Source organism: Magnolia sinica, chromosome 7 (assembly GCF_029962835.1).
Source record: "Magnolia sinica isolate HGM2019 chromosome 7, MsV1, whole genome shotgun sequence".
In the NCBI taxonomy this organism is placed as follows: domain Eukaryota; kingdom Viridiplantae; phylum Streptophyta; class Magnoliopsida; order Magnoliales; family Magnoliaceae; genus Magnolia; species Magnolia sinica.
Window position 1 is genome coordinate 68,833,321 of NC_080579.1, and position 72,089 is coordinate 68,905,409.

Below are 72,089 nucleotides of genomic sequence, written 5' to 3' on the forward strand. Positions count from 1 at the left end.
ACCCCCCCTCTAGGACATATAGCTTGGCCATTTCAAGTGGTATCAAAGCTTAATAGCTCGCTCTTATTGCTTTTATTTGGATTTAATTCCTGAGCTAACGATCTCAGCTATTTAAAAGATGTCAAATTTTGATAGCCTATCAGTTACTCGGCCTCCACCCTTTGATGGCTGCAACTATGCCTATTGGAAAGCCAGGATGAGGATCTTCCTCAAATCCATAAATGAAAGTGTGTGGCTATCCACAGTGAATGAATGGACCCCTCCTACCACTGAAGTGACCTGGATTGATGGTTCAAAATCTAAGAAAATTACACCATATTTCTCTTAGACCACACTTCAGAAAACTGAGAGTAATGCAAATGCTAAAGCACTAAATGCAATTACTTGTGCACTATCACCGGACGAATTCAAAAGAATTATATCCTGTGATTATGCAAAACATGCTTGGGATATATTGGAAATGACACATGAGGGTACTTCAATTGTCAAGAAATTTAAAATACAAATCCTCACAACTAAATTTGAGGAAATACGTATGGAAGAAAATGAAATGTTCATGGACTTCTATACTAGATTAAATGACATTGTAAACTCTATGTGGGGTCTAGGCGATAAAATTCCTAAAAGCAAGATATGTGCTAAAATACTACGCTCACTTCCTGAACGGTTCAATTCTAAAGTAAGCGCAATCCAGGAACTTCGTGATACAAACAATATGAAGGTTGAGGAATTAGTTGGCTCGTTACAAACTTATGAGTTAACCTTTAAAGCTCCAAAAGGTAAATCTATTGCTTTAAACACTTCTGAAAATGATTTAAACTATGATTTTGAAAACTCTGAGGATGATATGGCTCTTTTGGCAAAGAGATTTTATAAAATCTTTAAAAGTAAAAAGAGAGTTGATTTTCAAAAAACATTTGATAAAAAGAAACCTAAATCTAAAACTAGAAAATCTTTAAAAGACAGTCAATGTTACAACTGCCATGAGTATGGGCATTTAGCTAACAAATGTCCTAATAAGGGCAAGTCAAAAAAGAAAAGTATGATGGCTACTTGGGATGAGTCCTTTGATTCTGAAGTCTCTTCTGAATCAGAAGATTCTAAAACTGAGTCAGGGTGTGATGTTAAGGCCCTTATGACTCTAGCCAAATTCACTTTTTCAAATAATGATGACTCGACTAATGAAGAAAATCTTAATAGTGAATATGAAAATGAAGATGATCTTCAAGATGCTTACAATGCCCTATACAAGGAAAGTTGTAAAATTGCTGTGAAATTAAAACTTCAAAAAGAGAAATTTTCTAAACTCAAAGAAATTTATGAATCTCTTGTTTTAGAAAAGTCCTATATTTCAGACTGTTTTGAAAAGACAAAATGCGATTTAGAGTTTAAAACCTCCCAGTTTGAAAATCTTAAATCTGAAAACGAACAACTAAAACATGAAGTCTCTTCTCTCTTGAGTTTAAAGGAAACCTGGAAATATGCCCAAGGTGATCCTAAATTAGAAAAACTCTTATCTGGATCGAGAAAATGTGGCGATCGATCCGGTCTAGGCTATGACAAGAGTGTTCCTCCTAAACCGAAGAATACTTCTCCCACGTTTGTAAAGGGAGAGAGCTTAAACTCAAAAGCGAAAGATCAAATGTTTTCTAAAAACTCTAAGTCTTTTCAAAAACCTAAAAGACATATCAACTATAAAAAGCAAAACTAAAGTCCTTTGGCAGAAAAGATAGTTGATCTACTTAAGGAGCTTCTAAAGTCTAACTCACTAGGTCATACTTATAACTCTTACAATCGAAAGAAGACCTGCTATCCTCCTAAACCCAAAATGGTTATGAAATGGGTTCCAAAGGTCACTTGCTTGGTTGCCCACACCGCTTTCAAAGCAACAAGTCATTCTAAGTGGTACCTAGATAGTGGATGCTTTAGGCATATGACAGGCGACAAGGCTTTATTCACCGATCTCAAAGACATGACTAACGGTTCAGTCACTTTTGGAGATGGTAGTAACTGCAAGATTATGGGCCAAGGTACTGTTCAACTCTATAACATTCCTTTGTTTAAAAATGTTTTATATGTTGAAGGTCTAAAACATAACTTGCTTAGCATATCTCAAATATACGACAATAACCATAGTGTACGATTTTCTAATCAAAGCTGTGAGATTCTAAACAACAAGGGTTCAGTAATACTAACTGGATGTAGAACGTCTGAAAACTGCTATATTGTTAACGAATCCAGCTCATCTAATCAATCATGTTACATGGTCCATACAAACGAGACTGACTTATGGCACAAACGTCTTGGACATGTACACTACCGAAATTTATATAGATTGAGCAAATGGGAACTTATAAGAGGTTTACCCAAACTACAAAAATTAGATAAAATATGTGGTGAATGCCAGATTGGCAAACAAACAAGGAACTCACACAAAAAGGTGAATTCTAATACCACATTGAGACCACTCGAGCTTCTCCATATGGACCTAATAGGACCTATCAGGACGAAAAGTCGAGATGGCAAAAGATATATCTTGATAATTGTAAATGACTTTAGCAGATATACATGGGTAGTCTTCTTAAGGGACAAATCAGAAATCTTTGAAGAAGTAAAAAAGGTTCTTAAAAGGATTCAAATTGAAAAAGGTTCTCAAGTCAGATTCGTAGTGATCACGAATCTGAATTTGAGAATAGCAGTTTTGAGAAGTTCTGTAGCGACCAGGGAATATTACATGAATTTTCAGCTCCTAAAACTCCACAACAAAATGGAATAGTTGAAAGGAAAAATAGAGTACTTCAAGAAATGGCTAATGTCATGTTGAATAGTATGAAGCTCTCTAAGAACCTTTAGGTTGAAGTAGTCAATACAACTTGCTATATTATTAACCGGGTTTACACTAGTAAAGGTAATAATAAAACGTCTTACGAAATGTGGTTTGATAAAAATCCTACAGTCAAATACTTTCGAGTTTTTGGCAGCAACTGCTATATTTTACGAGATCGTGAAAATCTGGGAAAGTTTGATATGAAGAGTGATGAAGGGATCTTTCTAGGATATTCTTTAAACGGTCGAGCTTATAGGGTTCTGAACAAAAGGACCGGTGTGATTCAAGAATCCATCAATGTGGTCATTGATGATCACTTAAGCACACCTGTCTCAAGTTCAGATAATGATGAAGTTCTTATAATTGATAAACTTAATACTTCATCTAATCAGACTGATTCTGAACAAAGGATTGTTAAAGATCATCCAACCACACAGATTCTTGGAAACCTTCTCACTGGTGTTCGTACCCGTAGACAACTTGAAGATATATGTAATTATATACGTTTTACATCCCAGATAGAACCATCTAACGTAAAAGAAGCTCTTGCTGACGGAAACTGGATCGTTGCGATGCAAGAAGAACTTAACCAATTTGTGAGAAATGATGTTTGGTATCTCGTACCTAGACCTAAAGATAAACACATCATTGGAACCAAATGGATTTTCAAAAATAAGTCTGACGAACTTAGCAATATAATTAGAAACAAGGCTAGGCTAGTAGTACAAGGTTACACTCAAATTGAAGGTATTGACTATGATGAAACCTTTGCACTAGTAGCACGTCTTGAATTAATCAAACTCTTTATATCCATTACGTGTTTTAGAAAGTTTAAGATTTACCAAATGGATGTGAAAAGTGCATTTTTAAATGGCGATCTGCATGAGAAAGTTTATGTTGAATAACCAATGGGTTTTGAAGACCCCAAAATGCTGATCATGTGTATTGTCTTAACAAGACACTTTACGGTTTAAAACAAGCTCCTAGGGCATGGTACGAGAAACTAACAAAGTTTCTATTAAACCATAATTTTCAAATGGGATGTGTTGATAAAACTTTGTTTATTAAAAAATATAAGGATCACATCTTATTAGTACAAATCTATGTTGATGATATCATTTATGGATCTACCTATACTGACATGACTATTGAGTTTGCAGATTTGATGAAATCTCAGTTTGAAATGAGCTTGGTTGGGGAATTGAATTATTTCCTTGGGTTGCAAGTAAAACAAAAACCTGATGGAATGTTCATTTCTCAATCTAAATATGCTATGAACTTGATTAAGAGATTTGGATTTGAGAATTGTAAGAACTTTGATACTCCTATGAGTACAACCTTAAAACTCTCAAAAGATTCTGCAGGTAAAAATGTGGATCCAAAATTATATCGGAGTATGATTGGTAGTCTATTATATTTAACTACTAGTAGACTAGATATCGCTCTAAGTGTTGGTATTTGCACTAGATATCAGTTTGAACCTAAAGAATCGCACTTGACTGCTGTCAAGCGGATTATACGATATGTCGCAAGTACTGTGAATCTCGGTCTCTGGTATCCACATGAGACTAGTGTTCAATTAGCTGGGTACTCGGATGCTGACTTATCTCAAAGATGCTTTCAAGTTCTACCTCAAGATCTCAAGAATCTTTCAAGTTTGAGCTCCATCAAGACTTCAAGCTTCACTACTTTCAAAGGTCACTTGTCTCCTATGTCCAATGTCCTTACTTCACTCCTGAGGTATGACTGACCTTAGGTTGACCTTTAGAGTTGGTCGTTCTGGATACATAATTCATATGTTTTATATAAATGAGTTTGGTATGTTCTAAGACTAGTCCTGAACTTTGTTCAACTAGTCCTAGCACTGCTTCGACCTGTCTAAGAAATTCATGGATCAGTCGTAAGTTTGTCACAAAAATTAAAAATTTTATGTTAGGCTTCGGCTAGTCCTGGGGACTGTTCGACCAGTCGTAAGTACAGTATCGACTGCATCTTCAACCTGTCATAGAACTACGACTCAATGTATAGCCCTGAAATTCGACTTGCTTCGACTAGTTGTGTGAAACCTACGACCAGTCGTAGGAGACCCACGACCAGTCGTAGACCACCTACGACCAGTCGTAAAACTGTCAAATTTTATCCCACTCGAATTTTTCAAATATCTGTTGGTTCTACGATCAGTCGTAGAGGTTCTTAGACCAGTCAAAGGTGTGATTTGCTCACCTATAAATAGAGCACGAATCTTAGAATAAAACAAACAATTCAAGTTAATTTAATTCGGTCTTCTGAGAGATAAGTCGGTGCTCCATTTAAGTTAAGTGTGCATATTTAATATTCTCTTTCTTTAGATTTATTAATTGATTTTGTTTCTTGCATTCTAATCTAATCTGAAAAGAGGAATTGTTGTTTTCCTTTTTCTAGAATCAAAATCAATTAGAGCCAACCCTTTTGTTTTAATTTAAAATCTATTAGAACCTAGAACCATTATAAAGTGAGTATTGGACATTGAACTTTGACATTCAAATCTCTACTCCGACTTGGTTTTTCTAGGCTGCTACAACGAATGAGAAAATCAGGTATTTTACAATTTGTGTAATTTACATTGTTTTGGTTTTATTTGAGGTTAAGCCAGAAAAAATCTCAAAGTTGTTGGTTATCTGAGGAAAGCCAGAAAACTTAGAAGTGAGGGTTTTTGAATTGTGTAAGCCCTTTGAAAAAGACACAATTGTGAAGGTTTTGGGTGAACCTGTGAAAACCTATTTGATAGTGAACGCTAATATCCCCTGTGTGAGGATATTAGGAGTGGAGTAGCATTCTGTGTGGCTGTTGTTTAACAGTTGGTGAACACATAGGCGAACCACTATAATTCTTTGTGTTGTGGATGTGTGATTTATATTTTCTATCTTTTATCATTTAGAATTGTGGAATGTATGTGTGAATGTGAATGTTGTAAATTTTACATTTCAAGCATAGTGGGGAATGTTGTAATAATTTAGATTTACATTTCAGCATTATATTTTTACTATCTCTTTATTATGTTGTGCTTCCGTTTCTCTATTTGTTCTAGAAATAAGGTTGTCCTACCATAAACTTTGGTTTTTGGTGTAAGGTTGTCCTTAGAACAATTTGTATTTTTATTTCTCTATTTTAGGTTGCTTTCCATTCCTATTCTGTGATTGGTGTATAGTGTTATTTATTCTTTATTTCATATTCCGCTGTATTTATCTTAAAATTTAGCATAGTCCTATTCACCCTCCTCTAGGACATATAGCTTGACCATTTCATATACCACGATGCCCAGCTCATGAGTCTTGGCGGATCAAGGTACCAAGGTTAAACGGCCTTTTCACTAGTAAGTTAGTACCTTAGATTCAAGCAGTAGTGTCCATACATGCTGAACATATATTAGGTCAATCAGGTTACTTGATAAGCTCGACTGGTACGAGCACACGTTGAATTAATCGACATGGAGCGAGTCAGTACTCCACGTGGCCTAACCACTGTCGATAATCACCGTACGACTTGGATTCATCGAACGTATCCGTCGTGGCTAAAGCCGTTCGGCCACCAATCGTAAACCGTTACCGATTGCCTGGACTACATCGTAGCCCCAATTACACTCCAAACAATAGCATTCACATGTGATACTCAAAGACAGCATGTGACAGCCAATCTAAATATAAATATCATTTGAGCATTTCAACAAACAAATAGTACACGTGTTTTCGTACATAGTCATTTCATCCATAAATCACATAATGGTAAGATATGTTACATAAAGGAAACTGTATCCATAGATAAGGGAATTGAGAATCCTATCTCAACACCCTCATTAAGTACATTTTAACAAGCATTTTCTCATTCAGGTATTTTATCAAACACTTAGACTACACATATCACATACATGTAATATATTAGTTAAGACACATATTATAACAAATTCTTCCGCATAGGAGTTGCCACACATACAACAATCATGTATTATCAATAAGTAAACATTGCAAGCACAAATCATAATTCCGTATTCATTCAAACATTTCAACAAACACATAGAATGCATTATATTCAACATAGTTTATATATGTGTAATACATGGAAACCATCGCATCTAAGTACATGTGATATCAATTAAGTCAGTCATAAATCATTAACTGACATTGAAAGCCTTGAAAATCATAACCCAAATGTTTATAGTCCTCACCTTTCGCCGGTAAACTCGTATTGAACTCAGTTCGAACACTAAGTCTTCGTCTATGACACAACGGCAACCTATAGCATGAAATAGGTCAGCTAATTCGCCATTTACTTTATTTGGATACCTAAAATAGATTAGGGTTAGGATTTCTTACCCAAGAACGGAATCAAAATCGCCGGTATAGCGATGCAGGCAGGATGGTTCAGCACGTGGAGTGGTAGGATCGAATCCCGGCGATAAACCATAACTCTCTCTCACTTTTCCTCACTTTCTCCTTCTCTTTTCTCACTTCTCTCTCTTAGGGTTTGAAATTTCGTATGGAATGAGAGAGGGGTAGGTTAAGGCCCTTATATAGGCCCAAAACTGATGTCAATGGCCCCAGGATCATGGTATACTTAGGTTATAGCCAAAGAGTGGCTGTTTCGGATCAACGAAGCTCATCTGGAGGCCCATTTTTTATATACGGTCTAGAGAAAGTTCCCTAATAATGGATCTATGTCAGGTTAATTTTTCGGTCCGATCAGATTTACGGATCGACCGTGGTGGACCTGTTTCAGTTCAACGGTCATCGTTACTCGATCAGGGCCACAAGTACAGTGACATGTGTTGAAAATTTTTCCTGATCCGAGGGTGTAGTTGGATCAGAATCTGACGATCTGAAACTTTAAATTTGGCCTGCAAGCGAACGACCCAATTCACTTAAGTTTAAGTCTATTTTTTAAAGATATTCACCTTTCTCACACACTTCTCTCCGGGCTCAAGTTGTGTGTTTCTGGATATTATTTGGACTTGATTCCTGAGATGGTTGTCAAGCCCAGTAAGGCAGTCATAATCGTATAGTTTCGCGGTAATCAGACTTTCGATGCCCGGTCCAGGTCCGATACGGAGTTTCAAGATGCTCCCAAGAGCAACTGGATTTAGATATTGATCCTAGGTTTTTAGATAATGTAGAGTTAGTGATTCTACTGGTTTTGGGTCTTACAGATCATATAGAAAGCGGTTTAAGCTAATCTACCATTTAATTCAGTTTAGTACTTAATTATTTTTTTCGCCTAATTTTCAAAGAATTCGGTCCTTAGTGATTTCTGCCTGAGGTGGTACTCAGGTCTTTGTATGGATTTTTCTGAGACGTTACACGATGGTACTAAAATTCTTCATGAACTGATGATAGAATGTCGTCAGTCCGTGAAAACTCTGTGCCTTGTAATTGTTTGTGGGAACCGGCCATGCCCTGATTGCGTTCACCTTTTCCTCATCCACCTGAATGCCCGTGGATGTCATGACAAAGCCTAAAAACAATAGCCTATCGGTCATGACGCTGCGCTTTTTAAAATTGAGATACTATTTATTTTCAGTGAGCACTTGAAGGACCTTCTTGAGGTGTTCCATATGGCTTGTTTCGTCCTAACTGTATATCAAAATAACATCAAAATAAACCACCACAAATCGTCCAATGAATGGTTTTTGAACTTGGTTCATCGATCTCATGAATGTGCTAGGCGCGTTCGAAAGACCGAAGGGCATGACCATCCATTCATACAATCCTTTCTTGGTCTTAAAAGTCGTCTTCCACTCATCACCTCGCCGTATTTGAATCTGATGGTAGCCACTCCTTAGGTCCAGTTTAGAAAATAACTTTACGCCCTCAAGTATGTCCAACATATTGTCCAGTCATGGTATGAGAAACCTATATTTTATGGTGATTTTGTTAATGGCCCGACTGTTGACACATACGTTAACTCCCATCTTTCTTAGGAGTTAATAAAGCTGGTACAACACATGGGCTCATGCTTTCTCGAATAAGACCCTTACGGATTAGTTCCTCTACTTTCCCCTGCAAAATTTCGCACTCCTTCAGACTCATCCGATAGTGAGGATGATTAGGTAAGCTGGACACAGGGATAAGGTTGATATGGTGGTGGATATCTCACATGGGAGGCAATCCATCAGGCTAAATTTCTTTAAATTCATGCAACAATGGCTTTAGTCTTTCGGGGATGGTGATAAGCTCAAGTTCCTCCCCTTTACAAGCATAGGCATGTCTTGTTTCTTTGGATTCCTCCATGAAGTCTTGTATAGTTAAGAGAGAACGACCCTCCACTGTAGAAGTTTTGAGTGACTCGTTTGGATCCATATGAGCTAATATGGTTTTCTAGCCGTCCTTGATGAAAATATACACATTATCTCACCCTTTATGAGTGATGTCACGATTGAATTACTAAGGTCGACAGAGTAGGATGTGACATACCTCCATATCAACTACATCCTATACTATTTCGTCCTTATAATGTTTGTTAATTGAAAAATATTTGATGCGTTGTTCAGTTATCCTTGTTTCACTGACCTTCTTGATCCAATCGATCGTATATGGGAGGGATGACACTCTGTCTTTAATTACAACTTTTCCATCATGTTCTTGGAGACGATGTTCGCACTACTCCCCCTGTTAATGATTGCATCACAAACTTTTTGATTCACCGTACACTTAATTCAGAAGATGTTATGCCATTGTGGGTGTACTTCTTTTCTTGGTGCATACAATAGTCGCCTCACGACGAGCAACTCTCCATGATCTTGCTGAACCCAACCTGTTTCATCTGCCTTGTCCTTTGTGGCATGCTCTAGCTCCTCAACATATGAGTCTTCATCGATGTTTTCAACATTACTATCATTAATGGCGAGGTTTGCTACTTGTTACTGGAGACAAGTATGTTGATAGGTGACCCGGTTGGCCACAATGATAGCAATTGTCGGGTCTTGGCCGAGCATAGGGGTTCGGGGTCTTGATTGGACCAACAACAGTTGTTACGCCCCTTTGGGGCTTGGCCTGCCCACTTCCCTAATCTCGGTTCGCAGGTGCAGGAGGTTGAGTGTGTGCTCCCACAGGTTCTTTTCCTCTGAGCTGTGGAGCTCCCTAGGATGGTCTTACCGTGGCGACCTTAACGGTAGGATACGTCCGCATGTTGGGGTGTTCAAGCCGTGCTTCCGCTCGAGTAGCTAATTTAATTGCATCATTCATCGTGCAAACAGGCTGCATCTGGAACCAATCTTGGATAGTCGTACGTAATCCATTATTGAATCGGACGACTTATTGCGATTCAGTCTTGACCAAATCGTTACGCGCCGCCAAGTAGTAGAATTCTTCTACGTAATCCCTCACCAACCGACTACCCCACCAACAATTTTGGGATTGTTGGAATAGTACCTGATCCTAGTCGCTAGGGAGAAATTGCAAGCAAAGCAGCTGCTTCATCCGCTGCCATGTGTGGATTGATGCTTTCGTTTGTCTTGTCCGTGTGAGTTGTAGTTGCTCCCACCAAGTTGAAGCTCCGCCCTTCAACTTGTAGGCTATAAGTTTGACCTTCTTCGTTTCAGGGATCTCTATATAGTCGAAAAATCACTCAACTTCAGAAAGTTAATCGAGGAAATTCTCAACTTGGTGAAGTTCGTCAGTGAAGCTAGGGATATCGACCTTCATCCTAAACTCTTGATTTGACCGATCTACTCGATCACCACCTTGTCTGGGATGTTGGAGGATCAGGTCATCAACCTCCTCGTCATTGAATTCCCCTTCCTCAAGGATGATCCTTTGTTTCACCGCTGGCACCATCCTACGATCAGGGAAATTACGAGATCCAACAACTATTGGGGGCGGTTCACTGCCATGAACATGGACTTGCCTTAGGGCCTCCGTTATGCGATCTGCCATTCAATAGGTGGAAGCCTGCAACCCTTTCATGGCTTGCCAATTCTCTCGCTGCGTTGCTTCGAAAGCTGTTAAAAGATGATTCCATAGAGCACCGTCCATGGGATTATTGCTTGACTCGTTGTTATAAGCCATAGATTTGAGGAAAAGCCTCGCTTTGATACCAAATTGATGCAGGGAAGGACGTGTTGAGGTCGAGCACTGTCTTCCTCAAGGGACCACTATTCTGAATCCACGGAACTTCTTTGGACTCCTCACAGATATACCTCAAATCCAAGAGGAAAAGAAGAAAAATAGAAAATAATTTTTAGAAATTTTTAAATAATTTTATTAATGATGAAAAACGAGATTACAACTCTTTAAATAAGGCTACGAACCCTAGGGAGAAGTTTTAGAATCATACTATAACTAAAACTCCTAGAAATCGTGACTTACTATTATAGACGGTCGTGATTCCACTAGACCTCATGGTTTTCGGCCAAAAATAGTAAGTGTCCTATTTGGTTCAACCATGCTATACTCCTAATTATTATAAGCACTTTTCATGTTGGACGCGACTCTTAAAGCCCAGCAGATGAAGAGTTATAACCAAACTAAAACTTACTATAAATAGTAAAAATGAAATTAAAACAGGATTTCGACCGTTGATCGTATGGTATTTTGCAAATTCGGTGTGGGCAACTCGGCATAGGGAGGTTGGGTGGCTAAAGTAGCTCATCCTACCCTAAAATCATATATAGTACGTATGATAATTCATTTCGGTTTGCGAGATACGTTCGTTTTAAGTTCTGGCAGTCTGAATTACTTCTGTCGTCGATCAGGCCTTTTTTGATCTATCTTGTCCATGAAAGTGTCCACGACTCACTCTACATCAGGAAGGCATACTTTTGGTCTGAGGCCTAAAATTTGACTTGCATCTTATGGTTTTCATGCAGCCGAACAATTCTGAATCAATGTTTTAAGTATCGATGAGATCAGACGATATATCCCATGATATATCTTGTATTCCACTCTAGCAATGCGAAATGTACCAGTGGAATATATCTCATGTTTGATTTAGTGAGTAGTTTTTGTTTTGTTTTGTTTTGTTTTTTTTTTTTTTTCTGTAAATCTTTTTAAATCAATGTCAAATTGTTACAAATTTATGATTTTTCATGTTAAACTTCGATTTCAAGATTTAGAGAAAAATGGCCTTGTTATGAAAAATTGAAAAACAAAATACAATTTTTTTAATTTATTGCAAATCCATTGCAATCTTCATGTCCAAAAATAAAATCAAATATATATATAGGGAAAAGGTACTATGCGCTCGACCTCACGAGTCTATCCCATGAGGTCGAGCTGTGTGGGCCCCACCGTGATGCGTTTTGAACATCTACCCCATCAGTCAGATGCACCATTCCATTGTGGGCCTAGGTCTCAAAAATCAAGTCAATCCGTGACTTGTGTGGGCCACACCACATACAGAAGTAAGGAGGGCCCGTGCACCATTAAAACATTCATAATCAATTTTTGGGACACCGAGATGTGGTTTGCAAATCTAGCCCATCCATTATGTGTGTTCCACTTAGATGAGGGTTCAGACCAAGTTTCAGCAGCATTCAAAACTCAAGTGGGCCCCACCAAGTGCTTTTATATGTTTTAACGGTGTCTTCACATGATTTTAGATGGTATGGCCCACCTGAGTTCCTTATACGGCTGATTTTTGGGATATCCCATAATTTAGAGGGGACCCATCAAATGCACGGTGTTGATGGTCGACACGCATCACGGTGGGGCCCACACAGCTCGACCTCACGGGAGCTTATCGTGAGGTCGAGCGCATGGTACTTTTTCCCATATATATATATAACATGATTTAGTGGGTTTTTTTTAAAAAAACTTTTGAATGTACTGCTTGTGTTTCTTTGTGTCATCTTACATTTATAAATTATGAGTATACAAAAAATTAAATATTTTGTACCTTGTTTGTTTTGTAATATTTTGATTTATAAATGTATGTTGATATATTTTTTAATGATCATTGAAGTTTTGATCGACTTTTCTGTATTTTCATAATATATCACGCAATGCAACTCATATATGTCATGCAATAACTATTACATATAGGTGTCCAAAGGGTGGAATAAGCAACGTGATACTGATATTTCTGCCACTAAAGTAAATAACAACCCTTGACTAGGGGTGTACACGAACCGAGCTAGCTCGGTTGACTTGCTTGGCTCGACTCGACTCGGATCGAAGCTGAGTTCGAGCTTTTAGCTCGAAAATGCATTTGAGCCGAGCTCGAGCTTGACCCAGCTCGACTTGACTCGGCTCGAACTCGGTTCGACTCGATGCGAGTATATATATACCCTTTTAGAACACTAACCTAATTCCCATCCCATTCCTCAGCCGCTCGCGCTTGTTCTCCCTTTCAAAAAAAAAAAAAAAACTTCTCTCCCTCTGAAAAAACCTTAACCCGCATGCCATTCCTTCTTCCCTCTCTCAAAAAATCCTAACCCTTAGCTCGTTCGGCATCCCTGCCGCACGATGGCCCTTTCATTCCCAACCGCTGCTTCCCTTAAATAATAATAAAAAACCCTCCCTCTCTCAAAAAACCGTAACCCATAGCTCTGATGTCCCTTCATTTCTAGAGTCATTGAGAGACATATCCTTATTTTAGCTACAGCAGATGGGAACATTCTCACAAGCACTAGAAAAATAGAGATGGTGAAACAGAAGCTTCTCCTACATATGAGGTTGGATGTTCTTTTCTTGTAGATTTCCATCATGTAAAATAGTGAGATTTTGAAGTTGCAGTTCAGGTATTTGCGGAAATGGCTCAATGATGAACTTGACTCGGTCTTGGCTTGAACTCGCCCGAGCTGGCCTGAGCTGTTGACTGAACCGAGGTGAGCTGGCCAGTCAGGCTTGAGGACCGAGCTGAGCCAAGTTCGAGCTGAGGTCAGCCAGCGTTCGAGCCGAGTCGAGCTGAGGCCAGCTCGAATCGGTTGGACTAGATGTACACCCCTACCCTTGTCTGATATTCTGGGGCACTCGATCTGCAGGCGACCTATCAGATTGACGGTGGGCCACCGAAACTCTGGCCCCACTTCCAGAATCAAAACCCGAGCGTACCTATCATGTCTTCGGGTCTCAGCACCCCAATCCTATCCCGCTTCCATCCCTGTTAAACCCATATAAAATCCGTGGAGGCGCTGTAGCATTTCTACCCCTACGAAGAACATGGCCGCTTCAAGGCTTTTACTCCTCCGCTCCCCTTTCTTCTGTATTTACAGAAATGCCACTGCACCTTCCTCTCTCTCCAACCTTCATACGCTCTCTCTTCGCACCCTTCTCTCCGCGCCTCGCCCACGCGCCAAACCCTCCCTACTGCAGCGGCTGCAGTTTCACTCCGACAGCAGCACCGCCGCTACAGCATCGAGGGCCTTTGCCGATAATCCAGCAGAGCCCTCCGAAGCCGTCAATCACCCGTGGCCCGAGTGGGTGAATTTCCTCGAACAGTTAAAGAGCAAAGGCTATTTTGATGCCGATGACGGCACTTCTCTGCCTACTGAAACCGAGGAAGGCAGTTCCACCGCTTTTCCCAAGGACTCTAATCGGTTGAAGACCGCCTGCTTGAGCTTCGCCCGCGAGCGGTTCGACATTCTCAGGTATGGCCTCTTCGTTCTTTCTCTTGCTTTCTCTTAGGGCCTGTTTGGATGCCTGTAAGTTTTTTAATTTGTAAGTTACATGTAACTTACTTATAAGGTAATAACTTACATATTCACACTAACTAGAGCTTGAAGTAGGGAATCCTTGAAAAATCAGATTGACACATAAAAAAGATTGGATAAAAGTATTCCATTTTATTGAGCTCATGTAAATGAATAGTTTGACCGATTCTTAGGTTAAACTAATCAACAGGTGGGCCATAAAAGTTTCCATGTTTTTGAAATGCTTGCAATGTGGAAAAAACTAAAGGTAGCATATCCAAGTAAATATTTCCATTTTCTTTCTAAAACAGGTTGGTTTTTTCTGTTTTTCTCTACTTCCCATGCACATATGAGAAACAAACACTAGTTGGATGCATGCACAGATCAAAGGCAGTCAAATTTACAGTATATAATCTCTGTCCAAGCATTGTATATCAAGCACACCAATGGCTGAATCTGAAATTACAGGAGCAGCACAAAAGCAATGGCTTGAGATAACCAAGCCAACAGAGGATCTCCTTCAAAAGCAATGGCTTGGGAATAGGTTGAGGCTGAGGATAAAGGCTGTTTCGTATCTGATTTGCACTGGTTATAGGTCTCACAATGTACTGGAATTAAACAGATCTGGGATCTGGGACCTATTTGGGGACAGGCTGCACTGAACAACAAGCCCCACTTGTACAAAATGAACACTGGAATGGCCCATGCCTGTAACATGTGACACGCTGCTGACAGCCCATGCACCGAAAATCACCAGATAAGAGAAGATCCTAGCCATAGAAATTTTGGCCTTTTATTGGTTGGGTGGAATCTTTCTGCATGTTCCCTTTGAACCCTTGACTTGTTATCTGCCTGTTGAAAGGTTTACAAATTTTTCATTTGGGACATTTTTGGTGCATGAGCCAGCCACGGTCAGGTCCATGATATCAATGGTTTGGATCGCTGAACAATGGCCCTGCTTGTACAAACTAGAAACAACAAATGCAGTACTGTGTGGTAGCTTCGCCAAGCATTGCTAGGTCCATCTTAACTGTTCAACATGTGACGTGTCTTGCTAGGACGATCTTGACCGTTGAAAAAATTTCATGCCTACTAGTGACTTTATTGGCGGACTTTCAATCATTACTATTTTCCTGTGGTGTGGTCCACCTGAGATTTGTATATGCCTCATTTCCAGAATCAAGCCTAAAATGATCTGAAAAAATGGATGGACGGCATGGATAAAACACATACAAGATGTTGGGCCTCATAAACCACCAACCATTACTCACACCTCCTCGCCAAACCACCTTTGTCAACCCTGATGCCAAAAAAAAAAAAAAAAAAAAAAAAAAAAGGAAAAAAGAAAAAGAAAAAGAAAAAGAAAGGGTTTTTCTTAGGGCAACCTTGCTGGAGCTTGATGGGAGAGGGAGAAGGAGACTGAGACAGAGTGAGAAGGAGATTGAGAGAGGGAGATGGAGACGCCGGAGGGGGAGAAGCTGTTTATATAGTAAAATGGCCACCAATTGGCTTTAATGCCGTTGCGATTCTCCCCAATGGCAGCATCGTAGCCTTCATTGTGTTTGAATGTGGCCTCATAGCCTTCAATGGCCTCTCAGTCTACACTCCGTCTGAATGTAGGCAGACTTCTTCAATGCAAGCTGCGATTCTTCCCAGAAATTTTAATTTTAAAAAATTCCAACCGTTACCTGTATTTGATACAGGTAACTTGAAAAACGACTCAAGTCCTTGTATCATTTTCGTCTCTTTGTCCCATAAGAAAGTCACAGGTTAAGAGAAAGTTACCTGTGACTTTCCTCCTCCAAACACGAACTGCAACAATCTCACTTGTAACTTTTTAGATTTTAGAAATGTTACAAGCATCCAAACGGCCCCTTATTTTTTTGTGAGGAATTTTGCATGTGGGCATATGCATTGCACTTGGCTTGTATTTGAGTGAATATGGACCGTTTGAATTGTGGGTCTCGCTTTAGGTGGGTCGTAGCCTAAAAATTTCATGGGTGGGATGGTCTTGATCGTATGATCAGTGGGCATGAATCAGATGGCTGAGCTTGTGTGTACCCTTCCATGGTGGGGACCACATTTTGAATTGTAAGATGATTTTATCTATATAACAGGGCCATTGACTTCGCTTCTAGCATGTACAGGTAGATAGATCTATATTATTATGAGTCTGTAGCACAAGGACTGTATTACACCGCTCTTTGTTGCTGATTGTTGGCAAACTTTTCATTAAATTCTGCCATCGCATTAGCTTCTCGGAAGATGTGGTTTATGGCAGCTTCTCGGAAGATGTGGTTTATGGTTCAATTGTGCAAGTTCTGCAGCAGACGATTAGTTCGGTTGTCAGCAGCTCCATCCTCCATCTCGGGTCCAGCTGTTGAGAAAGAAGAGAAACTGTCAGTAACTATGTCCAGCTAAGTAATATTTCTCTGAATGGCCAGAGTAATTCTAGTATTGCATAGCATTCTGCCTCATTTGCAGAACAGTTCCATAACTTTTTGGAGTGCCATGATGCATTGGCTGAGCTGGTTTCAAATGATTCCACCCGTTCTCCCTCCCCACTTGCTGCTACCGTTGATCTGAATTTAATTTGCAGAATCTGAGATTTGGGGGTGTCCATTTTACTAGAAAGAGACTCTACTGACTTGGCCGTGGCTTTGATCCCATCCTTTGAGAAATTGAAGTTCCTGGGTGGAGTAGACCTTTTTTTTTGTCAGATAAGGAATTACAAAACTCTATGGTTGCATGTTTTATATACCAAATTATTGTACTCAATGAAGGTATTTTTTGATTGAATAGGCTTTGGTTCCTGGTTAACCAGTTATGCCAGATGGTGGTGGCGAAAATTGTTCTCCAGAGTGTTCAGAGGTGTCCCTTTCCCATGTGTATTGCATTCAAAGATTATATGGCTTGGATGAAATTGTCCTGCTGAATGTGATTGACCTTAAATAGGTCCACCTGAGGAGTTCGGATGGACTCTGCAAACTGGTGTCGAAACAGAGGCGTGCAGCAGTTACCCGATGTTGGTTGCACATTGGACATGTATCATCTACAGATCTACTGGAATGCCTGGCTGTCACGACATGACCTTAGTGGGAATACTGTTGTCGAGACTAAACCAAAGAAAGGTTCAAATCCTGTGCATGGTGGGCTAGTTCCACATGAGGTTCCAAAGGTTTGCATTATTGGTTGGCTCTTGTATATGGTGTGATTAGGTTAATAAATGATATGCTGACTGAGCTGAAAATTGATCATTTGTGGATGGTTCCTAGACACAAGAGTCTTCAAGAGGATCTGGTTTGATAGGGTTTGCAATATACTCCCGGCAATGGATGGGGCCAAAGAGCTTTAACTAGTTCAGCCTTCCATATTATATCTTCCTGATTTATGAAGGTGTTGACAGCTTGATGCAGAAGTTCCTAGGATCCTGGCAAGGGATTGGATGACTGCGGGGGAATTTCGAAGTAAGTGAACCGTCTATTGGAGTTATTTGATTCGACATCCATTCCCCACTAATCCAGAACTCCATAAGGTCATCATGAGTGTTTAGAAGGCCTTTCCAGATGCTCGAGGCATTTTGGAGAGTAGGATAGCTTAGAAATTTTTATGTGATTGGAGGTATTTGGCTTCCATGTGTTTACTCCACAAGTTATTAGCATTGGATTTGACATTCCATCCCGTTTTCCTCAGAAGATCCTGGTTCATGTGCTTCATCTCTCATAAGTGAGTTTCCAAATGGACTCATATCTGCAAAATTTTAGCAATCTCCTTTTTAATGGTCTATCAACTCATAAAGATACCCTCTTATAGGTGTTGTGTCACTGTCAATCAAAGGAGAACCTTCACAAGTGGTGATGCAACTTTACATGAATGCTCAACATACTACCAAAACGTTTTATCGAAGATGATATCATGAGTCTTAATCATTTTTGATTTCATTGTTAGCGGTACGTTAGCCCATTCTTGTGATGCAAATGTACTTCTTATGGTTGCTTTTTTCTACAAAATGCTTGATAGTGTAAACAAAGTAGTGAATCTTGTGGCTGCAGGGCAGATTAGCTTCTCCATCTGTGTTCCTATGCTTCATATTTGTCAGAGCAAAGAAAGAACTTGGGAAGAAAAGAAACTCAGAGAGAGACTTGGATGTCTAGTCCTCTCTCTTTATATATTAAGTGAATGGAAACATTACATAAACTACCCTTAGAGAAAAGGGTAAAAAAGGAACAAAAATAAAAGAACTAATAAAAGGGAAAAAAGAGGCTCACAACCCAAGTTAGGCCCAAGTAAAGGGAATGGTCCATGGCCCAGAGGGATATGGCCCAATTATGTCAACACTCTCCTTCAAGTTGAGGCATAGATATCAATAGTGCTCAGCTTGCCTTGAATACGTTGTCCCGCTTTAACTCAAAGAGGGTTAGTGAAGATATTAGCAAGTTGTTCAGTAGAAGGGATAAATGGAGTAGAAATTATGCCACAAGTAACCTTCTCACAAATAAAATGACAATCGGCTTCAATATGTTTTGTGCGTTCATGAAAAATGAGATTAGAAGCGATATGAATGATAGCTTGATTATCACAATACATGGGGACTTGAGTATTCACCGGAAATCCTAACTTAATGACAAAACTTTTCAGCCACAAAATTCACATTTAGTATTCGCCATAGTGCAATACTCAAACCCTGTACTGGATCGTGCAACAGCAGTTTACTTCTTGGTCTTCCACATAACAAGATTTCCTCTTAAAAAACGTACAATATCCTGTCATAGAACGATGATCATCAGGAGAACATGCTCATATTGCATCGGAATAATCTTCAATATTCAGATTATTATGACAACTAAATAGGATGCCACGACTTGGAGATGGCTTGATAGAATGTGACGAACAACTTTAAGATGGTTGGAGCGAGGAACAATGCATAAATTGACTTACCAGACTGACTACATGAGATAGGTCAGGACGAGTAATAGTCAAATATATCAACCAACCAACCAAATGCTGGTACATGCGAGGATCATTAAGAAGTTTCCTATTATGCTCTAAAAGGGAATCAAATGGTTTAACACCAAGATTACTAGTAGTCATCAAAAGATCAAGAGCATATTTTTGCTAAAATAAAACGATACCCTCTTTGAACGAGAGACTTCAACGCCAAAAAAAATATTTTAATAGGCTCAAATCTTTGATGTTAAAGACATTGCTTAGATAAATCTTCAATTTAGAGATCTTACTAGTATCATCATCTGTAATAATAATATCGTCCACATAAACACCAACAATGATAATGCCTTGGACATGCCGCTTAACTAACACTGAGTGGTTTGATTGAGTGTGTGAAAATCCAATACCAATCAAGGCCCTACTATATTTCTCAAACTAGGTGCAAGGGGCCTGCTTCAAATCATATCAAGGTGTTCCATATCTGTTACGATATGCCTGTAAAGGCTGATACGTATAGGTAACGACCATGACCGTTATGTGATACGGGGGTGAAAAGGGGCAGTTAGTTTTTTGAGACCGTATCAGTCGTTACGGTGGCCGTAACAGGGCATAATGACCGTTACTCCTGTGACACTCGAAAAATGATCACTTTTTTTTTTCTATTTAAATTCATTTTTCTCCTCTTTTTCACTTTTCTCATTCCAAAAACTCTCCTGTATCATTTTATAACAGATTTCGACCACTCTTACTATAGCTTTTAAGATTAAAATTGTGGATTGAAGTGATTTGAGTGAATAGATTCTTCGAGGGCCTTTTTTTTTCAAAAAATTGAAAAAGCAGTATTTATGCCTTTTTCTAGTTTCTAGTTTTAATGCTTGATTGTGATGTGTAAACATTAGAGACAATCATATTAAACAATTCACTAGCCAGCCTGATACAACACTTTCACCAAAGAGTGGATCGTTACACTACCGTAAACATGTTCAAAACAAAAAATGAATACATATTTGAAATATTTACATTATTCTTAATTTTCTAGATATTTTTTCAGAATTTATTGGGCAAAAGAAAATTTTCAACTGTTATGGGGGTCGTAACGGTCGTTACGCCCCCGTATTGGCCGTTATGGTCAATATCGTATCGGTAATGGTGGTGACCGTTATGGCCATCGTTACCGATACGGAATACCTTAAATCATATATTGCCTTTCTAAGACAAAAAACCTTCTTTTCCTTCCCCTTTTGAGCAAAACCAACAGGAAGCATTTAAATTTCCTCATTTAAATCACCATTTAAGAAGGTATTCTTTACATCAAATGGGTGTAATGGCCAATTTAGATTAGCAGCAAGAGAAATAATAATACAAAGTAATACAAACTAAGTTATCTTAGCCACAGGAGCAAAAGTCTTAAAGTAATCTTCACCATATGTATATGTAAAGCCTTTAACAACCAAGCGAGCTTTATATCTGGCTATATGATCATAGGGTAGTACTTAAGGGCATATACACAGTGACAATATATTAGAGTCTTCCCAATAGGTAAAGCAGTCATCTCCCATGTATGATTCTTCTCAAGAGTAGCCATCTCCTCCATAGCTTGATGCCACAGAAGAGAAGTATAATGCTTCTTATAATTTTTTGGTATAGTAGAAGTGGAACACTCAAGGGTAGAAACAAAAGACCTGTGTTCAGGAGACAAGAAATGACAGGAGACAGTTTTGAATAGGATGAGCAGTACATTGTCTTTTAACTTTCCTGATAACAACACATAAATCTAGGGATGGATCTAAATATGGATCATAATAAATGGGCAAACAAGTAGGAATGCGATTAGTACCGAAAGTTCAAAAGAGCCTGCTTTGTGGTGGACTGTGGGAAGACGAATGTACGAACATTGCTTCTTTCATACACCTTTAAATTTGGTTTAGTCAGATTTAGTTTAGTTAATTGAGAATCGGAAACCACGTTATCTATACCATTATTGGATGGAGCATTTGCCCCTGGAATAGATGAAACAAAAAGAATTGGATCGGGGTTAAGAACATGTATAGGAAAAACCATAGACTTGCCGTTCTCTATAATATTCAGAAAAATATGGAACGTTTTCACGAAACTTGACATCCATAGAAACATAACATTTTTTTTTTATTGATTAGATTAAAACACTAATACCCTTTTTGAGAAGCTGAATATCCCAGGAAAGCACATTTGACATCCTGGTCTAACAATTTATTTTGACGAGGGTCATTATTTTAAACATAACAAACACACCCAAAGACTCTCAATGACATTTCAGAAATAGAGTAGAATGCTGAGAAATATTGAATAGGAGACCGAACCTTAAGAATTGTTGTGAGCAAACGATTAATCAAATAGCAGGTAGTAAGACTAAGAACAACATCCGACAAAAAAACATTAGGAACAAGCATACCAATGAGAATATCACGAGTAATTTCTAAGAGATATCTATTCTTTCTTTCAACAATACTATTTTTGTTGTGGGGTTTATATACAAGTTGTTTGAGAGTTTATACCATGCTTCTGAAGATAAGATAACATAGAATTAAAAAAGATATTCCTTTACAATGTTGATATACATGGTTCCTATATTTGTATTAAATTGATTTTTAACCAAAGCATGAAACACTTTGAAAATTAAACCAACCTCATCTTTACGTTTCATTAAATAAATCCATGTCATACAAGAAACATCATCACTAAATGAAACAAAGTATTTAAATCTATTAGTAATCGGAATCGCCCTCCGCACATTACTAACGATTTATTTATTTGTCTTTCTTTTGACTTATGATATTTAGCTAAAACACAAGCTTTACATTAAAAATTCTTGATATTCCCAGACTCAACTGACTGACGCAACAAAGACTGTAAAACTCAATTAGAAGGATGACAAAATGTCAATGCGAAAGATAAAGGTCCTTTTTTGCTTTTCACTAAACTAATTTGAAGGATTCGAATGAAGAATGTGTAGTCCATCTTTCTCAAGTCTACCACCAAGCAGCTTTTTCATCTTCAAATCTTAAAAGACGATCAGGAAAATGGATCATGCTACAATTTAGATCCTTCGTAATTTGACTCACAAATAATAAATTAGAATCAATATTAGGAATCAATAAGACAGAGGATAGGGAAAATGATGGTGAAGCAAAAACAATACCTTTTTCCCTAATAGGTAACAGTGGTCGTAATGGTCATCACTATTACCGATATGGGTATTGGTATTAACGGTCGATATGGGGGCGTAACGGTCGATACGACCCTCATAACGGTTCAAAAAAAATTTGCCCAAAAAATTCTGAAAAAATATCTCGAAAATCTAAAATGATGTAAATATTCTAAATTTGTATTCATTTTTTGTTTTGAACATGTTTATGGTAGCATAACAGTCCACTCTTTAGTGAGAGTGTTGTATTGGGTTGTCTGTGTCTCTAATGTTTACCCATTACAATAAAGCATTAGAATTAGAAATTGGGAAAAAAAATGCATATATACCTTCGATTTTTATTTATTTATTTATTTTTTAATTAAAAAAAATGGCCCTTGGAGCTTCTAGTCCCCCAAATTACTTCAATCTACTATTTTAATGCTAAAAACTATAGTACGAGTGGTCGAAATATGTCGTAGAACGATGTAGGAACATTTTGGAATTAGATAAGTGAAAAAATGAATTTACATATATAAAAAACAAATCGTCGTTTTTCGACCATTATGGGGGTAATGGTTGTTATGCCCTGTAACAATCGTTACAAACCTTGTAACAGCCGATACGATCCTAAAAAATCAACTACCCCGTTTTACCCCCGTATTGCGTAACAGTCATGGTTGTTACCTATACGTATTGGCCTTTCCGTCCATTTCATAATGGATACGGAACACCTTGGTATCATTTGCTAACCAGTGTTCGAAATATCGGTATCGCGTTATGTATTGCATCATTGGGATACAAATATGTATCAATTATCGCACGAGATATATTGTTTGTATTAGGTAATTTATTACGCTTTTTGGGAAACATGAGGAAACATTAGGAAAATGGTTGAATTTTTCAATGAAACTTCAGGGATTGTTAACAAAGACCTTAATATACACTTTTAAATCATAACATCTCAAAAACGAAGTGCACATAATAGGTTTCCTTTAGAAATTAGTCTCAATTGATGGCTGGTTGAGGGAAAATTTTGAAAAAAAATGGAGAACATGAAGAACCAATGGATATCGAAATCAAGCTCCAACTCCATGATTTTTCATGCAAAACATGAAGAATCAATGGGTTTATAAACATTTGATACTGATTTAACATAATTTCAACAAAAAAGGATTGAAAATTGAAAATGCTCACCGGATCGAACATGTGGGATATATTGGCACTAACTGTGCGTTTTGTATCACACAGGTGGGATACAAGATATATCATGGGATATATTGGCCGATATCATCAATATTCAAAACATCGATACTAACCTTACATGGCCTAAATAAAGATTTGAGATAAATGAAGAAAAAGAGGCAGTTGTACTTGTTATATGATCCATAACCCTTTAATAAATTATCTAAGGGTTGACGCAGAAGTAGTGTGAAGTGCAGAGATGGTATTACCTTTTTTAGCCAAAGATGCAGATAGAGAGGCCTTATTCTGTGTAGCTTCTCTTTATAAAGCATCATACTCACCTTTTTGAAATATGGACTACATCCTCGGCTAGTCGAACTACATGTGACGTCGCTAGAGGAGCCACGTCACTAACAATATGTGGAAAGTCTTTATCGTCTATAGTGGCTGAATTAACAGAACAACCTCGAGGTGGTTTACCGTGAAGCACCCAACAATCACAATGAGTACACAAACGGTCTACACAATGACTACAACCAATGTAGCAACCACAACCATGGTCAGCATTCCGTCCTCCTCATCCAGGAGCTCTACTTCTTCCACTAGTAGTATTATCATAATACGGAAGATAATTGCTGGACTTAAGCTTCAGGGTTGTAATTTGCAATCCAGTGTTCGCAGAATGAACAATCAACTGTTCCATCTGACAGTTGATTGTACTTGTGACGCAGGACAACCCTAATTATGATGCATGCTCATGGACATAATTAAACAGCGGAAATAAAAGGCATAAATGATCTAAAATTCTAATAGTAATCATCATAACTGAGACAATCATCAAGTAAACATGCAATGGAGCGGGCCATCACTACAACCATAGATTATGGAATTCAATTACTACTTAGGTTGGATCCGGCGAGGGATGAGACCTCCCGATCTTGCATGATCACACCCAATCGATCAATGAAGATCACTAGTCCGAATAATCAAAAAGTTTCTCGGATTAGGGATTTGAGAATTTGGGGGTTTAGGGTTTAGATCGGTTCTCAAGATTTTGATCGAAGAAAGATTAGTCAAAACTGGAAAATAGAAGGAAGAAAATTATTACCTTGAAGAAGTTGGAGGGGCACAAGAAGAAATTAGAAGAAGAAGATCAAAGGAAGAGAAGAAGCACCATTAGAGAGAAGAGAGGAAGGAGGCAACCAAAGGGTTTGCTTTTCATTAATCAATAGTTGAGATTCGAGTTTAGGGCTTTAGCCCACTTAAATAAGCAAATAAAGACATAAAATTACTAAAATACCCCTAGAATAAGCAAATAAATATATAAAATTACTAAAAGACCCCTAACTAAGTCAAAAACGCGCAAATAACATAAGTACGGGAAAGTTTGGGCGCTCGGTCTTCTTTCTCCAATCTTCCTTCACATGTGTCTTCCCTGAGTGGGGTTTTCTATGTCTAATCACATGTGAAAGGTCTTCAGCTCCTCAATAGTCGCCTATCCATAAGGACGACACTTGTGGTTGGTGCTTTCTTCGTTGGTACACCTTGAATGCGCTTGTGTCCGCATTAACTTGTAATCCCAAATCTAGACGAAGAAGCCATATTTAAACCCAACAAGTCTTAAAATTTCACCAACCAAAATCCTAAGGTTGCTATAGGAATACTAAAAAGAAATACTCAAGAACCAAAAGGAATACTCAAAAGGAAATAAATCTCAAAGAATGATTGTTCAAATTAACAAATCACTAAGAAATAAAAAAAGGGAGGGGTGTTCTTACCATTGAATTACTAAAATAAAACAAATCTAGGAAAATCTACGGTTACCATGAGGAGATTCTTGTAAATCTGGAAGAAAAAAAAAAAATTTGTCTAAACGATAATGACAAGCAAACACTTTTTTTTAGAGGATGACAACTTTATTAGAAAACGGTGAAGCTGAAAAAATAAAAGAAACAATCAACAAAGAAAAAAAGCAAAGAAAAACCAGAAAAGATTACAATGGCTGCAACCCAACCCAATCTACTACATTAGCAAGGGCTCTTGAGGAAGCACTCCAGGAAGAACCACATTTATCTCGGAAACATCTGTTATTCCTTTCAGCCCAGATAGCCCAAAGTCTATAGACTCCGGGAACACCCAATAAACTCCAAAGTGCTCCAGCACACTGTGTCAGAACTCCCTTGAGAAAGGGCAATGTATAAATAAATGATTCACTGTTTCTTCCTCTCTCTAACATAGACAACATGCATTCACAATGGTAAGACCCCTTCTCCGCAAATTATCGATGGTTACTACTAAATTCCACCCTGCAAGCCAAGCAAATGCCAACGCCTTTGATGGGACACCATAGGACCAAATAGGGAAAGTATGCACCTTCATTGTTGTCCTGTGCGATCGCATATGCGTATATCCATATGCAGATCGCATATGTGATCATGGCATATGCGACCTGGCACATATGCGATCGCGTATGTTGCATATTCGAAAACATGCGATTGCATATGCGATGTATGGGATCGCATATAGCATATGCGATCGCATATTGGCCATGGGACATTGAATTTTTATTTTTATTTTTATTTTTTTTGCAAAAAAAAAACATTTTGTCTATAAAAAGGCTTCCAAATCTCCTCCCTTTGCAATATTCTCACTGCAAAACTCTTTTACTCTATTTTTCTTTTACATTTCTTAATTACAAGTGGTCTTAATCTGCCTCTCTTATATTTCCTACTCAAGTGATCTTAATCTCTCTCTCTCTCTCTCTCTCTCTCTCTCTCTCTCTCTCTCACATTCCCTCTCTCTTGGAAGTTGGAAGATCAAGATTCAAGCACTTTTAAGTTTCAAGGAAGATAGCTTGTTGATTTTCTACCATAATAAATAAATATCTTGTTGATTTTGTTGTTACTTCTTGTCAAGTATATTGTTAAATGTGGATGACTTGATGTTTAATTCATTGTTTAATTGATTTTATCTCTCTCAAATGTATTTTAAATATGTAAAATTAGTTATCTATTAACTTAGAAAAGTTCTCCTCAGTTTCTTATTTTTTTTACAATTTCCCTAATATATATATATATATATATATATATATATATATATATATATATATATATATATATAAATTTTTCAAAAAAAAAAAAAATGCGATCGCATATGCGCATAGGCATATGCGATCGCACATGATCGCATATGCGATTTGACAACATTGTGCACCTTTGCATCACCTTGGACATTACTTGATAAGTGACAATATAGTGACTGGACTGAAAACTTTATGGATTTCGAGTAAGACCAATGTATCAAATCGACCCTGCCCATGACAGTGACTCCCGAGAGATGATGAAGCAACTTTGATAATTCACCAACTTACTCCTCCTGGAGATCTCTTCTACATTGAGGCACCCAAACACTAGTAGAAAAATCCAAGCAAGATGCCACCAAAGCATCTAGATTTGAAGCCACCTATGCTAACCTTGGGAGTCATATCAAGAATGAGGTGTTGCCTATCCATATGTCCTTCCAGAATCTGACCTCGGACCCGCTTCCCACTCGAAAACCCACTCCCTTAAACATCCAACCCCTTAAGGGTCATGATGGATCTCCACATAGACGGCCCTTTGTATAGCGGAATGCACTTAGGCCAACACCCCGATCCCTCAACCCCATACTTTCGTACCAAGACTTCCTTCCATAAACCCCCATTCTCTGCCCCGAACCTCTAGATCCACTTACCCAAAAGAGCTTGGTTTATTAATTCAAGATCCTGAATGCCCACTCCCCCCCTTCTCCTTCGATCTACATACATCAGCCCACTTCATGAGATGATATTTCTGCTTAGACTCCCCTCCCTGCCATAACAAGGCCCTTCGAAGTTTCTCCAAGTTAAGAGTGCACTCCTTTTGGGCGCTGGAATGAGGACGTAAACAAAAGTGGTAGGTTAGCTAACACCGTTTTAATGAGGAGAATTCTTCCAGCCAAGGACAAACATCTACTTTTCCACGCAGATAATCTTCTTTAAGACCTTTCAATGACTGGATGCCATTACGACTTGTTTAGTTTTCCAATGCACAACGGGAGGTCCAAGTAGGAGGATGGGAAGAATCCCGCCTTACAACCAAACAAGCGAGCAAAAGATTCCACTTCCTCCTGTGATAGACCTATACCCAAACAGTTCGGATTTATAAAGATTTACCGGAAGACATGAAACTGTTTTGAAGCAGAATTTTGCCTTTATGAGATTATCAACTCAGGTAACCTCCGCATCACAAAATAGTATGGTACCATTCGCAAACCGAAGATGTGATACCTGAAAGACTACTCCATCCACCTTGAAGCTGTGAAATAAACTTTCCTGAACCCATTTAGATAACATCCTGCTTAGTTCTTTGGTCACAACAACGAAAAGGGAGAGAGCGAATCTCCTTGCCTTAGACCCCTAGAGGATTTAAAAAAACCTTGGGGTGAGCCATTGATTAGAATTGAAAACTTGGCCAAGCCCATGCATTCCTTAATCCAACTCCTCTACCCATACGACCCAACAAATAGTTTAGAAATGGCCATTCCACATGATCACAAGTTTTCTCCAAATCTAGGTTGCACAACGCTCCCCTACTGCCTTCCTCGCGTCACAAATTGATGACATCATTAGCGATAAGGGATCTTCCCAAAATCTGCCTACCTTCAACAAAAGCCCCCTACTCTTTGGATATCAATCGTCCCAACACGGATCTGAATCTAGGTGCCAGAATCTTTGCTAAGATATTTTAAGGAGAGGAAATAAGACTTATTGGCCGAATGTCTTTGATGCATTCCGCCCCTTCCTTCTTATGAATAAGTGTTATAAACGTTGCACCCATCTTAAAGGCAAGCTTACCATTCATGCTGAACTCGGAACAAAAAGCCATCAAATCTAACCTTACAGTTTCCCAAAAAAATTGGAATAATGCTAACTGGAAGCCATCTAGTCCTGGGGCCTTGTCCTTACCTATACCTTTAATAGTAGATTTGATCTCCTCCGAAATTTTCTCTTCCAAAAATTCTGCCTCACCACTAGACAAGGTTGTGAACTTGAGCTGATCTAGCTTCAGTCTTTATAGCCTTCAATCTGAAAGCAAATTTCTGTAATAAGACACAAGATCTCCACAAACTCGCGCTTTACCTTCGATCTGGATCCCATCTTCCACTACTGACTCTATCTTGTTTGAACGAGCTCTAGCATTGGCATAACCATGGAAGAAATTGGTATTGTTATCCCCCTCCTTGAGCCATGTGGCACGTGATCGTATTTCTTCTTCTACAAATAGTTATTGTAATCCCTTTGGATGGTTTCCCCATGATTTCTTTCAATATCCAATAAAGCACCACCTTTCTCTTTTAGATCCAAGGCTTGAATTTCCTCCAATAAACTATCCATCACTGCTTCCCTATTTTGGAAGAATTCCTCTTTCCAAGAAGCAATTTTACCTTTGAGGAGATGCAATTTTTGGAATAAGACAAAACCCAACTGACCTGATATGTGAAAGGATTCCCACCATTTAATCACCAACTCCTTGAAGCCTTCAACTTCTAGCCAAGCCAGTTTGAACCTGAATGGTCTTGGACCCCAACTTTCCATCTTTACTTCTAGCATTATCGGGCAGTGATCAGATATGGGTTTGGGCAGGCCCCTTTGAGAAGGCAAAGAGTAGTGATCAATTCATTGAGCCAAAACTAGGAAACAATCAAGTTTTTATTGAATTGGATTAGTTTGACCATTAGACCATGTAACTTTGATCCCTCAACCAGATTATTCTGACAGATCCAATCTGAAAAAGCCTGCATGCTTCGAGTAGGACTCCCTCTTGTCGATTTTTCGTAAGGAAATCTTGTAATGTTAAAGTCTCTTCCGATGCATCGCAGAAGACCCCATTTGGGTCCGACCAAGTCCACCTTTGCCCAAAACCACCCCCTTAGAGGCAAATTATTCGGGCCATAAACTATTGAAAATAACCACTAGAAATTGGAAGATTTGTCATGCAAAACCAGACTTAAAGAGAATTCACCAGCCCAATTATCTTTCATAGACCATCACATCGAGTTTCAAATGATTAGAATGCCTCCTGCTGAACCATCAGCATCTTTAACTATCAATTCTTTCATTGTACCTCTCCATACGTCCCTTATCATCCTTTGATCTATTACAGAAAGTTTGGTTTCTTGAATCACCATTACCTGTGCTTAGAACTTAGAACAAATGGCTTGAATTTGCGCTTTGCTTTTGGGGGCAAGCCCATACCCCTTACATTCCAAGATATAATCTTCATGGAGTCACCCTATTACCCCTTCTCCCTAACTGACCCACCATAGATCCATATGCAATGTCATAATTTACTGAGCATTCTAATCCCTTCAGCCTCTAGGAGAGGCCATAGCTGCGGCTAACTGCGGTTCCCTCTCTTTCTGTGCCCCCTTTCTTGAATCGTATGGAAATCCACCACATAATCCTCCTCACAATCCCCAAACGTGATGCCCAGGAGTCTTCCAACTTTCCCCTAAGCCTCTCGTGTCCATTTCACCCCTTGGGATACCGAGACATGACCCACTTCCTCCTTGCTAGCAACCACCAAAGAGCTTGAACTTTTGCCTGCCCACGCTGCCTCATTTACTGCTTGAATGGGGATGATAACAACTACAGCTTCAAGAAGGTCCCTTGAATCAGCAATCAACATCAACTGATTTTCTTAACTCATGGATTTGGGAAGCTCGTTCCTTTGCTTTGCTAATACCATATGTGATTCCCGTTGGACACTGAATTCGACAACGATGACCTGCTGGTCTGCTTGAATAAGTGACATCGATTTGATTAAATAAGTGTCATTAGACAATTGAAATCTGAGTGGATAAAAGTGAGCCAGTCATATGTGACTTTCTTTGCACATAGCACATCGTAAGTATGTAGCACTCCTGCCCAACATTCACACGATGGCCCATTGAAATCCTTAACACGTACGAGCGCCAGAGAACTACCCCCTTTCTTTCTCTCTGCCAGATGTCCCTCGTGACAGAGGAGATAATGCCACGTCGTCTTCATATGATGACCTAGCGACGTGTGTGGAAAGCATTGGCATTTTCCTTGATACCCTATTCTGTATATCCCATCTCAAACATGTTGAGCCATGGATCAACCATCTGTGAAACTGATGCTTCAGGCTACGCACGCCGTTTCACCGTCATACTAAACATCTGCTTTTCTTGCCACACATCAAAAGGAGAATGTTTGAAACATATTTGCTCTGATGAAGGCAAATGTGTTGCATTTAAATCTTTTCCATGTGTCACCCCCAAAGATCTCCTTTCACCGATGTTTCCTGCTGCGTAATTAATCTCGTCAGAAATGATATGACAAAATTTTGTCCTGCACACCGTAGCCACTAGGCAACATTCAAAGGATTTTAAAGATTCCTCTAGCACCTTCTCATGAATCTCCACTTCCAGACCGTGGTCCATCTCCACCCTCCCGACACCTTTCCTAGATTACAAGGATACATCCCCTGAAGCATCATCCCTCTTCATCCCATAGCTAAAGACTTCAGTAACTGCATCCTTTATGACTTCCTTATTTGTGGTCCCATTCTTGTACTCTCATTTGCAGGTGTAGAAGAAACTAAAGCTACCTTCTTCGTTAAGTCCTAGGGATTTTTGTTAACAACGTTATTATTTTTTATCCCCTTTCGTTTCGCTTCGTCTTAGTTTTTCCTCTCCAGCCCGCATCGCGCCTTTGCACACCCAACTTCCTACCTGCAAACTTTTCATCATTCAACAACTTCACACCTCTCGCCACCCTGTCGTCTGACTCCATTCTCACGAATGCAAAGCCTCACTGTACGGACGTGTTGCGATATCTAGGAATCACCACCTCCATAACCTTACTAGCTCATCCAAATACCCTCTTGAAATTTATTGGTAGCCATCCGTTTGGAAAGCCCCACCACAAATAACATTGGGAACCTTGGGTGCTTGTTTGATGTTGTGATTCCTTTCCCTTTTTGAACCCTTTTCCTACCTCTTACCTCCGTCGAATCTTCCTGGTTCATATCATTCTTATCTTCTATATTGTTGTCTGCCTTTCAATCGATCACAAGCCTCCACCTTTCAATGTTTCCACACACGGATCGTAGTACTCTCCCGATCTTCTGTCTCTGTCTTTGGATTTATTTTTTTTCCACTCCACTCTCATCGTCTCCATCCTTGCCGAACCTAATTAGAGAATTATATTGTGCATGATATCCACCAATTTACCTCAGAGCAACCTCGTTGCAGATAGTGTACCAGATTTTCTTTTCAAAACATCTCTCTTTTCGTTTTTCATGGAACCTAATTAGAGAAGCAAGTCTCTGCGAAGATTTGAACGCCGTGGGAAGCCACCAACCTACAAAAGATGCACAAAATATAGTTAATAACATTAAAACTAGAACCATAATAAAAGAATGTGCGTCATTGTTTTAGTAAATCTGGAAGAAAAACAATCCAAAAAATCTAAAGAAATACGAAGGTCCAACAAATCGAAATCAGTCAAACTTGTTTTTTTTAATCCAATCAAAGGGAATGAATAGGTCTAGAATTTCCACCAAAAACTTCAACAAGATCTCCAAGACACCACAACTGTAGGACCCTACCTCTCACAAATCATATACAATTGATTAAAGGTTAAAACTCTCAAACCAAGAGAGATTATATGAAAATAAAAAGAAAAAGAAGAGAAGAAGAAAAAAGATTAGAAGATAAGGGGAAGGGATCTAGAGATAAGAAACCCTAGGGATCTTCTTGCTTTGAAACCATGTTAGAGGAAAGAAAGAACTTGGGAAGAAAATAAACTCAAAAAGAGACTTGGTTGTCCAGTCCTCTCTCTTAATATATTCAGTGAATGGCAAAATTAAATAAACTACCCTTCAAGAAAAGGGTTAAAAATGAACAAAAATAAAAGAGAACTAATAAAAGGAAAAAAAGAGGCCCATGGCCAAAGTCAGGAAGGGAATGGTCCATGGCCCAATTATGTCAACAATTTTTAATGCCATTCCATGTGTGGAGATAGACTCCACTACTGCTCTTGCCTTCTTGATCACAATATTTTCTTTTCTTTCCAAATCTTTTAGCATCAAATTGATTTAGTGTACCGTACAAGGGGCCCAAAACAAGTCTTTTTCATCAATCCATCAATAGTTTGTTGGCCTTCGCATAGGAGCTCGCTTGGTTTGTTATCATTTGCACTGCATTCAACTTGCACCAACTTACTCCTATAGTCATCTGTTGGTCTCCGTTGAATATGAGCAAACCATCTAAACCTACTTTCCCTCATCTTATTGCCTATTAGTGTTGTTTTTAAGTTCCCTCGAATGCATTAATTTCTAATTCTATCCTTTATCATCTTGCCACTGATCCATCTCAACGTCCTTATTTCATCTGCTCATCCTATTAACATGTTGTTCCTTAATGTGCCAACATTCTGTCCCATAATGTGTGGTTAGTCGTATTCCTAGCCTATAAAATTTCCCCTTTAGTTTGCGTGGTACATGACAATCACATAAAACTCAAGACTTTTATTTTATTTTATTTACATTGCTATGTAATAGACTATTAGATAGTGCTTGATTGTAATCTACCTATTTTTGCTCTCATTTCGTCTCAAGCCCAGATAAAAGGTGGCTTTGGCCCAATCTAATAAAGTGATCATTGTTTCAAATAAATAAATAAATAAATAAGAGGGCTGCGTTGGGTTGGCTGCCAATGTCAAACTTTTGCCAAATTTTCCGTCATGAATCAAAAGCAATAATAAAAAAAAGCTCACAAGAGAAAATGATGGGGTATGTTATTTTTACCTTGGGTTGTAGATGATGTGAAAAGTAGTTTTGGATGAGAAGATTTGTCCATAGAAACACTCCAAAGAGAATGGAACTTGGTTTGGATGAATGGTTTGTAAAGTAATCACAACTTATACATTTTTTCTTCAAAGCTCCAACTATCAAATTTCTTTTCTTTTATGAGTTTGAATAAGTATTAGAAAAGGTTTTAAATGGGAGGGTTTATATTTAGACACATGTGGGAGGGGTATTTTTGTAAAAAATGAACACAAATGAAAAGAAAAAATGAACGATAAATGCTGAAAAAATAAACATTTTCAAGTTTTATGATTCAGATGGATCACATGCCATAAGATCCAAATTTTGGATCATACGAATCCACTCCAATTGCAAAATTTTCTGTGATTTCGATTGTTACCCTTGTGATCCGATTTGAATCATATGATTTAAAACATACATTGTATGATTTTAACAACACTGATTGCAACCCCAGTTGGATCTCCAATTATCACAAGATTTGGCTTCTATGTTGAAATTGTCTTCTCTTTCTGGTATACCATAGGGAGTGCTTTCTTTATGGATCTCATCGAGAAGTTTAGCTAACCCATTTAATTAACCAAATGGAAAAAAAGAAGCATATTATCTGTTCGCATTGGATGCATCTTCTAACACTGCCTATGCTTCCGTGTTCAACCATGACAATAAAATCAAATCCATGTGTGGAGCTCGCTAAGATACAAAAAAAATGATGTTGGAAAAGCAAAACTAGCATGAGTAAAAAATGCCTTGAAATAATGCTCAGGAGAAGACTAAATAGTAGGGCTTCAGCCTTCATGTGTACAGATTTGGCTCCTGTCGGTCTTAGCCAGGTGATATGATCTTAGCCAGGTCTGGGTTGCATTGGGGGAGATACTGGTATACTCATATCTGGATTCAATTGAGGGAATTAGATTTGGCTCCTTTTGGTTCGAATATAGGTACCATATATGAATTACTGAACTTGAATCTGATTGGATTTGAGTCCCATTAGGTCCAATTTCAAGCACAAGGTAGGATCTGAAAATGGGTTTGGATTGAGATCAGAGTACCCACTGACAACCCTAATCTTAGCCATCCATTAGTAAATAGCCATTACTCTCAATTCGTGTTAGAATCACATTATCTTCTGCCCAATGGAGAGGTGAGTGATAAGCTATACGATTGCACCAATTTTATATTGTTCAGACATGGTTCGACCCTCAAACTAGAGCCATCCTGGGTCATGAAAATTGGGTTCCAGGGTTCAGTCTTGATAACCGGTGTATAACATGCATGTCTTCTGACGAGCACATCCATGGAACCGTAAACCATGTTCCATCATCATGCATGCCCTCTTCCACTCTTTGACATGCATCTTGTAGGAGCCCCAGGTCCAGCCTGCATCGGATGCGAGGCAGCATCAATGTTTTTTGGCTAGTTCCTCTTGATTAAACTGAATGCCCACAATGCAGTTTGGTCGTGCATCCAAACACAACCTTAGTTATTTATTCTGCAGTTTGATCTTGAAATGAAACATAGTTACATGGTATTGATATTTGGCTAGGCATTTATTTGTGATCAGCAAGAATTTCAAGATCCTTGATATGCTCTTTCATCATATTCATCTGTTTGGTCTTCAAATTCATGCCAACACAGATTGCTCATTAGTGTGCAGTAGCGTCTGTCATTATCTATATGCACCATGTACACTGATTGGTATTCTGTGCTGGGTTGGCAGGGGAATGTGCTTACCTGGCTCACATCTGGCAAGCCTGCGAGCAATGATTTTCAAGATCGTAGTATGGCATCTTGTTTCACTTGATTTCTAAGGGAGCCACTACTTATGATCCCACTTTTGGATGCACACAAACTTATTTTTACTCAACTGCTGGTCTCACTCTAGTTAAGACTGGCAATGGTCTCGGCCCCAGCAAAATCAAATTTTGAATAACGCTGGCCCAAAAGGCCAGCCTGACCAATTCAAAATTCAGGCTGGGGCCTGGCCCATTGCCAGGTCTAATTCTAGTACTAAAAAATATTTGGGCTGTTCACATAAATTAAAGGTGCAAATGCAGTTCACTTTCTCTATATATGAAGGCTGTTCATATAAATTAAAGGTGCCAATGCAGTTCACTTTCTCTATATATGAAGGCTGTTCACATAAATTAAAGGTGCAAATGCAGTTCATTTTCTCTAACTGTCATTACCAATCTAATCAGACTAATTCATTTTCATGATTAACTCAAAATGATATTGAATTTGATGCATTTCCTAGGTTTATTAAGTAGGAACACACATCTTTCGGAGATGTTTTAAAGTTTATTGATAACTCTCCTTCATATTTTTGTTACAAAATCCTGTTTATAAATAAATACAATAAAAATGTTTGAGCTGCTAGAAAGTCCTGTCAATAGACAGAACATCAATTTCTAAAGCACAAATCAAGTAAATGTACACTTCGCCTTCTCATTTTAACGTATTTATTGTTTATTTCATTGCAGATCCTTGTCTAAGAAAGACATTCAAGATGTTGTTGAGTGCGGATGTCCTAATCTGCTTCGGAAAGCTGTTAATTCAGCAAAAAGATTGAGAGCATATGTGAAACTTGATGAAGGGGAGGTTAGTTTATTTTGTTTATCTTCACTTGGCTGCTCTAGGTAGTGTTTGAGCTTATCACCCACTCGTTGTTGGTGGGGCTTCCTGAGCATAATGTACTCGATGATCGGAGTGGCGTGGAAAACTCACCCAACATTAAGCAAGTTGGTGGTTTCCTGCCATTTCCATTCCACATCGTGGTTTTTTTTTAAGACACAGGGTGTCCCCACCTCTTTTTTGAAGTGAGACTAATCCCTGCAACATTATGCAAGCTGGTGTTTCCTGCCTTCTCCATTCCACATTGTGGTTGAGATGAGAATGGGAAGGCCCCTTTTCAAACTCAATTACAATTTCACAATCATGCATCCTGTGTAGAGCTGGGCATGGGACGACTCGACTCGGCAAACTCGACTCATCCGACTTGTTCAGATCCGACTCGATTCGAACTGAGTGGGTGAGTTAATCCAAATCGAGTTGACTTCATCCAATCTGAACCAAACCAAGTCGAGTTCGAGTCACCCAGTAACTTGACTTGACTTGACCCGAAATCCAACTCGGTATTGACTCGACTCGATCCGAAACTCGACTCGTACATATATATTAAAAAAAAAAAACTCAAATCTGAAGTTTCAGATCTGAGATGCCGTGTAGCTGATCCAGAGGCTGCAATTCTGGCAAGTGAATCTAGGCTTTGAGTGGCGATTTCAGCCCGTGAATACCCCGCTGCATCCGACTTGACTCGGTGCGGACTCGACCCGACTCGGTAGTTGTGACTATGTTAGACTCGGTCTGGATTAGTCCCGGCTAGACCTGGACTCGGATTGGGTCAGGCATGCTGGACTCGGTACCGAGTCGGTTCAAGTTCGGGTCAGGCCTATTTCAAAACTGGATCATGTCGGGTCAGCCATAACTTGGTCCGACTTGACTCGATGCCCGGCTCTAATCCTGTGCGTGTTGGGAGCAGTGTGAACACCTAACATTAAGCAAGTTGTTGTTGGTGGGGCTTCCTGAGCATAATGTACTCGATGTTAGGAGTGGCGTGGCAAATGCACCCAACATTAAGCAAGCTGGTGTTTTCCTGCCTTTTCCATTCCACATTGTGGTTGAGATGCAACTTTAAGCAAGTTGGTGTTTTTCCTGCCTTCTCCATTCCACATTGTGGTTGAGATGAGAATGGGAAGGTCCCTTTTAAAACTCAATTAGGATTTCACAATCATGCCTCCTGTGTGTGTTGGGAGCATCATGAACATCCAAATGTATCCTAGATAAAACAATAACCCTTGAATAACAAGAGTTGGATCAGATACTACGAATAAAGAACACCATATTATTTAGTATTTTAATCAAACTGTGAGGTGTTTGAAAGAGAGATATTTTTACTGCGTAAGTTGTAAGAATATCTTCTACGTGCAGGTATGCAGTGGCTGCAATCTACGGGGATCCTGTGATAGAGCTTATGTGATAGCGAAGGAAGGGGAAGATGCCCGTACTGTTGATATTGTACGTATTCTGCTCAGCTACGCAATTGATCCGCTTGTTCTTTCTGGGGGAGAGAAACCTCATGGCAGAGAGCATGTTGAGGCATCTGCCCGCAGACTGCTTTCCAAGCTGATTGAACTGAGTGACACAGCCCGTGATCCGTCGCTACCAAAGTCTGCAGTGAAGTCTGTGGTTGAAAAGCAACGAAATATCTCAGATTGTGACAAACAGTTTCTAAATGTTGAAATGAAGAGAGGGGATTGGATTTGTTGTAAGTAAGTTCTGGAAAACCTCTTCTCACTTTGATATAGATCTGATGTCGTTTTGCTTTAATATAGACAGGATTGGATAAGTTCTTAGCAAGTTGCTAATAAGCAACATATAGCAAACCAATCATCATCAGGGAACCTGTTTTGCCAATCATACCTAAGGTCCTAGGCTTCTTTGCTTGAATATAGACCTTATAGTTGTCTTTACTTTTCTATTTCTTTGGGAATTAGATAGTCGACAAAATGCACACAAGTTTTGGCACTCATATCCTATGGTGTAAGTGTAACTACCTCAGATAAATAAAAGATGTCAATATTTGGATTTTGCCATTAAGATTCTTTGTAGCTTGGCATCTATTATTCCATTGTCAACTTAGCGAGCAGACTTTTGTCATTGAGCATATTCAGGATTGAGTCCAGCCCATGTCAATGAGCAAGACTTGAAGTAATCACATTTTCACTTGAATTTAAGATAAGGTATGATGGTTTTTTCAAGATTGCCTTGATTGTATTTATATCTTTCAAACCTTCATAGGGAATCTTGACAAATTGACTTGGATAAGAATGAAACTGAGACAAAGCCCCTCATTATATCTTTTGAACCTTTCTTCCATATGCTTGTCCCCATGTACATGGAGATATGGGAGGATTATCTTTCCTCTTCACCTTTGGTAAAGATGGGGAACTCAAGTGTCAGGTTGCCTTGGGATGTTCTTAGGTTATGGGGTCTCGAGTATTCTATTCCGGCAGTCCCGAACAAGAGGGCGCTTTCCTGTGTTGCACTGAAAAAAACAGGACCTAAGAGAAGAGCATCTTCTCTTAGGTTTCTTCCTCCCGCGCCCGCCGCCGCTCGGCCCGCGTTAGAGGGGAAGATTAGCAAAGCGGGAAAAGACAGAGGGAGGGGGAGCAGCATCTTATTCTCTTCGCTAGCAACGTATGGAGAAGTCCTTTCCCATATAGAAAAAATGATTGGATCATATTGCCCCACGGTGAAAAGGGAAAAGGCATTGAGAAACTGTAGCAACAGAGTCCCTCCCTTAGGGAACCTCATATGAGTACATGCATTGCTCGGTACAGTGCATCAAAAAGGGCAGATTTACCACACGTGGATGTACTTGAAGGCTCTAAGCCTTTTGTTGCACCCATTATTATTATTATTATTTTTTTGAAAGATAAAAGGACTTTATTAAGAAGGTGCCGATATGGTGCCGTAAAGCTTACAGCCCTAAAAAGCAGAAAGCGAAGACCTATCTTTCAAAAGACAGATGCAACAAGCCCACTCAGCTACGATGGATTTCACTTCAACGAGTGAATAACAACATCAGCATCCTTAACAAGGTTATTGAAGCATCTCCCATTCCTCTCCCCAAATACCCCATAAGGGCGCTAAGATCGCCAACCTCCACTCCGCACGATGAAGCTTCAGGAGACAAACCCTGTGACCCCACACTAAGAAACTATCCACCAAAGTTGGCATACACCACTGCTCGTTGAACGAGGATAGGATAGAATCCCGTATCTTCGAGGAAAAGTGGCAATGAAGAAAAAGGTGACCCACTGCCTCCTCATTGCCCTTGGACAGAGAGGCGAGAGCACATATTCGGGATCACCATTCCCAGCTTCCGAAGATTGTTGATGGTAAAGACTCTCTTTCTACCAACAAGCCACCCAAACGCTGGCACTTTCAGGGGAGCACTGCCAAAGCATAGCCATTGGGTCTTGGCTCCCATGTGGAGAAGAGCATAACAAAGCATGGAAGGAAGAGACTGAGGATCCAAAAAGCATACTTTAGGTATCTTATTTTCTTCTTTTCATCATGCTACCTGAATGGTGACTGGCGAGATTCCACCTCTACCATGCACAAAGTTGTTCTATTTGTAGAAACTCCATCTCCTATAGGTATCATAGACCATTAGATGTGGTTGAGGCAAGGGTCTTTCACCTGAGTTTCTTGTGGTTTTAAGAAGGATTTAGGATCAGCGTCCCTAACCCCCAGGAATCCAACCTTTAGCAAAACCTTGACCATAGAAAATGCTCCTCACTGAAAAGTTTACTTGGGTATCACAGTCAATTAGATGTTGTTGAGGAAGGGTCTTTAAGCTGAGATTTTTTCCTTTGGATTATGCATGGATTTTAAGAAGGGTTTAGGATTAGAACTCTTAATCCCTAGGAATCCAACCTTTTGCAAGACCCACAACCTATAGAAACTGCCCCTTAACCAATAGTTTGCTTAAAGCTAACCTCAAGAAGTGTAGGCCCAGCCTAAGGCCCAAACCTTTTTAATCTTGAAAATACAAGTGATTTCAAGCGCTCAGAGTTTTTTATTTTTGAAATACACGGGGCACGGAAATCCCATCTCCACAACCCCGGGGAATCGCTGTTTTTTGAAGTATAACTTTGTTTCCTATTCTCCCAACCTCCACAAATAACTTTTCAAATTTCCCTGTACCTTTTTGTACCATTAACTTAACTTTCTAACAAGTTTAAAAGCCCAATTCAATATCCAAGTTTTGCTTTCATCACCATCTCCTACAGCATTTCGAATTTTGACTCCAAACTAAAACCTCCAGTTAGCAATTCTAGTTAGCTTCCTACCGAATAAAAAATAACTCAAAACTGCACCCGATCCCAAAGATATGATTGAAATCCCAAGGAGTGCACAATCTGGGAATCAGGCAGTTTCATGGGGGGAAACAAATTTAAAAATGACATTCATGTCCCGTACAAAACTCAATTTCTATTTATTTGAAGTACCTTACTCAAAGTTGACCAAATTGCCACTGAATTAGAACCCTATTCAACTTTTTCTTTTCTTTTTGTCACAAATCTACCCAACTCATTCATTGATTTGCAAGTTTACATTCCTACCCACTGAAAACCATAGAATACTGACATTTGGCGAAATCCCATCTCTAACACCACAATAAGAAACTTTGAAGAAAGCGTTGATTGACCTCAATTGCCCTTCTTAGCACAAGGATTTACCTTCCTATCTTGAAATCAACCACCCAGACACAGCCGATTGTCATACATCTACAATTTACTCTACAATTGTTGTCAAAGTTTCTGTTGGCTTGTGTTTCTGTTGATTGTTGCTAACTGGAATCCATACAATGCTAAATGCTTTGGGAGTCGGAAGAATTACAAAAGCCCCAATTGGAAGCATGACTATGTTGATGGTCCAGTTCGAAATTTTAATTGTGGTGTTTCATCCATTACACAGTTAGCACAAATGCATGCCAATCTGGACCATCCAAATTGTAGGACCCACTGTGCGTGGGACACTGCTTAACAATCACACTAATGGAGTGATCTTAACAATCTAATTAGTGGCTATCATATGTACACTTACAAACATCATTTCAAAAAAAAAAAAAGAAAATGCTGGTGGCTGAGCAAAATTAGGTCTCAAAATTAGATGGTTAACGCTTTGGTTGGAGTAAATTTGGTCTACATCCCATCCGAGATGTCTCCAACAATTTGGACAGTCAAGACTGCCCATTCATGTATGATAAATGTATAGTCAATGGGACACCATAACTTAAGATATGATGGTGAATTATCATTGTCTGCCCCTAAAATAGACACACCATTTCCTTGCAAATTAGGCTCATTTAGAGTTGATTGCTCACAACCAATTTTTAAGTTGCATGCCCGCCGTGTAGTGGTAGGAATGATTGTCAATCAAGACCCTAGAAATCATTGGGAAAAATACTGCTACACCAATGCTCCTTACCATCCAATTGGTGGCTATCAAATGCATGGTTAGAAATGAATTGGTCAATGGTCCAAATTCAACAATGCAACAGGATTAAGATTGTTTGACCATTATATGGTTTTAGTTATGCTACGTCCGCGATGGGGCATAATACTTGGGCCTCTAGATTGCCATGCATGTATGCCACCTGTATAGTGGCAAAACACAACCACCTAAAAGCTGGTGGTGAACTATCATGCTTGTTAAAAACTCTAAGCCTCTGAATTAATAACAAAAACATTGATGCTCTTGGAGAGCATGACCATCAATGCTCATGCGTACAACCACTGTACGTATGGCATTGACAGTCTTGCTTGTGAGTTGTGATGAATCCACATTGCACAACTGTGGTGCATATGACAACGAAATCGCAATGCGAAGGAAATAAGTGTCTTTGCTGTCTTGCGAGTGACTCAGTGAAGACAAGTAGGCACAGTTATGTCAGACTCATGACTTGGCAAGGGTCTATGCAAAACCCTTCAACAAATCCAGGAAAAATTCCCATGCTGGAAGTTCAAGTGGAAAGTATCAACGATGCTTAATTCAAAACAAAATCCATAACTGTTTCTCCAGGATCTAGAGTTGGTGTTTTATACAAATCATTGTAGAGTTCTTAAAAAGTCATAGAATTTATATGTCGAGTCAGCTACCGTGCTGAATCTCTAACCAGCAAAAGACAAGATAACAGCGAATGCTATCTAAGTGTAGAAACAGACACAAATAGAAAGCTATTTGATGGAGAAAGCAAAAGAAAGGAGTTCAAAAACACCTAGAGTCAGCTTTCAAAAAATAAATACATTGTTAATTCATCATTATTTTTACAATAGAACCACCTAGACTGCTAGAAGTTTCGCAACTTGTGGAGGCTATACTTCTATAGGATTTTGTACTTCCTTGCCACACCATCCTGCACATGATGACATGTTCAAACACATTATTAGAAAGAAGGGCATGCATCAGAGGCAGTGGGGCCCACCATACTATAACCAACACCTTGTTTGTGAAGCTTGTCTCCTTGTGCAACACTGAAATCACATCACAACAATATATTTGTTCATAAAATTGACCATAACTCACAAACAGTACTAGGATTACATGATCTTGGGCTCGTTGGAAAGGTAACTCAGTAGGCTTTCAAACAAGACCAATTTCTTGTGGTTTTCACATAATTTGATACCTAAAAAGTGGCTAGATGTCAAACAAGACCAATTTATTGTGGTTTTTACATAATTTGATACCCAAAAAATTGGCTAGATGTGACTAGACATGTCCTGGATTGGGATTTGGGTCATGTGGCCCATCGGCCTGATGTGACGTGATTTTGTGGAGCAACGAGCTGGGCTTCACGAACAAGGTGTTGGTCATTGCATGATGGGCCCCACTGCCTCTGATGCTGGCCTCACTAGCTGTTGATGTGTTTACTTGTGCTGATATGGCAATGGAGTGCAAACTCCCACCAGAGTCTAGACTTTACTAGTTGCTGAAATTTCCAGGGCTCTAGCTGTCTTTTTTCTTTCCAATACTTTCTTTTGCTTCGCTTTTATTTTGTGAACTAAATTTCGATTGGTTGTTAGTTTTTATTTTTATTTTTATTTTTTTATCTTCTTTCTTATTGGTTAGAGAAAGAGATACAAGGCCCCTTCCACCTTTGGAACTTTTGAAGAAACTTGTGGGAGAGGATGTTTGGGAATTCTGAAAAACAGGATTTGATTTCCACCCTAATGAAGTCCAAGTCAAACATTAGTTGAAGTGCAAACCTGAGTATCCATCTGCTGAGGGATCAATGATATGAAATAGTTGTCACTCATTTGATGATTTGCATATTAAAATCAATCAGGAGGTTATGACTTGCCGTCTTAGCATTTTTATTGGAAAATGAGACTGCTGAAGGATCAACAACTCAACACAACCAGTTACGTTCGCTTCAATAATACATTTTATATCAAAGACTAGCATATATAGAAACTGAGGTCTGTGATTGCAGGTGCAATTTCATGAACTTCTCCAGGAATATCCGATGTTTGCAGTGCAGAGAAGAGGGTCCAAAGAGAGTGAGTTTTGATGATGTTGAAATGAAGAAAGGGGATTGGGCTTGCCCACAGTAAGTCAATTGCTTTTCCTTTACTTGCAATTCTTGTTGTGTGGAAATATAGATCTGCAGGCTGCTGGTACGCATATTATCCTTAGATTTACAGTTTTGAATGGGCAATGCCCATGGTTTCAGTGATCCAGACCGTTGATACAGTGGAACCACACTGGATGCATCATGCCCCAGAAGTTCCCAGATTTTTTTAATGGCAAAAACATTCCCAGATTGGAAGATCCTCAGCATCCGATTGGTACTTTTTGTCTTCCATCAAACATAGACCGTGCTGTATTTCTTTTCTTAGCCATCTTTTTCTGGTCATCCATCGAAGGATTGCAATTGTCAATCAGGATGGCTTTTTGGGACATGGTCCATCCATGGTCTGGCCCACAAGATCCAGTTTCAATCATCGATCCATGGGCATCACCCTCACAAACTCATCTCAAGAACAGTGCACATATGCTCAGGTTGAGGATCATCAAATTCCGCTCTTGTAAGACTCATGTCAGTTTGTTGATGTGGACCTTGTACATTAATTTGTTCTCATCTGCCTTAATTTGCAGGTGCCAGTTCATGAATTTTGCTCGCAATAAGAACTGCCTGCGTTGCCAAGAATCTCGACCCAAGAGAGAGCTATCTCCGGGGGAATGGGAATGCCCCTCGTAAGACTGCTCCCCCCCCCCCCCCCCCCCCCCCACCCTTTTTTTTTTTTTTTTTCCAGATCTTCATATGTGAATGCTTGCAATTGCAAAGCCGATGACTTACTTGAAAAGTGGATTATTCATGCAGATGTGACTTCTTGAATTATCGAAGGAACATGGTCTGCTTAAAGTGCAATTGCAAACGCCCAAAGGATGAGGTGGCGCAATATGAAGATCAGATTTGGAGAAAGCCAAAAGTGGCCACTCGTTTGAGTCACGGAGACTCTGAGGATGATAACGAGGGATCTGATAATGAATTAACTGATGCCATGGCCCAAACCGGGAGGAAAAAAAGATTTTCATTCAGCAAGATGGAAACATCGAAGCGGCGTTTCCCTTAATGACAAAGGGTGTGTAAGTGCCTCCAGGGTAAGTTTGCTTTCCATTTGGCAGTAGAATCCTATTGGATTCATGAGAAATGCAGAGGCTACTCCTGTGAGTAGGTTTCTCAACCAACTTTGGGTGCATGCTCTAATATGACACTCATGTGTGAGATCCTGGGCACTTATCGGGTAGAGGCTCTGTTGTGTAAGTCCCTCGGATCAAATACTCTGACAATGAATGTGGACTGGCAATCTTAGTTTCTAACCATCCACTTTCTTCATAATGAGTGGCCTACCTGATGAGTGGACTTTCCTGCTTATTGGCTGCTCTGGCGCACACACAATAGGGTCCCCTCGTGATGAATGTCTCGGATCTCTCACATCTGTGGCTATGAGTACAATTCTGGTGACTAGCTTCATTACTGCTCTCGTGTCATAGATGTAATCTTTGCTATTCTTATTGTTTTGCAGCAGCAGGATTTCTCTGGAGTGATATTTGGGTTTTGTTGTTTCAAATGATTTGAATCCTCAGTTCTGGCATTGGCAATCCAACAGTGACACAGTTGAAGGCAAATTTCATCAGGTTATACTTATAAGAGAACTCCTAATCAGGTACAGGCAATGGCACCACAAACCATCTTTCCTGCCAACATGCCACTTGTGTAGGATGTCAGTACAATGGAAATGTCATGCCCAACCATGAAGATCACCATGCACAAAAAGTCAGGCTGTTCCACTCATCAGATGGGCCACACTGTTGGAATCAATATGGGTGTGGTCCACCTAGTGAGTTGATCACCTGATTTTTGAGAAGGGTGATCTACATAGTGGGCCTACCATTTTCATCGCACAAATGTCCTACACTAGTGATGTGTTAGCAGGAAATATGGGACAGCGCCACTAGTGGTGCCATTGCCTGTGGGTGATCAGTCCTCTACTTCTAATATGAAGCAACTTTTGTGGCTAAGGGACTCTTGCTTCTTAGCAATGGGGAGGTGTGTAGTCCTCACAGGACTGTGATTTGAGAGTCACTGAAATGACTCTCCCTAAAGGTTACTTTACTTTTCCTTTCCCCCTTTCTTTTCTTTTTTTCTTCCTTTCTTTTTTTGTTTTTGTTTTTTGAGAAAAATACTGCAACAAGAGCTTCAGCATTTTATTTGGTTGAAGCAAGTTGAATTTCTGGAACATAATTCCTGTAGAAAGTTTTGCTAGCCTCATTCAGCTTTACAGGTTTGTAATAAGCATTCCAACCTTGCAACTGACTAGTGCATAATGTCACAACCAAGTGCTTCCTCCATGCTTAGATTCACAACCCCTTTGAATGAATTAGCCAACCCAACACAAGAGTCTTCAAGACGAGACTTGTATTGCACTTGAACTTTCAGTGTTTACAACTTTTTGAGATGCCTCCCAAATGAGTAGCTTTCCTCCCTACATACAGCTATAGAACTTTTGTAGTTTTCCTTATACAAGGGCTAGGTTGATATCACAGTCTGACCATCCAACGACCAGCAAGAGTCTAGAAACTTTGTAGATAACTCTATAGCTAAGGGCTCGTTTGGTTTTGCTAACATTCTCAAAGTCACTATTTTAATCAGTGTGTTTGGTTACCCACCAAATCAGTTGATTTAAGAAAACACTACTTATTTCCAGAATTGCCTACCTCCTTTCCAGAGGTGCTTCTGTTTCTATGGATTATGTATAATTTCTCTTGTAGTTGTATCCCTCCAAATTATGGAAAATTTCTCTTTGAAGGCTTGCTAATCTCACATGAGTGTAATGCCATACACAACCACATGCGGGTACAAGTGCAAATATGGAAACGCATGGGATTTGTACTTTCCAGAGGTTGGAAATAATCCATAGTTCTTCTACCAAAAATATTTTAACTCTTCTGGTTGGCCACAATGTACAAAGTATATTGATGGTGTAGCCCGCCTTAGTTTTGAATCTGCCCGGTAATCTCTTGCATCCCTCCACTCATTTGTTTTTGTACGGTTAGTTTTGAATCTGCCTGATTTTTGAGATCATATCCTCACATGAGCTGGTGCAGCAAATGGATGAAGTAGATGTCACATGTACATTGCCGTGGGCCCTGCAAAGGTCTTTGTTATACGGCTCCCTTTAAACACAATTCACTTCCCAACTGAGATTAAAATCAGGATAAATACTGTTACCTGTTACCTGTTACCGGTAGAAAGATATGATCGAAATAAATAGTTCTCCATGTTCAGAATCACTTGTTTCACTCCGATTGTATCATAGATGAGGATCGATGCAGAGGAAAAGAATGCATGTATTTCATGCTATAAGCCGAATAGATAGAGGAAAAGAATGCATGCATTTCATCCTATAAGCCGAATAGATAGAGGAAAAGAATGCATGCATTTCATGCTATAAGCCGAATGGATAGAAAATGATTTGGATCATGATACCACATTACTTATTCTTCAGGATTTTATGTTAGGTTTGATGCGGAAAGATAAAAAATTAATCACTTAAATATATAGGCTTAATGCGCATTATGATATCGCTATCTTTAAGGCAATATTCGCACCCTACTGGTGATTAAACTGATTTGCAAGAGGGTTATAATAAATCTGCCTACAAGATAAGACCAGAGAAATGTTGGTTTCGGCCTGCAAAATTGAAAAATTTACTTCTATGCTATTATAATTTATTCCCTGAAAATTGTTTGCAGTTTACTGTCTGAAAAACTGTTTGCAGTTTAGTGCTTGAAAACTGTAACTTTTCAAAAACCATTGAAAACCGAAAATGGAGAAAAAGAAGAAAATGGAGAGGAGATTATTTGAATTGTGATTTTCATGAAAAGACATCTTCCATAGTGTCTTTTCAATAATACGGTGATGTCTTTTCAACAATGACATCCCTCCACCATTTCAAATTCAAATGATGCTACCTTTACTAAAAGGCACCACCATTCACAAAAGAATGGTCACTAACAATCACCAAAAGCCACAAGCCTTTCTCTAAATTCTTTTTTATAAAATAAAATTATTTTGAGAAAAAAAAAAAAAAAACCTAACATTTTAACGGGCCTTTTCATGCAGTATTGCTATCAGTTGCATCCGGACTCTAGCTGTTAGATTTAGGCCATTTGAGAGAACCTGTTTAGCAATTAGCAGAGGGACATGAATTCTCTGCAACTGTTAAAACACCCAAGCTTTGGGGCCTACAATGTTGTATATGTAAAATCCAGTACGTATCCTCTATATGCCAGGACCTGGGACCAAAAAATCAGCAACATCCACAACTCAGCTGAGCCAAACCACAAACCACAGGGAAAAATGGGGATGAGATACCAAACATGTTTGTGCGTGGGGTCACCATGGTGTGCATTTTTCATTGGACAAGTTAATCAAATGCAACTCACCAGAATGAAGTGGGTTCCAAACCATGGCTTAGTGGTAGACGGTGCATTTCAACACGGATCATAGGCCAAGTGCCCATGTGGTGTGTTAAAAAAAGAAAGAAAGAAAAGAAACAAAGAAAATACCAGAATGAAAGTCAAAATACAAAAATCAGCTTGATCCAAACATTAGTCGGTGGTTGAACTGCGAGAACTTGGAAGTTTTAGGAGCAGTTTTATATTGTTTCCATGGGTGTGGTCCGTTAGAGCTTTTTACGGGGATGATATTTTTATGTACAGTTCAAATAACAACTGATGGATTGAGTGGAATTGCATATAAAACATCATGGAGGGCCACAGCTTGGATGTTCTAGGCAGCTCCGCAAAATAGGTGGATTTGGATTGGGGAGTGCCCCTGCTGGTACCCAGTGGATATGGGCGGTGATGTAGTGGGATTTGATTGGCTCACAGGCCACTGTTGAAGATGGGTTCTGGTCAAGGCTCATGTCTGTCATCCAATCAAATTTCACTAGGTTGTGGCTAGTCTTCAATGAGTACACAAAAATCCAAAATAGGTCCAGTTCTCAGCAGAGAGGGAGTCATTGATACTCTTGCAACGTATGCCGTTTGATACGCAGGCACTTAAGTATTGTACGCACGCTAAATTGTTGAACACATTATCAGTACGTGACAGTCCCAAATTCATAAAATTGTATCACTGGAGCAATCTGGGCCGCTGATTGTAGATACTTGTTAAAACATGACCATTATATATTTTCATTTTTAGCCGTCCAATCAATTCCCTCCAATCATATAGGAACAAAATCAAATATTCTTAATTTTTGGTTATTGATACCGTTGCTGTTCAATCAAACACGAGGCCACACGGTTAATGAACGGCCTGTATTCAGTCAAAGGTGTGTGATTAGGATGGTGCGGTTGTACTAAATTTGTACTCTACTCGAGTCGGATTGAATACTTGTGACCCCATGTGCCAAATCAGCCATGGATTCAGACCCGTGAAGGTTTACCTAACTGTCCAGCCATCAAAATTGCAGTGATCAAGTGATTTAGAAAGGAAAGGTTAGTCCCTTCAAATAGAAACTTTTTTCCTTCAGCAAGACTTTTCTTTCAACGGTGATCGTGGGCATCATGTTTCTTACTAATGCAATAATGGGTCGAAATAATTAAAAATGAAAGGCTAAATTGCCAATTTTATTGATTATAATGGAGATCGGTACAATAAGTGAGAAGATGAAATAAACAAAGAAATAAAATGATGATAAATACCTATGATCACCTCTATGAACAAAAAATTGAGGCAAATGGTTAGCAGCATATGCCCGAGGTATGATTTTCCAAGTAAGGATTCAGTTGATCGGGGATAGGGTTATACACGAGTCGAGCTAGCTCGCTCAACTTGACTCGAACTCGGCTCGAACAAAGCTCAAGCTTGGTTCGACTCGGCTCCAATATATATATATATATATACACACACACACACACACACACACACACACACATATATATATATATATATATATATAAATAATAATAATAATAATAAAGTTAAAACCCTACCCTACTAGTCTATCCTTTTCTTTCCTTTCATTACCCAACCCGCCATGCCCAAGCTCCTCTCTCTCTCTCTTGTGCTCAACTCAGCGTCTACCTGACTCATCTCGGCTATACTGTCCGCACTTGGACACTCACTTGAGCTCTCTTTCTTTCTCAACATCAAGATACCTCTATCTAAATCTAATCTTTTTTTATTATTATTATTTATGTAATCGAAAACTCCAAATCCCAAAATTGAGATTTAAATATTTGAATCTTTGATTTGGGGGTTAGGTCGGGTCGTGTGTGTGTGTTGGTTTCCTGGGTTGGGTCAGGTGTGGGTGTTGGGTCGAGTTGGGTGGGTGCTGGCCATTGAGTTGGATAAAATTGGGTGGGTGCTAACAACTGGGTTGGGTCGAGTTGGGTGGGTGATGGCCATTAGGTTCGGTTAGGTTGGATGCTAGGTTGAGCTAGGTTAGGGTTGAGTTGGGTTGGGTTGGGTCAAGTATGGGTGCTGGGTTGGGTGTTGGGTCAAGCTGAGTGCTACTGGGTTGGGTCGGGTTGGGTTAGTTGAGTCAGTTGGGTTGGTTGGGGTTGTCGAGTCGAGTTGTGGCTAGGTTGATTTGGGTGTGGGTCAGTTGGGTCTGGTGAGGTTAGGTTGGTTATAGTTGATCGAATTATATTTGCATTTTTGTAAAGTTGAAGCTATTGAATTCTAATTATGAATCCGTGAATGGATATTATGGATTAGATTTTCATGATTTTCTTTATTTTTCTTATGAGAATACTTCTTTTACAATAAAAGGGTGTGCATCAATTTCTTTAGATGATCCATCTATCAACATTTGGCATTATGATTCCCAAGTCTACTCCCTAGATTTTGAAAGAATGAAGATTCAATGCAATTTGTGTGGGGTCATATTTGTAGACTGCACTTATCAGGTCGGGGAAGGGAGACTCAAAATTATCCTAGAGCATCACGAGGAGGTACATTTTTTATTCCAAGCTATTGTGGACTCTAGCAAAAAGCCTTCCACCCCCTCCCCCACACCGAATATAACTAGCAACAAGATATACCATAACAGATGTATTTTAATCAATGAAGAATCCGAAATAGGGATGGTGAAGAGAATTAGTAGGGAAAAGGAAGAGGAGAATAAAACTAGATTGAGAGTTTTAGAAGAAAAGCAATTAAAAATCGCCTTGAAGTTAAGCAAGAAAGAGGTAGAGGCATCTAGATATCAATAATGCCCTTATCAACAACATGGCGCCGAAGCAGGGCAGAGTTTGACTAACAAGAAGCTATCGAAGTTTATTTCCAGACTGGCCTTATTCTACAAGATCTTGGGTACTCCTAATAAATAGTCTCACAAAAAAGTTCAAAAAATGTAGCTAAATGTATATAAGAACATGATGAAAAAGACTCTCCACCTTTTAATTCGGGAGAGGTTAACGAGCATCTTGAAGAAGATACTACCAGCTCGGGCACGAACAGAGAAAATAATGAATTCGATCCTAGTTCAGATGAATGAGAAGAGTATTAAGGAGAATATTAAAATTATGAAAGATGTATTAAGTTTTTACTTGTATGGATTAAATACATTAACTTAACTTACCTACTATAAATACACTAATTTAAGTTACTTACATTTAAATCATTATTTCATTCTTTTTCTTATATATTTTGATATTTGTTCTTTGAATGTTTGTGCTTATGATTCTTTGTTAATTGAATTTGTTAATTAGTATTTAGGACACCTAGTGGTTTAGCACTGTATCCCTCAATTTAGGAATTCATACTGAACAAGAATAGTCATTTGATTGAAAATTCATATTCTTTATAGATTCCTAAATTATACCATTTTGGACAGTTCGGTACCATACCATGTACTTAGATTGTTCTCATTTTCAGTTTACATGTAAACGAAGATGAAACAGATACATAAAAAACTAAATAAGAAGTGGAGAAGTATCTAAAGGAGCCAATCATAAGGTTACAAGAAAATGATTTTGATGTTTTGTAGCAGTGGAAGTTGATAGCTCACGAATATCCTAGATTTTTGATGATGGCACGAGACATATTGTTAATTTCAATTTCAACCGTGACATCAAAATCAACTTTAACATGGGGAGTAGGATTGCAAGCAAGTATCAAAGCTCACTTGCGCAAAAATAAATAAATTGAAGCACTGATAAGTGGGCCCCACTCTCACAAACTATAAGTCGAGGATATAGTATATCCTTTTGAAGATGATGCATTGATTCTGCATAATTCTCTTTATCCTAAAACACATTTATCACTTAAAATGTGAGATACAAGATACAGTTTCCTAATGCATCAGGATTCTTTATGTGTGGGGCCATGATTGGGTTATCTAGACCATTGATTTGATGGGTCTCATCATAGATAGGGGCATCCCAAAAGCCTCCCATATTGGAATATCTTAACTATTTGATTGTTGGTCCATTTTCTTTTGAATTTCGACCTTTATTGTAACTTTTTCTTAGTCATCTAATTTTTAGGCCACCAGTTCAAGGTTGTCCAACAAGGGAGATCAAGGTTACCTATATCGTGGGTCACTAAAATAGCAATCTGTATTGCAAATGACCCAAAGTCTGGTTTAGACACTTGATCTGGAATACAAGTCTTTTGTGTTTTAGGCTGCGGTTTGAGAAATGTATGGGATATCTTGTTGAGACTCAAATATTGCATATTTTCCCCCATTAATATCTCGGTTTTATAAACATGATAAAGCTTAATAGTATATTTTATACATGTTTGTGTTGCAAGGTGAGTTTAAGAGCTTAGATTGAAAAGAATACTAAAAGCATGGATTTAATGCTCAAGAATCACCAAGACAAAGGTTAGATCTTAGAAGACCTAAAATGAAGAATTCACATGCCAAAGATCCAAGAAAACTAAGTGAGGAATGAAGAGAATCGAAGACATGAAGTGAAGAAAAGGAACCCTAAAAATCTGCCTGCTTCGACTAGTCTAAGCCCTCCTTCGACTAGTCTAAGCTCTGCCTCAACTAGTTGAAGAAACTTCAACTATAACTCCAACAACATGGACTTTTAAATTCACGCAATCCTCGACCAGTCTGAAAAAGAGTGAATAGGAGTAACCGTCGATATAAAATAAAAAACTGAAAAAAGAAGGAGAAGGGGATAGGTTTGGAATCAGTACTTGAATTTTTAAACTATTCTTGATATGATGAATATGGCTAACATTTTGAAACGATAGTATTCTTATGGTGAGTAAGTTGATATTCATCAAGCACATTAGAAAATTTTGATACATGAATTTATGATTTTAAAACCGATAAAGAACCTATTTGATTGATTGCTTATGAGATTCGGCTCTAGGTTCTCAAAATCTCACTTTCTTATCTTGACGATACTCATTCATACTTGATTGCACAAAAGATTATTTTTTGAAAAAGGTTTTGAACTTTAAAGATGGAAGATTATTTTATGTATATTTTTTCTCGGGACTAGCAAAATGTTGGTTGGGGAGTGTGTTGAGACTGAAATATTGCATATTTTTTGTGAGACCCGTATCTTAGCCTGTACAATTCCGTAGGTTTCTGCGGTCCTCTCGGTCGAATTCTGGTGACCCGCAATCTGTTATCAGCATTTGCGCGTGATCCTGAGTCGTGTCCCGTATATTAGAGTCAACTCGACTCGTGACTTGTACGCTGGCGACCGCGCCGTCGCCGCGGTTCCGATGCTGCGACTCGCGTGCCGAGGTGATACCTAGGCCAGGAAATGTGGGCTCGCATTTAGTTTGGGGAAAAAACGCTGTGCGTTGCAATCCCTAGAGAACATCACATCAATCTCATCAATCATATCAATCAAGTACACATCACGCTCTTCACTCACACCCATCCCCAAGTACAACCACCCATCCCCAAAGTTAACTATCTCTCTTACACAAGTACTCCCATCACTCACTCACCCATCACTCACATCTCTCATCTCTCTCATTTCTCCTAAGCAAGCAACCCACGTCCAACCAAGTTCCATGAGAGAGCTTTGTGTGGCCCACTTCCTATCTCCCATCCCCACCTTGAAAACCGATCTCGACCGTTGAATCTCAACCATTAGAGCTCTAGAATGCGTTGATGGAAGGAGAAGTCCAAGAAGATCAAAGGTGGGTGATTTTATGTATTGATTTTATGATTTAAGGGCCCACTTATGGTGGGACACATCTTGATGTATGCATTATATAGGGAGGGCCCATAGTGGCGGAGTCCCTCCCCTTCTCATCGTTATCTCTCCCTCTTTCTCTCTCTTCCCCATATGTTGTGGACCCCACCGTGATGTATGATCCACACCGTCCCATTCATGGGGCCCACCTCATTGGCATCCGGTAGACAGGCCACTATCTGTCCGCCTGGGACAAATCTGGATGAAGGAAAATACAAATGTGGGCTTGATGAGGAACGTGGGCCCACCTTGATGGCACGTGTGGCCACACATACGTGGGCCCCACCTTGTATGCATGTGTTGAAATCCAGACCGTCCGTCAATGGGCATACAGCTCTGGACATTGATATGAATGATATATTAGTATAATTATAATATATATAATAATAATAAAGTTCTGGTGGGCCACCACGTGGACCCACCCATGATATATATGTTGTATCCTCACCGTCCAATATCTGGACGGTGGGATCCACTATGATATATGGGTTTTATACCTGCCGTCCAAGATGGTGGGGCCCCTGGTGTACACATATGGCATCCTCACCGTCCATCTGAGGACGTGGGATCCACCATGATCTAAATGTTTTATTCAAGCTGCTATCCCCACGTGGGATTCCACCTTGATGTAGGGGTTTTAATCCACCCCGTCCATCCATGCTGGGCTCACCTTGGTGACACCTGTGGTCACTGGAGCTGGGGCCCACCTAGATAAACTGCCTCCAGTACAAGGGACCCACCCATCTGGGAAGCCGATTGGCTGGAGCACCTCACTCCTGCTATATAGTTGCTGTATTGCATCAGCAAGTTTGGTGGGTCTAATCACATCCACACCATCCCTACATGTGGGACGGTGTGACCCACCATGTTATATGTATCTCATTCCCACCGTCCATATGGACGGTGGGGACCCCAGTGATTCATCTATACCGTCTGTCTGGACGCTACAGCATGGGGCATACCATGATGTATATTTATAATCCATGCCGTCCATCTGTTCACCGCGTGGAACCCACCATGATGTATTTATTATATTTGTACTGTCCAGCAGAGCTGGACGGTGGAGATCCACCCACCTGATATGTCTGCACGTGTGCAGTGCCCTAGCCTTGAGGCCCACCTGGATGTATTTGTGGCCCATTGACGTGGCTGACTTGATGTATATGAGGCCCATTGGTGCGGCCCATTGACGTGGTCTAATAAGATGTGTTTCCAGCCCATTTGGTAAGGCCCATTATGATGTATTTCCAACCCATGGGTTGTGGCCCATTGTGATGTATTCAAGGCCCATGGGCGAGGCCAATTGTGATGTATCTCCTGCCCATATGATGAGGCCCATTGCGATGTATATTAGCCCTTTGTGTGAAGCCATGGGCCCACTATACGTTTGGGAGCAATGTTGGTTTAATGTTTACATGATGGGCAATGATGGTTGAACGTTCACATTGTAACCTTCCCTTAGGCCTGGATAGGCCCATTCTCATCATTCTCTAGTGGGTTAACCCAAATGCTTGGGCCCCATTGATATTGCTTGATCCATCATCGACTGTCCATCTATGCACCCCGCCTTATGTCGAGGTTGATTATCGAGACCGATTCCAATTGTCGATACCGATTCCGATTATCGAGGCCGATTCCGATTGTCGAGGCTGATTGTTGAGGCCGATTTCGATTCCGATTGTCGAGGCCGATTATCGAGGCCGATTTCGATTGTCGATATCGATTTCGATTGTCGAGGCCGATTCTGATTGTCGATATTGATTCCGATTATCGAGGCCGATTCCGATTGTCGAGGCCAATTGTTAAGGCCGATTCCGATTCGGATTGTTGAGGTCGATTATCAAGGCCGATTCCGATTGTCAATATTGATTCAGATTGTGGAGGCCGATTCTGATTTTGATTGTGGAGGCCGATTATCGAGGCTAATTTCGATTGTCGAGGTCGGATATCGAGGCTGATTGTCGAGGCCCAATGTGATGTATATGCGGCCCGTATTTGAGGCCCATTGTGATGTGTATTCAGCCCGTGTTTAAGGCCCAATGTGATGTATATGAGGCCTATGTGATGAGGCCCATTGTGATGCTTTTGAAGGCTAAGCGATGGAGCCCATTGTGATGTATATTAGGCTTATGTGAAAGGCCCATCGCGATGTGTATTAAGCTCTTGAGTGAGGCCCATGGTGTTGTATATTTAACCCTTGTTTGAGGCCATGGGTCCACTATATGTTAGGCTCTATGTGGACCATTCCTTGAGGGCAATGTTGGTTAAATGTCCACATTGTCGAGGTCGATTGTCACCATCGGTTATTGATACTGATTATGAGTATGTGACTGCATAGCATCATGATACATGCCCAAACGCATCATCTGCATATTTGTTATGAGATGTGGTTGACCATTGCATATGTCATTGGACAGGTTGTTATGAAACTCCCTGATAGGTGGAGGTTATCTCACATGACCGCACGTTATGCGCAGGATTGATGCATGACTGGATTGTATGACTCATGCATCTTGCATTGTGTATTGTGATTACTGTATACCCTAGTGACATTAGAGCCGTAGCCTCCACAGGCATATCGTGGATGGCCAATTGAACACCAAAAATTTGTTACTAGCATCGGGCTGCATAGATGACCCTGGGTGAAAATCCCTAAACCCTCTTGGTACCAGAGGACGCTCCAACGTCGAGACCAAGTGGATACATGAGCGCCCGAGTGTCAAATACCAATAGGCCGCGTGTCCCATTGTGTCGTGGTCGGTTGGAAGGGAGTGTAGCCTTACCCGCCTGAGGGACTAGGCATATCTAGGCTGAGTCTGACCAGCTCCTAAATGGGTCTGCTATCGATGAGTCGGGTAGGCATTGGTATACTGCTAGTAGGCGGATAGTGAGGTCTCTTCCACTTACCCAGTTGTGTACTTAATGGGACGGCAGTTGGCGTAGAGTGTATTAGACCTTGGTGATGATCCTAGAGATGTACAGTACTAATTTGTGGACTAATTGAGCGGGAGTTATATACTTAGCATTATACTCATTCATTCATTCACTATCCACTTGGGCTGGTGGTGCGCAACTAATTGTTATGTATGCCTTCGTAATGGCCAGGATTTCGGTTGGGGCGCGCGACTAACCTGATATCAGGAGTTTAGTCTATTTATCCAAATTTAGGTATGGGACTGGTTTGGATAGGAGTCCCTTGTGATAGACTCTGTAGCCTGCGATACTACGTACTATCATCCCACCTTCACTCTAGCTTAGTCATTTCATTCGCACTGCATATTGCATTGCATTCGCACATTTAACATTTTGGGTTACTATGTTTCTGCATTTATATGGATTAGATGAGGTTGATGGTATTCGTGACTCGTCAGGATTTGCATATTGTATTAGATTTTCGGCATCTAATATTTTTTGACTCCTCATTTGCATAGCTGATTTGTATTGCGTATTCTGATATTGTATGACTCACGGACTTGTCAGTATTTTCGCTTATTCTGATATTGTATGATTTATAGCATTGTATTGTATACTTGACACTTACCTTGTGCATACACTTTCACCACCCTCTAAGCTTTCTATAAGCTTATGCACGATAGATGCGTGCAGGTGACATTCTGGTGTAGCCGAGCTGAGTTAGGAGTGTGCGGTTGAGCTTCTGGAGTTTTTTTTATATATTTCTACATTATATTTTCCTTTCAGCATTGTACTAAAATGATTATATTAGTGGATATATGATGATGATATTGCCTTTGTGATTTGGGTAAACTTGTGGTTATGCTTCTTACGAGATAAATGTACGTTGAAAAATCCTCCTTGTAGGATCCCAGGATCGGAACCTGGCGTATGGACGTTGGGAGCCGAGAATGGGGTACTACGGAGGCTGTCAGCACTGGATTCAGCGATCAGGAATTTTGTGAGCTCGGTTTTCGAGTTTGGGGCGTGACATTTTTCCCCATTTATATCTTGGTTTTATGAACATGATAAGGCTTAATGGTATATTTTATATATGTTTCTGTTGCAAGGTGAGTTTAAGAGCTTGGATTGAAAAGAATGCTAAAAGCATGTATTTAATGCTTAAGAATCACCAAGCCAAAGGTTGAATCTTAGAAGACCTAAAATGAAGAATTCACATGCCAAAGATCCAAGAAAACCAAGTGAGGAATGAAGAGAATTGAAGACTTGAAGTGAAGAAAAGGAACCCTAAAAATCTATTTGCTTCGACTAGTCTAAGCCCTCCTTCGACCAGTCTAAGCTCTACCTCGACTAATCGAAGAAACCTCGACTCGAACCCCATCAACATGGACTTTTAAATTCACGCGATCCTCGACCAATCAAAGGTGACCCTCGACTAGTCGAAGGTTGTCCTCGATTAGTTGAGGGTTACGCAGATGTTGCGCAGACTGTGTAAATTTGAGGTGGTTTCTGGATTTTTCAAATTCGGTGCGAAAGTTGGAGTTGCACAACGAAAAATAGGAGTCCCTAGGATGTTCCCAAGCATCTTCTAGAGTTTAAGGAGTGGAATTATAGCGTGGAGAAGCTGTCGCCAAGAGTTTATTCTTCTTCCTTAGTTTGCTTTTATGCTTTTCTTAAGAGATTTTAGTTTAATCATGTCTATGGTTGGCTAAACCTCTTAGTTAGAGGTAAGAGGTGAAACTTGTAGCGTGATTGAGATGTTTTATTTACTTTGATTCATATTTATGTTGAACTTCATGGATTCTAATTTGATTTTTAAGGAATACTTTTAGTTTTTAATGGTTTGTTGTGACTCAAATTACAATAAAAATCCCGTTGTTTGCGATCGTCCCCTGGGCATGGTTTGGTGATGGAATCCCTTCCAACCTTCGCAATTCTCCTCCATTGAGAATTAGGTCAATGAAAGTTTAGATTTGATTTAATTGCTTTATCTTCCAATTGGATAAGATATGACTCCAACTCCAATTGTGCCTTTTGAATCAAAGTAAGGTAGCATCCCAAGAACTATAAGTGGATCCTTGGCACCCTAGCTCCCACCTTTAAATTTACAAGTTTTAATTACTGTAATCACAATTATTCTCTCAATTACTTCAGAATTAGATTCATATCTTCTTATAGTTCTAGTTAATTTTAGAAATGTACAAGTTTAGTCCCTGTGAATTCGACCTCGGTCTTACCGAGATTATAACTACATTGCAACCCTACACTTGGGGTTGTGAACAAGCTTTTGGAGCCGTTACTAGGGACTAACAGTTGCATTTTTCTGAGATTAATTAGTTTTGAAATTAGGTTAAGATTAGGGTTTATTTACTTTCTATTTTTATATCAGGATTTTTCTGAATTATTTTTATTCACTTTCTATTTTTAGGTTAGGGTTTTTCTGAATTATTTTTATTTACTTTCTATTTTTAGGTTAGGGCTTTTCTGAATTATTTTTAGAAACTAACTTATCTTTCTATTTCTAGGTTAGGAACTTTCCTAATTTGTTTTTAGAAACTAACTTGCTTTTTTGTTTTGCAGGATCTCAATATAGAAACTTTAAATTTTGTAATTTCTTTCTAATTCTCTCTTTCTTTTCTAGAATTACTATATGTTTTAGGATTTTTTTTTAATTTATTGTTATTTTTTTAAAGGATTAGGTTAGATTCTGAAATTAAGGGCTGAAAATGTTTCATGCCCAAGTGGGTCCGTGATAACACTATATGTCTCTTGAGTGAAGGAGGATTAGTCAATGTGTTATCTATCCATCACAGGATTAGACACCATTTGAGATCCTTATAGTCAATTAAAGTGATGGTTGTTAATCAACCTGCAATTCAACCTAAACCTCCGGTTGAGGAAATTCAGGGTGAGAATGAGGTGCATCAAATACTCCCGCATCGTACTTTACGAGATTATTTACAACCGGTGAGGGTAGTACACCTTCATGCATGATATTTTTAGAAAATACGAGACATGGATATCAAGCCAGGGGTGATCCAACTCCTTCCAAAATTCCATGGACTTGAATATGAAAATTCATATTTACACTTGAAAGATTTGGATGAGATAATAGCCACTTTATATTTTCTGAACGTGTTTGAGGACACGGTCAGGCTGAAACTCTTTCCCTTTTCTTTGAAAGAGAAAGCTAAGACGTGGTTGCATTCATTACATTCTTAAACTATTGGTAGATGGAACGACATGACAAGAGAGTTCACAAAGAAATTCTTCTCATACCTTAAAACGAACACCCTTAGAAAGTCAATCACGAACTTCGCCCAAAAGGAAGATGAAACATTCTTCAAATGTTGGGAGCGGTTCAAGGATCTTATCAGTTCATGCTCACAACACGATTTTAAAACGTAGCACAACACAAACTTCTTCTATGATAGACTGACATCTTCCATGCGTTAATTGGTCGAGACAATGTGCAATGGGGAATTTATGAACAAAAATGTTGATGATGTGTGAGACTATTTGGACAGACTTGCTTGAAACACACAATTATGGGACATCTCCCCAAAATCAAGAACCACTTCTAAGCCTACTCAATCAAAGGAGAGGGGCGAAATATATCTTCTGAAAGAAGATGATGATATAAATGCTAAAGTAGCCAATCTCACAAGAAAACTCAAAGCCATGGAACTAAAGAAGGATAAGGCTAAGGAAACTGTTTGCAGTATTTGTGCTTGTAACATTCATACAACTGAAAATTGTCCAACAATACATGCATTTCAAGAGGTACTGAATGAGCAATCTAATGCCATGAATAATTACCAAAGACTTTTCAGTGGATCCACTTCAAATACGTACAATCCTGTTGGAGAAATCATCCAAACTTCAGTTGGAGGAATGGACAAATTGTTACTCCTCAAGGATTCCCTAATCAAATTCTAAATCAAGGGAAACCTCAGGAGGACTCGGTTCAAAAACATATTCGAGACCAAGAGCTACTCAATCAGAATTCAACACAAGTATTCTAGGATATCAAATTAGCATTGGGAACTCTTATGTCGTCTATTTAAAGGATAGAGTCACACTTAACAATTGGGGAAAAAGGGATTCTTCCAGCCCAACCTCTCCTAAATCTAAAACCATAATATGAGATTAGTGGCTTAAGCTCTTCAAATCAAATGAAGAAAGCCAAGTCTATCATCACCCTTAGGAGTGGGAAAACAATTGACAAATCTATTTCGGTAAGGGCTGAAAAGTCTAAGGATCCCGAATTAGATGAAACTGATAGACTTAGCAACACTCCACATGAGTTAGAACCGGAACTTCAAGGCAAGCCGATTGCACCAAAACCTCTCTCTAACTTTCAGGACATTCTAGAGGTGCTAAAATAAGTGAAGGTTAACATTCCTCTACTAGATGTCGTTAAACAAATACCTTCACATGCCAAATTTCTGAAAGACTTATGTATGACCAAAAGACAAAAAAATATTCAAAAGAAAATCTTTTTAACAGAAAAGTGAGTGCCATCATAAAACAAGATGTGCCACAGAAATGTAAAGATCCCACTAGCCCAACCATCGCTTGTGTAATTGGAAATTACCAGATTGAGCATGCACTTCTTGACTTAGGAGCGAGTGTAAATCTAATCCCATACTTGGTTTACGAACAACTGAGTCTAGGTGAATTAAAATTCACCCGGACCACATTACGACTTGCCGATCACTCAGTTCATGTACCGAGAGGGATAATTGAGGAGTTGTTGGTCCAGGTTGACAAATTCTACCACTCAGTAGATTTTATCGTCTTGGATACTCAACCCATTGTGGACATGGGCACTCAAATTCTTATCATTCTTGGTCGCCCATTCCTTGCCATATCAAATGCAATAATTAATTGTAGGAATGGAGCCATGAATTTGTCTTTTGAGAATATGACATTGGAGCTCAATATTTTTTAAATATGGGCAAACAGTTAGAGGATGATGACGATGCCTATGATATTAACCTGATTGATTCTTTTATGGAAGATAGAACACTTTTGACCTTATCCTCTGACCCTCTAGAGACATGTTTGACCCATTCCCATGATTTAGATGATGATATGATTAGGGAGATGGGAACCATGCTGGATACCTTGCCAATACTTTGAAATATATCTATTTAGGTCAAGATGAGACGTACCCGGTGGTGATTTCTTCTCACCTTGAGCAAGAACAAGAAAGTATGCTTATCTCTACTCTCATTGAGCACAAAGGAGCCCTTGGGTCGATTATGGACCTTAAGGGAATTGACCATTTGATTTGTACTCATCACATTTATCTAAAGGATAATGCAAAGACCTCCCGACAACTACAACGCAGATTAAATTTAAACATGAAGGAAGTGGTTAAGGTCGAGGTACTTAAACTATTAGATGTAGGTATTATATTCCCTATATCCGATAGTCAATGGGTGAGTCCAACTTAGGTGGTTCCTAAGAAGTCTGGAATCACCATAGTAGCTAATGCCAACAATGAACTCGTGCCAACTAGAGTCACCACTGGTTGGAGAATCTGCATTGACTACAGAAAATTGAATACCGTCACGAGGAAGGACCACTTTCCTTTGCCATTTATTAATCAAATCTTGGAAAGGCTAGCTAGTCACTCGTATTACTGCTTCCTTGACTGGTATTCGGGTTACAATCAGATAGAGATAACCCTTAAAGATTAGGAAAAGACCACATTCACATGTCCCTTTGGCGCCTTTGCTTACCGAAGGATGCCATTCGGATTGTGTAATGCTCCCGCCACTTTTTAGTGATGCATGATGAATATTTTTTCTGACATGGTCAGACAATATCTAGAGGTCTTCATGGACGACTTCTCCGTCTTTAGTCCATCCTTCAGCGATTGTTTGGAGAATCTTAAATGTGTGTTGAAGCAATGTGAGGAAAAGAATTTGGTACTGAATTGGGAGAAGTGTCATTTCATGTTTCGAAAGAGAATTGTTCTTGGACATATCATCTCGTCAAAGGGAATTGAGGTAAATAAAGCTAAAATTGATCTTATCTCTACCCTACCTCCACCCAAGAGCATACGAGACATGCGATCCTTCTTAGGGCACGCTGGGTTTTACAAAAGATTCATAAAGGACTTTAGTTACCTCTCTCGTCCTTTATACAATCTACTTCAAAAGAATGTACCATCCGAGTAGACTTAGCAATGCCAGGAAGCTTTCTCTAAGCTCAAGGGCATGTTGACTACTGCACCTATCATGCAGCCACCCGATTGGAGCATTCCTTTTGAAATCATGTGTGATGCATTTGACTATGCTATTGGGGAGGTGTTAGGCCAGAGAAAATAAAAGAAGCCCTACGTTATTCATTATGCAAGTAGAACTCTAAATCCTACCCAAGTGAATTACTCTACTATGGAAAAGGAACTCTTGGCCATGGTATTCGATTTGGACAAATTTAGATCCTACTTGATTAGATCTAAGATCATCATCTACACTGATCATGCGGTGCTCAAGTACTTTCTCTCTAAGAATGATGTTAAGCCCCGCCTAATAAGATGGATCCTCCTACTCTAGGAATTTGATTTGGAAATAAAAGATAAAAAGGGAGTAGAAAATGTAGTAGCTGACCATCTTTCGAGACTTAATCTCCCCAATTTCCTTAAGAAGACACTTATAAATGACATGTTCCCTGACGAACAATTGTTTAAAGTCTCTCACTCACCTTGGTTTACTGATAATGTTAATTATCTTGCCACAGGTTTCACGCCAACACATTGGACTGCGCAGATAAGAAGAAATTCTTCGCTGAGGTACGTAAATTATTTTGGGATGATTCGTATTTATTTAAATATTCCTAGACCATATTCTAAGGAGATGTGCACTAGACAATAAACACCAAAGTGTTATCTCCTTCTGTCACTCTTAGGCCTGTGGTGGTCATTTCTCTGCCAAAAAAGACCACGATCAAAATTCTGTAGTGCGGCTTCTATTGGCCCACTATGCTCAGAGATACTCATGAGTTTTACAAAGCTTGTGAGCATTGTCAAAAGTTGGGAGCATTGTCCCATCAAAATATGATGCCCCTGAGCCCAATTTTTATCATTGAAGCAATTGATTGCTAGGGCATCGATTTCACGGGACCATTCCCCCAATCCTTTGGGAATTTATATATTTTGCTAGTAGTAGACGATGTCACTAATTGGGTTAAAGCGATTCCATGATGGAATAATGACCATCATCCGGTCATTAGATTCTTTAAAAAAATATTCTTTCCCGGTTCGGAACGCCTCGGGCCATCATTAGTGATGGAGGTTCACACTTTTGTAATAGGCCATTCGAGAACTTAATGAAAAAATATGACATCTTTTATAAGGTGAGCACTTTATACCACTCACAGACAAGTGAGCAAGCTGACATTTCCAACAGGAAAATTAAACACATTCTAGAGAAAACGGTTAACCCCGACCGTAAGGATTGGTCAATTTGATTGACCGATGCTATATGAGCTTACCGTACTACTTTTAAGACCCCCATTGGAATGTCTCCCTTTAGACTTATCTATGGGAAAGCTTGCCACTTACCTGTGGAGTTGGAACATAGAGCCTACTGGGCTATCAAGAATTTAAACTTCGATTTGGACAACGCTGGCTCGTTGTGCAAACTACAATTGAATGAACTCGAGGAGATCCAAAATGATGCATATAATAACTTGAGAATTTACAAGGACAGGATGAAGGTGTTCCATGATAGGAACATCCTTCGAAAATCATTCTTGATTAGTCAAAAAGTCCTTTTGTACAATTCTTGGTTACATCTTTTTCCAAAAAAACTTTGATCTCGTTGGACAAGCCCTTTCACTGTTACTAATGTTTATCCTCATAGGGCCGTCGAGATAACGAATCCGAACAATGACAGTGCTTTCAAAGTAAATGGACATCGGTTAAAGCCATGTATTGAGAAATTTGATTCAGAGGACATGTCCATGCCTCTGACTGATCCTTTATACCAGGATTGATCTCCTAGTCTGATGGAGGTATAGTTAGGTTTATTGCTTTCATAAGATTTAAGACTAGGTTAGTTTACTTTCAGTTTGTTTAGTTTTGTGCTAACCCATTTCATGCTGAGATTCGTGGAAAAGCTTCAAATTTCTTTCCTCCAGGTACTATCTTTCCATCACTCTTCCCTTTCTTTTCGTTGCCTCATGTGCATTACACGCTTACTTCTTTTATATTGAAGACAATGTAGATTTTAGGTTGGGGGTGTGGATTAGGTAAACTAATCAATATTTTGTTTAGTTTTGAGTAAAAATTGTGAAAATTTTGAATTTTTCAAACTACAACTTGTTTGCAAGCAATAATTTGTGTAATTAAGAATGCCTTGAGTAGGATAATAAGATGAAAATTGAATCTTGAATTGTTGGAGTTTGATCACCTGAGTAAATTATCACTTAAGGTTCTTGAATGATTAAGAGGAATTTGTAGATCATGTTAATCTAAATAACAAAACACGTTTAAGTTACTTCCTTGGGATATGCTAGGATTTCTAATGAGTAGCATGTGAATCATTGATAAATGTTGAGAATTGAGTCTGGGGAATTTTATCCACCTTAAAAGATAAAAAACCAGTTAAAAAATAGAAAATCGACAAAAAGGCCACAATTTGAGGAACGACAACATCTTTGAGGAGAATGAAAAAGGTCTCTGAAAAGGATGTAATGTCTGAAAAAGAGTGAATAGGAGTAACCGTCGATATATAATAAAAAATTGGAAAAAGAAGGAGAAGGGGATAGGTTTGGAATCAGTACTTAAATTTTTAAACTACTCTTAATATGATGAATACGGCTAATATTATGAAACGATAGTATTCTTATGAGGAGTAAGTTGATATTCACCAAGCACATTAGAAAATTTTGATACATGAATTATGATTTTAAAACCGATAAAGAACTTATTTGATTAATTGCTTATGAGATGCGGCTCTAGGTTCTCAAAATCTCAATTTCTTATCTTGACTCTACTCATTCATAGTTGATTGCACAAAAGATTGTTTTCTTAAAAAGGTTTTGAACTTTGAAGATGGAAGATTATTTTATGCATATTTTTTCTCGGGACTAGCAAAATGCTAGTTGGGGAGTGTGTTGAGACTCAAATATTACATATTTTTCCCCATTTATATCTTGATTTTATGAACATGATAAGGCTTAATGGTATATTTTATACATGTTTATGTTGCAAGGTGAGTTTAAGAGCTTGGATTGAAAAGAATGCTAAAAGCATGGATTTAATGATCAAGAATCACCAAGCCAAAGGAAACTTAGAAGACCTAAAATGAAGAATTCACATGCCAAAGCTCCAAGAAAATCAAGTGAGGAATAAAGAGAATCAAAGACTTGAAGTGAAGAAAAGGAACCCTAAAAATCTACCTGCTTCAACTAGTCTAAGCCATCCTTCGATCAGTCTAAGCTCTGCCTCGACTAGTCGAAGAAACTTCTACTCGAACTCTAGTAACATGAACTTTTAAATTCATGCGATCCTCGACCAGTCGAAGACTTTCCTTGTAAGACTCGTATCCTAACCCATACCATTCCGTAGGCCTCCGCGGTCCTCCCGATTGAATTTCGGCGACCCGCGATCTGTTATCGGCGTTTGCGCGTGATCCTGAGTCGTGTCCCGTATGTCAGAGTTGGCTCAACTCGAAACTTATACCCTCGTGACTGCGCAGTCATCACGGTTCCAATGCGGCATCTTGCACGCCAAGGCGATACCCGGGCCAGGAGATGTGGGCCCACGTTCGGTTCGAGAAAATGCCACGCTTTGCAAAACCCAAAAGAACCTTTCAAATCAATCACATCACATCCCATTAATCAAGTACAAGTCCCATCCCCAGAAGCAACCCCTAAAGTCAACTCTCTCTCCCCACCCATACATGTCAAGTACACCCTTCACCTTTCACCCATCCCTCACCCATCACTCACCCATCTCTCTCTCTCTCTCTCTCATTCTCCCAAGCAACTCGCATCCAAGCTCCATGGGAGAGAGCTAGTGTGGCCCACCTTCCTACCACACAATCCCATCCTCCAAGCTTCGTCTCTACCATTGAAATGCATTCCATGGAGCTCTAGGATGCTTTGGTGGAAGAAGGAAGGAGAGATCCAAGGTGGGTGGTCATAGTACCTTTTCTTTTGATTTCGGGCTCACATATGGTGGGGCCCATCTTGATGTATGATTTGTATCAAAGAGGGACCTATAGTGGCGGGGTCCCTCCGCTATTCCGATCTCTCTCTCTCTCTATTTTTTTATGGAGTGTGTCCCACTTGATCCATGCTGTCCACCAGATGGACCCCACCATGAAGTATGTATTTTATCTAGGCCATCCACCAAGTGGGTGCACATAGGTGGTGAAATCCCATTACGGCGTGAGTGTGATGGTGTATGGTGGACGCTGTTGCTAGCATCCAGAGTATGCTGCAGCAAGCAGCGTCTAGCTTGCTTGTATTGGAGAGGAGTGTGGGACTCACAACAGGCCCCACCCATGATGCGTGTATTTAATCCACACCGTCCATCCAATTTCCCAACTCATTTTGGGCATTAAGCCGAATGAAGCCAATCCGAATCTTTGGCTGGCCATATTGTAAAAACAGCTGTTTTTGGTGATTTAATCTGTTAGGGCCCGCTGTGATGTTTCTGTGAGTCAAAACATGTTGAATATTGGGCTTGTTGGATGCGTCCCGGGCCATAGAACCCAACAGATGGAGTGGATCCTTTTGATGTGGGCCCCACCTATGAAAAACTATGAGAAAAAATAAAAAAAATATGCAGAGACACTGTTGCTGCCAGCGTCCTTTGGACGCTGTAGCAAGCAGCGTCCTTGCTGCTTGTTTGAAGAGTGGGACAGTGGGCCCCACCAGATGTCCCACCATGATGTGTGTTGAACATCAACACTGTCCATTTGATGGGCCCCCTTTAATTACTGGGATATCCCAAAAATCAACCGTACATGGGGCTCAGGCGGTCCACACCACCAAAAGTAGCAGTGGATTGAACGTCTACCATTAAAACCTTTTTGAGTCACAGAAGTTTTGGATCGATATGAAATTTGTTTTTCCTCTTTATTCAGGTCTTTATGACCTTATGTACAGATGGGATAGAAATAAACGTTATGGTGGGCCCCATGTGGGACCCACTTGCTAGGCTAGTGGATTGGCTGATGTACCTTACACCAGCTATATAGCTGTGGTACTAGATATCAGCAGGTCCTATGGACCCCACGTTGATGTATATACATCGTCCATCCAAGCCTTGGCTCTGGCCGGTGGTAGATTTAGATCTTTGGTGGGCCATGTGTGTGGGACCCACCATGATGAATTTATTCTATATCCACTCCGTACTTGTCGAGGATGGTGCGCCCCATGGTGACGTATGTGTTTTACATACACCGTCCATCTGTTTTTAGCTCATGTGGGGCCATCCCACACGTGCTATATGTGTGGGATGTGACCCACCTTAGTGTATGAATTGTATAGCCACTCTGCCATCTGTCCAGATGGTGTGGCCCCCACTGTAATGTATATGTTTTATATCCACACCGTCTGTCCCTGGATGGTGTGCGTGGGACGCACCATGTTGTATGTTTTGTATCCCGCCGTCCATCTGTTGAAAGACCCACCATGTTGTATGTTTTGTATCCCGCCGTCCATCTGTTGAGAGACCCACCATGTTGTATGTTTTGTAATCCACACCGTTCAGATTGTGCTAGACGGTGTTGGACAATGTTTGGACAGTGCTGATTTACATGGACATGTTTGGGCGTTGCTGATCATCATTGGAGTGCCATGTGCTCCATAGAATGATAGTGTATAGTGATACACATGTTGTACCTGCAACTATTGAAATGATTTTTGGTGTAATCCAAGCTCTCACTTGATGTGTATAAGGCCCACTTGTTGTATCTGAGGCCCATAGGTCATGATCCATTGAGATGTATTGATGGCCCATGAGCAAGGCCCACCAGTGATGTATATTTGCGGCCCAACTGTGATGTATTTGAGGCCCATGGGTTACGACCTGTTGTGACATATTCGAGGCCCATGGGCGAGGCCCATTATGATGTATTCGAGGCCCATGGGCAAGGCCTGATGTGATGTATTTATGGCCCATGTGTCGAGGCCCATTATGATGTATGTTCGGCCCATGTGATGTGGCCCATAGCGATGTGTGTTAGGCCTGTGTGAGCGGCCCATAGTGATGTGTGTTAGGCTCATGTGATGCGGCCCATAGTGATGTGTGTTAGGCCTGTGTGAGCGGCCCATAGTGATATGTATTAGGTCCATGTGATGCGACCCGATGTGTTGTATATGAGGCCCATATGATGAGGCCCAATGTGATGTATAAGGCCCATGTGATGCGGCCCACTTGATGTATGAGACCTTTGTGTAAGGCCCATTGTAATTGTATGTGGCCCATTGTGATTGTATGTGCCTCATTGAGATTATATGTGGCCCATTGAGATTGTATGCAGACTATTGAGATTATATGTGGACCATTGTGATTGTATGCGCACCATTGTGATTGTATGTGGCCCATTGAGATTGTATACGGACCATTGTGATTGTATGCGGACCATTGTGATTGTATGTGGCCCATTGTGATTATATGTGGCCCATTGTGATTGTATGGGACCCGTTGTGAAGTGATTGTATGGGACTCATTGTGAAGTAATTGTGGCCATTGATGAGGCCCGATGTAATGTATTTATGGTCCAGTGTGATGTATATTAGGCCCTTGTGTGAGGCTATGGGTCCACTATTGTTTGGCTCTATGTGGGCCACTCCTTGGGAGCAATGTTGGTTAAATGTCCACATTGATGGGCAATGATGGTTAAATGTCCACATTGTGACCTTCCGTGATTCCGATTATCGAGGTCGATTCCGATTGTGGAGGCCGATTTTGATCATCGAGGCCAATTCCGATTGTTGAGGCTGATTCCGATTGTCGGGGCCGATTCTGATTGTCGAGGTCGATTCTGATTGTCGAGACCAATTCCGATTATGGAGGCCGATTGTTGAGGCTGATTCCGATTGTGGAGGACGATTTCGATTGTAGAGGCCGATTCCAATTGTCGAGGCTGTTTTCGATTATCGAGGCAGATTTTAATTGTCGAGGCTGATTCTGATTGTCGAGGCCGATTCTGATTGTCGAGGCCGATTTCGATTGTCGAGGCCGATTCTGATTGTTGCGACCGATTCCGATTGTCGAGGTCGATTCCGATTGTCGAGGCTGATTTCGATTATCGAGGACAAATCCGATTGTCGAGGCCGATTGTTGAGGCCAATTCCAATTGTTAAGGCCGAATTATCAGGCCGATTATATAGGCCTATTATTGAGGCCGATTATCAATGCCGATTATCGGTGCTGATTGTCGATATCGATTATGAGTATGTGACAGCATAGCATCTGAAACATGCTGTCACGCCCCAAACTCGAAAACCGGGCTCACAAAATTTTCGAACGACGAATCCGGCGCCGATAGCCTCCGTAGAACCCCATTCTCGGCTCCCAGCGCCCATTCGTCAGGTTCCGATCTTGGGATGCTACGAGGAGGATTTTCAACACCAGTTTGTTTTGTAATAAGCATAACCGAAGGCATAACCCACAAACAACAACCAAAAACTCCATCACATTTCCACTATGATAAAAAACTTTAAAAGTATAATGAGCATAAAAGGAAATACAATGATAATAAACAAAAAGCTCCAAGATGATCTGCAAAACGCTCCAGCCTCAGCACTGCTGCGCTCCAACATCACCTGCACGCAACGGTCGTGCAAAAGCTTATGGAAAGCTTAGAAGGCGGTGAAAGTGTGTACTCAAGGTAGTAATTATGCATTATCAGAGTAATGCGGAACATGCTGATGAATCCATGAATGCCATGAGCCATACCAAGGCTATCCGATGCGAGGCATGGATGATATCGGCCATACCAAGGCCATGCGGTGTGAAATGCAACTCAAGCATGCGAATCCTCATCTAAGTCCACATATCAATATAGCTCAACTTTGAAATATCACCAGGGTCTAGTACACTCCAAGCCAGATTGCGGCCCCATCGCGCGCAATAAGGTGAGTGGAAAAGACCTCATTATCTGCCTGCCAATATCGGGCTCGGCTCATCGATAGAGGACCCATTCCTCGAGCTGGTCAAACTCAGCCTAACTTTGCCCCCTCCTCTCGGGCGGGTAAGGCCGCACCCCCTTCTAACTGACCATGACACAGTGGAAAGCGCAATCGACTGGTAATCAGCACTCAGCGCTCATGCACCCACTCGGTCTAGACGTTGGAGCAACCTCCTGGTACCATAAGGGTTTAAGGACTTACACCCAAGGATATCTATAGCACCCCATGTAGAATAAGATTTTCGGTATCCAATCCTGCCAACCACGATATGCCTGTGGAGGTTATGACCCTGATGTCGCTAGGGCGTACAATAACTATATCACCCAATGCAAAATGCATGAATCACGCTATCCAATCATGCGACAATCCTGCACGTATCGTGTGCTCATGTAGGGTAGCACCGCCCATCCGGGAGCCCATAAACAATCTGCCCGAAGGCATATGCTATGATTAATCACTCCTCATATCAAGCATACATATGATGCGTATGAGCATGAATCATGGGACTATACTAAGCATGTTATATGGCGATGAATTCTGTTTGCAACGAAGATGGGCCTAGATGGCCTACACATTACATGTACGGGCCTATCAATGGGCCCTAGGGAGAGTCATAATGTGGATATTTAACCAACACTATACTTGCAATGTGGACGTCAAACCACTATTGCTCCCAAGGCATAGCCCGTCGTAAACATCATTACATAAACAATGTTGTGATCACACATTGCAATAGACCTTGCGTACATCCCATTGGGCCTTCAATATATCAAATGGGCCATATCACATGGGCCTTACATTCGTCAAATGGGCCGCATTAATGGGCCTCACCAATGGGCCTTCTGTACATTGTAATGGGCCACACCCAACAAAAGTGGTGGTGATGATTTCCACCATTAAAATTCCTAAGGCCCACCATGAAATATGTTTCCCATCAACCCCTTTCATAATTTACATAGTGATAGATGAAGTGGGGACAATATCAACTTGATGGGAAACTGCTATGGCCCCTTGGAAATTTTGAACGGTGGGCGCATTGACCACTACTTTGAATGGTGGGGTCCACTTGAATTTTAGATCTGGCCCATT

The 72,089-nt window shown here is 39.8% G+C and overlaps 1 protein-coding gene and 1 non-coding gene across 5 annotated transcripts; one reads left to right on the forward strand and one right to left on the reverse strand.

Annotated features, from left to right (window-relative positions):
• Positions 1–13,812: 13,812 nt before the first annotated feature.
• On the forward strand, positions 13,813–46,082 carry LOC131251426 (zinc finger protein VAR3, chloroplastic). Of its 4 annotated transcripts, none has more exons than XM_058252116.1 (7): positions 13,813–14,384; positions 36,077–36,194; positions 37,584–37,924; positions 43,660–43,776; positions 44,325–44,423; positions 44,551–44,816; positions 45,257–46,082. In XM_058252116.1, exons 1-6 carry the CDS (start codon positions 13,957–13,959, stop codon positions 44,801–44,803), a joined length of 1,356 nt encoding a protein of 451 aa, XP_058108099.1. In that variant the 5' UTR covers positions 13,813–13,956; the 3' UTR covers positions 44,804–44,816; positions 45,257–46,082. The 4 variants fall into 4 exon arrangements, with proteins under 4 accessions (XP_058108099.1, XP_058108100.1, XP_058108098.1 ...); XM_058252117.1 differs by having other exon boundaries at positions 44,551–44,814; positions 45,260–46,082; XM_058252115.1 differs by having other exon boundaries at positions 13,815–14,384; positions 44,551–44,831; positions 45,260–46,082.
• A 14,043-nt stretch (positions 46,083–60,125) lies between these two features.
• LOC131252332 (small nucleolar RNA R71) lies at positions 60,126–60,232 on the reverse strand. The gene has a single exon (XR_009174358.1). It is a non-coding gene; the product is annotated as a small nucleolar RNA R71 (small nucleolar RNA).
• Between the last annotated feature and the right edge of the window lie 11,857 nt (positions 60,233–72,089).

Excerpts from the sequence above, each read along its gene's own strand:
- LOC131251426 (XM_058252116.1), top strand. The coding sequence starts at position 13,957 with ATGGCCGCTTCAAGGCTTTTACTCCTCCGCTCCCCTTTCTTCTGTATT. Across the intron at positions 14,385-36,076 it reads GAGCGGTTCGACATTCTCAG|ATCCTTGTCTAAGAAAGACA; the intron begins GTATGGCCTCTT and ends ATTTCATTGCAG. Across the intron at positions 37,925-43,659 it reads GGGGATTGGATTTGTTGTAA|GTGCAATTTCATGAACTTCT; the intron begins GTAAGTTCTGGA and ends CTGTGATTGCAG.